The sequence below is a fragment of the Bos indicus x Bos taurus genome, chromosome 5 (genome assembly GCF_003369695.1).
Source record: "Bos indicus x Bos taurus breed Angus x Brahman F1 hybrid chromosome 5, Bos_hybrid_MaternalHap_v2.0, whole genome shotgun sequence".
Lineage (NCBI taxonomy): Eukaryota > Metazoa > Chordata > Mammalia > Artiodactyla > Bovidae > Bos > Bos indicus x Bos taurus.
Window position 1 is genome coordinate 20,939,613 of NC_040080.1, and position 72,089 is coordinate 21,011,701.

A 72,089-nucleotide genomic window follows, 5' to 3' on the forward strand; every position below is an offset into this window, starting at 1 on the left:
TTTTCCAGGGTGGATTACCAGAGCCTCCATTGGACAATGGAACACAAAAAACTCCGCATCTAAAATCATGACTTTCAAAGAGAAACCACTTAATATGTATGTAGATAAAAGACTGAGACCAACAAGTATCTTCTCTGCTTCTCTTAGTCAGTTGATAACCTGCTCATTTGGATGTTATTTTAGACTCAGCCAACTATGAAGTCCAACTTTCATTTTATTTAATTTCAGGAAAAAATACTCATCTTTCCCAGTAGTTAGATTCTTCTGTATACATGATATATTCTTTTAAATCACCATTTCTCAAAATAATACTTTTTCTACCAAAAAATTCTACATCTCCTTTAGCACATTCTCTAATCATTATTATATGCTCTCATATGGGTATGTAGGTTAGGTACTAGGTTAGTGTATCAATGCTAAGTTAAGATCAGCTCTGTACCTATAGATTTTACTTAGTCTAGAGAATGCTTCCCTTGTGGCTCAGCTGGTAAAGAATCCGCCTGCAATGCGGGAGACCTGGGTTAGATTCCTGGGTTGAGGAAATCCCCTGGAGAAGGGAAAGGCTACCCACTCCAGTATTCTGGCCTGGAGAATTCCATGGACTGTATAGTTCACAGGTCGCAAAGAGTCAGACATGACTGAGCGACTTTCACTTTCTTTCTTTCAGAGAATACAAAGAAGTTGTTTTCCCCTGTGAACTCCTATCTGTAGAGATTGTGAGAAAAAACATCAATTTTCTAAGATATATTTCCTAGAGAATTTTAGTAGTCTTATGCATAGATTTGGAGGGATGTAAGTCATCTCCCTAAGGCCAGGAACTTAGAAATGAAGTCCATCCATCTCACGAAATCAATGGTTTTACAAGGACTAGAAAGGATTCCTCAGTAGCTAAGTCTCAGACCATTCCTTTCAAGATACACTCTGAATGGTCTCCGGGGAATATCTTTTGTTTTTAAGGAAAGGAATGTAAAAGTAAATGGTCATGTTGTGGACAGAGATCTTACTATATTTCGGATGAACTGAAGAACTTTGAAGAAAGTAAAAAAAGCTGCAAGGAAATGGACTCCACACTTCTTAAGATAGAAGATAAGGAAGAGCTGGTGACGTATTTCTTTTTCCATCTCACCCTGTATTCATCTTATTCATCTGGCCCTCTGGCCATTAGTTGTTGCCTAAATCTTTTTTGTTTTTTTTTAAGCTGTGCTGGGTCTTCCTCGCTGCCCGTGGGCTTTCTTTAACTGCGGTGACAGGGCTTCTTGTGGAGGTGACTTCCCTTGTTGTGGAGTATGGGCTCGAAAGCTCAGGCTCAGTAGTTGTAGTGCGCAGGTTTAGCTGTCTGTTGCACGTGGAATCTTATTGGACTGGGGATCCAAGCTGTGTCCCCTGCTTTGGCAGACAGATTCTTAACAACTTGACCACTGGGGAAGTCCTGTTAGCTAAATCTGAATGCTTGATAATATTTGAGTGTCCATAGTTTACAGTTGTAAGTTGATTCAGATCTAGACAGTTCTCATCTTAAGGTCAGAAATACAAGTAGAAATGAAATTAGAATTTCATTTAATTCATCTAACTCACCCACAGTTAGAACTTTTCCAGTAGAGCAAATGTAAAGGGAAACATGAAACAATTAGGAAAAAATTACGCTTAAAATATTTCATTTTATCAGAGATAATTATATTTTCATACTGATAATTTCATGGAAATGTAGCATCTCTGTGAAAAAAAATGTCATTTTACCTCCAACAAAATCAAGAAGTACAATACCACTGAGTTTAGGGTAAAAGGAAGACTTAGGATGAATTTAAAATTGAAGATTAGTTAATTCAAACTCATATTAAATTTTAACTCATACTAACTTCCAAGAAAATTGAACTAAATATTTCATAATCCTTATCAATATCCTTGATTTGAATAGAGAAATAATTTACTATTACTCTTTCAAGAAATATATTCTTACATTCCAAGTTAAGGAGAATCTTTTATTATTCTTTCAAGGACACTGAGACTAACTCAATTATCTGTAAGAGTACAATCACCCATATCTTTGGCTTTTAACAACTCATAAATAGCTATAAAAATATGAACTTGAAAACCATCAAGAAAACAGCAAATCTGAACCCGAAAAGAAGACATTTGCAGATCTGAATTAACTTCCTTTTTATTCCAAGGGGCTTCCCTGGTGGCTCAGACAATATAGAATCTGCCTGCAATGCAGAAGATCTGGATTCGATCCCTGGGTCAGCAAGATCCCCTGGAGAAGGGAATGGCAACCCACTCCAGTATTCTTGCCTGGAGGATTCCATAGACAGGAGAGCCTGGTGGGCTCAAAAATTAGCTTTAGAGTCTAGAAGCCCTAATCTTTTATGTAGGATATCTTCATCAAGAAATAAGATCATCTATGAAAACCATGAAATTGAATGTCAAATCTTATGAGTAGATGGTATATACGTAACTTTTTTCTGGGTAGAGAGACTAAGTGTTTGCCATATTCTCTATGGTGAAAGAAACAAAGGAAAATAAAAACAAACTAAGGGTAAAAACTAAAGCAGAATAGAGAAATACAGAATTTATAGTCAGAAACTCTCTCTTTAGTTCCCTTTCACACATTATTTTGCTTGTAATAAAAACTGGTTATATTTTCTTTCCAACATATGTTAGGAAGATCACATGAGATAATATATGTACATTGCTGTTGTTTGTTGTTGTTTAGTTGCTAAGTCATGTCGACTCTTTTGTGACCCCATGGACTGTAGCCTTCCAGGCTCCTCTGTCCATGGGATTTCCCAGGCAAGAGTACTTGGGTGGGTGACCATTTCCTTCTCCAGGGAATCTTCCAGAACCAGAGATCAAACCCTCATCACCTTCATTAGCAGGCAGGTTCTTTACACTGAGCCATCAGCGAAATCTGAATATATGTGCATAAATGTGGTAAAAATTAAGTTACAAGATGAACATCAGTTACATGTGTACTTATCAAGTAATTTCCAGATACCCATGTAAATATCTCATCTGGTAGAATAAGGACCACTTCTTCAAGATGCTCACTTCACAAAAAATAAGCACAGTACTTTGGGAAAACAATTTAAATGACATTGGTAAAAACCTAACATCTTTCACACCTGAACCTCAAAATACCAACCGATTTTGCTCAGAATTTTTTCTTGAGCTACAAGTGTCAGTTTTGAAAGTAAATTAAGATATTTTAGTCTGAAGATTAAATAAGATAGGTGCAGGACTTCCCTAGTGGTCCAATGGTTAAGACTTTACCTTTCAACACACAAGGTACAGATGTGACCCCTCGTCATACACCTAAGAGCCCACATGCCTCTTGGCTAAAAATCAAAAGTATAAAAAAAAGCAATATTACAACACATTCAATAAAAGCTTTAAAAATGATCTACATTCAAAAAAATCTTAAAAAAAAAGATAGGTAAGCTAAGACAGTGTTATTTTATGTTTCATTTATGTCACTATATTTAATAAATGTAATTAAGACTATTATTTTATCATTTGAACAGAATCAGGATGAAATTGAATTTGAAACTGTTACTCAAAATAATAAAATATTAAAAAGATTATTATTTCATTTCAGAATTATGAAAAGACATTTTTCTCATAGACTATATCTCTTTTTATTGCAGAGCTTCATTCAAAGCAGACTATCCTATTTCTATTGGATTGGATTATCTCGTAAAGGAACCAGAAATCAATGGACATGGGAAGATAACTCATTGCCTTTTCTAAAATCGTAAGTCTCAAGAATAGATAGTAAATAAAAAGTTCCATATTCCAGTTTACATTTTGAAAAGTATATAGGGAAATGCACACTTTAATATATAGACAAATATACATACATATATGGGCATATACATGTGGCACAGTGGTAAAGAATCCATTGGTAATTCAGGAGACACAGGTTTGATCCCTGGATCAGGAAGATCCCCTGGAGAATGGCAATGCACTGCAATATTCTTGCCTGGGAAATCCCATAAACAGAGGAGGCTGGCAGGCTACTGTCCATGGGGTTGTAAAGAATAGGACATAACTTAGCGACTAGCACACACATGAGCATTGCATGTACATACAGACACACGCATACAAAGAATTTAAGTTCAGAAAATGAGTATATATAGAGAGGGAGGCTTTTCAACTTGTTGCTATAATCCTTATAAAGTATGTGTTAGGAAAGGCTAAGGCACCAAGGGATAGTTTCTTGTAAGGAAAGAAAAAATATATATATCTTAACTTTGAACCAATATTTCTTATGTTTGCATTAGTGAATGTCTGTTTTACATTGTTTATATGCTTTTATTTTAAGTGATTGGAAAGAGTCAAACGAAGGAAACTGTGCATATATTAAAGCAACAAAGATGTCTGCTTCTGACTGTTCCAGATTCAGGTGCTTCATTTGTGAGAAGTAGGTAGCTTGTCTTGCTACCTAATGAAACAACAACCAAAGACACATGCAACAACATTTCTTTATAAAAACTCAGACCCTTGGAAGTCCAGTCTGTGTATCTCTCATTTCATGCTTTGTTATGGGCTGCACCTATATTTTAGCTTGGTAGAGATACATTGTGGACCCTCCACTTCTGCCTCTTTCAAACATAAATCCCAGATCACACCAGTTATGAGCACAGGTTGGCAGAGTGAAAAAGTATCAGTGCTCCTCATGAACCTTAGGACTGTGTAGCCAATTTCTTCAACTTACACAGATTTAGTAAGTAATCTTGCAAACTGTTGTCACAGCCATGTACATTTTACCTGGGATTTAATGCCAAGAATAAGTGAAGACATTATTCTGTATCAATTGTATACGCATTTGTTTGATTTATTACTTTTTAGCAGAAAGACAGTATAATAACAGAAAGAAAACAAATAGATCTATGTTTGTGACCTATACCACAACTAATAGCTTGAATGCTCTCTGGCAAGTCCAGACTTCTGGGTATGATTCCATATTGCAAAGTGGCTGTACCATTTTGCATTCTATTAGCAGTGTATGAGAATTCCATTTGCTAGTGTCCTACTAACTTTAATATTGAAAAAATGAAAAAAATTTTAATAAAGGTGTGGTATAATAAAGGTATATTTGTATATCTCTAATGAATGTTGCCAGGAGAAATATCGATAACCTCAGATATGCAGATGACACCACCTTATGGCAAAAAGTGAAGAGGAACTAAAAAGCCTGTTGTGAAAGTGAAAGAGGAGAGTGAAAAAGTTGGCTTAAAGCTCAACATTCAGAAAATGAAGATCATGGCATCTGGTCCCATCACTTCATTGGAAATAGATGGGGAAACAGTGGAAACAGTGTCAGACTTTATTTTTCTGGGCTCCAAAATCACTACAGATGGTGACTGCAGCCATGAAATTAAAAGACGCTTACTCCTTGGAAGGAAAGTTATGACCAACCTAGATAGCACTTTCAAAAGCAGAGACCTTACTTTGCCAACAAAGGTCCATCTAGTCAAGGCTATGGTTTTTCCAGTGGTCATGTATGGATGTGAGAGATGGACTGTGAAGAAAGCTGAGCACTGAGGAATTGATGCTTTTGAACTGTGTTGGAGAAGACTCTTGTTAGTCCCTTGGACTGCAAGGAGATCCAGCCAGTGCATTCTAAAGGAGATCAGTCCTGGGTGTTCATTGGAAGGACTGATGCTAAAGCTGAAACTCCAATACCTTGGCCACCTCATGCGAAGAGTTGACTCATTGGAAAAGACTCTGATGCTGGGAAGGATTGGGGGCAGGAGGATAAGGGGATGACAGAGGATGAGGTGGCTGGATGGCATCACCGACTTGATGGACATGAGTTTGAGTAAACTGCAGGAGTTGGTGATGGACAGGGAGGCCTGGCGTGCTGCAATTCATGGGATCGCAAAGAGTCAGACACCACTGAATGACTGAACTGAACTGAACCAATAAATAATGTGCACCATCCTTTCATATGATCTCCTATGGTAAAGATTGATTAAATATTTTGCCTATTTTTATTGGGTTGTCCATTTTCTTATTATTGAGCTCTGAGAGTTCTCTCTTTATATATTTTGGATGTTAATATTTTTTCAGACATGTGTTTCATAAATACTGCCTTCCAGTATACCTAGTATTCTCTTAACATTCTTTTTAGAAGTTTAGATGAGCAGAAGTTTAACTTGAAGAAGTTAAATAAATAATTTTTAAACATATGTTTTTATATTTATGAAGTTTTTAATTAAGAAATCTTAATTAACCTGAACTTGAAAAATTTTCTCCTATGCCTTCTTCTAGAAGCTCTGTTTACATTGATACCTATATTTCATCGCATTAATTTTGTATATAGTACAAAGTATGGATTGAATTCTTTTTAAAAATGTTTTGCAAAAAGATGTCTAGTTATTTCAGCACCATTTTTTGAAAATTGTACTCTTCTGTTGAATTATCATGGCACTTTTGTCAAAAATCAATTCACCACTTATACTTGTATCTATTTCTAAACGCTATCCTATTTCATTGATCTGAATATCTGCCTTCTTTCACCAATAACTTGATTATTGTGAATTTATAGGACGTTATGAAGTGATGTGAGTTCTCCTGCATTGTCTTTTTCAAAATTGTTTTACCTTTTTTTTGCAAAGAAGAAAAGACTTACTTAGTGGCCATTTTTTATTATAATTCCATTATTAGTAAATAAAATCTTAGCTACTTGAAAAAAATGGCTGATTCTAAAATAGGGGTAGGAAATACATAAGAAGAGCCTGGAGATTTTTGTAGTTCTAGAAAATGGAGAAGTGCTTAAAACTGTAGAGGTATGTCAACTAGGTAAAGGAATTACCAATGGCCAAAGCTGGAACAATTTAAACAGCAAAAGTCACAGAAGGAAAAACACCAATACAGTATAATAACACATATATATGGAATTTAGAAAGATGGTGACAATAACCCTGTGTACAAGACAGCAAAAGAGACACTGATGTATAGAACAGTCTTATGGACTCTATGGGAGAGGGAGAGGGTGGGAAGATTTGGGAGAATGGCATTGAAACATGTAAAATATCATGTATGAAACTAGATGCCAGTCCAGGTTCGATGCACGATACTGGATGCTTGGGGCTAGTGCACTGGGATGACCCAGAGGGATGGTATGGGGAGGGAGGAGGGAGGAGGGTTCAGGATGGGGAACACATGTATACCTGTGGCGGATTCATTTTGATATTTGGCAAAACTAGTACAATTATGTAAAGTTTAAAAATAAAATTAAATTAAAATAAATAAATAAATACTAGGGAGAAAAAAAAACAACAAAAAAAAACCAAAATTCATTTTAAAAAATTAAAATTAATATGCAACTTTCTACAAAATAAAGGCTTAATATGTTTCTTATTTTTTAACCTTTTTTTTTTTAATTGGAGGCAAATTGCTTTACAATGTTGTGCTGAATTCTATTATACAACAATGTGAGTCTGCCATAAGTATACATATGTCCCCTCTCACATGAATCTTTCTCCCACTCCATGCAGCTCCTGTAGGTTGTCACAGAGAACCAGGCTGTGTGTTTCTGATTATGACTGACTTAACTTTATAGAGCAATTAAGGGAGAAAAGGAATCATCATAATGTTTAGACTTCCAGTTTAAGACGACAGTTTATTTATCAATTTGTCTTTTTCAACCTTTCTCACTAGTATTTTATAATTCAACATACAAACGGTGCAAATATTTGGTACATTTATACTATCAACTTAAAGCTTTTGACCCCATGAATTGTAGCCTACCAGGTTCTTCCATCCATGAGATTTTCCAGGCAAGAATACTGGAATGGGTTGTCATTTCCTTCTCCAGGAGATCTTCCCAACCCAGGGATTGAACCTGGGTCCCCCACATTGTAGGCAGACGCTTTACCATCCAGGCCACCAAGGAAGTCCATTATAAATGATACTTTTTGTTTTTCTCAATTTCTAACAATTTATATAGAAATATAATCGATTTTGGGAGAAGGCAATGGCACCCCACTCCAGTACTTTTGCCTGGAAAATCCCATGGATGGAGGAGCCTGGTAGGCTGCAGTCCATGGGGTCGCTAAGAGTTGGACACGACTGAGCGACTTCACTTTCACTTCTCACTTTCATGCATTGGCGAAGGAAATGGCAACCCACTCCAGTATTCTAGCCTGGAGAATCCCAGGGACGGGGGAGCCTGTTGGGCTGCCGTCTATGGGGTCACACAGAGTCGGACACGATTGAAGCAGCAGCAGCAGCAGCATAACTGATTTTAATATTCTGTTCTATCTGAAACCATATTTCGGTTTGGTTCAGTTCAGTCGCTCAGTTGTGTCCGACTCTCTGCGACCCCATGGACTGCAGCACACCAGGCTTCCCTGTCCATCACCAACTCATGAAACACTCAAACTCATGTCCATCAAGTCAGTGATGCTATCCAACCATCTCATCTTCTGTCGTCCCCTTCTCCACCTGCCTTCAATCTTTCCCAGCATCAGGGTCTTTTCCAATGAGTCAGTTCTTTGCATCAAGTGGCCAAAGTATTGGACTTTCAGGTTCAGCCTCAGTCCTTCCAATGAATACTCAGGATTGATTTCCTTTAGGATTGACTGGTTGGATATGCTTGCAGTCCAGGGACTCTACTTACTGATTAGTTTTAGGAGGATTTTGGAGATACTTTGGAATTTGTGCGGACAATTATGTCATTTCACAAATAAACAGTTTTATTTCTCTTTCCAATCTATATGACATTTTATGATAGAGAAGTAGAGTCAACAGATGTAGTAAATTTATGGTTACCACCTAGACAGCAAATTAAAAAGCAGAGATATTACATTGCCAACAAAGGTCCCTATAGTTAAAGCTATGGCTTTTCCAGTAGTCGTGTATGGATGTGAGAATTGGACCATAAAGAAGGCTGAGCATTGAAGAATTTATGCTTTTGAACAGTGGTGCTGGGTAAGACTCCCAAGATTCCCTTGGTCTACAAGGAGATCAAACCATTCAGTTCTAAAGAAAATCAAGTCTTAATATTCATTGGAAGGACTGATGCTGAAGCTGAGGCTCTAATATTTTGGCCACCTGATGCAAAGAACTGACTCATTTGAAAAGACCCCGATGCTGGGAAAGATTGAAGGCAGGAGAAGAGGACGACAGAAGATGAGATGGTTGGATGGCATCACTGACTCAATGGACATGAGTTTAAGCAAGCTTTGGGAGATGGAGATGGACAGGGTTGCCTGGTGTGCTTCAGTCCATGGGGTTAGGGATACACTGGGAGATTAGCATTGACATCTACATATTGCTGTATATAAAAGAGAACCTGCTGTGTAGCACAGGGAACTCTACTCAATACTCTGTAATGGCCTATATAGTAAAAGAATCTAAAAGCAGAGTAGATACAGATATGTGTATAACTGAATCACTCTGCTGTACACCTGAAACTATCACACATTATAAATCAGCTAGAATCCAATAAAAATTTTTTAAAGAAAAAAAAATGTGTGTCTTACTTATTCATTTGTGTGTTTCTTAAATATTTGCTTTTGCTCCTAAAACAAAACAAAACATGTCTTTCCACATATATGTTCATGAAGTAAGGGCCTGTTTGCCTCTCAATGCCTTTTCATCACATAGGAGACTTCAAAGTGCACACTCAATATTCAGTGAGACTGTGGAGTCAGTGATACTCCTCTATTTTTCACATGTTATATTATGAATGTATATGAATTCCTGACCTATGAAAATATTTTAAATAAATGAATAGAGAATTGATGTCGGAGTCTCACAGAGAAATATTTTATAACTTTTAGATGAGTTTGTAGATGACTAATACAAAATAAATTACCGAGAAAATTTAAAGTAGTAGTAAATAAAGAAATAAAAACACATCTTTTTTCTGAAAAATATTTTTATGACCTGTAAACATTGCCAGAACTTTCTTCCTCATCAGTTCAGTTCAGTTCAGTTGCTCAGTCGTGTCTGACTCTTGGCGACCCCATGAATCGAAGCACACCAGGCCTCACTGTCCATCACCAACTCTGGAGTTCACTCAAACTCATGTCCATTGAGTCGGTGATGCCATCCAGCCATCTCATCCTCTGTCATCCCCTTCTCCTCCTGCCCCTAATCCTTCCCAGCATCAGAGTCTTTTCCAATGAGTCAACTCTTCATGTGAGGTGGTCAAAGTATTGGAATTTCAGCTTTAGCATATTACTTCCAAAGAACAACCAGGACTGATCTCCTTCAGAATAGACTGGTTGGATCTCCTTGCAATCCATGGGACTCTCAAGAGTCTTCGCCAACATCATAGATCAAAAGCATCAATTCTTCGGCAGTCAGCTTTCTTCACAGTCCAACTCTCACATCCATACATGACCACTGGAAAAACCATAGCCTTGACTAGATGGACCTTTGTTGGCAAAGTTATGTCTCTGCTTTTGAATATGCTATCTAGGTTAGTCATAACTTTCCTTTCAAGGAGTAATGGTCTTTTAATTTCATGGCTGCAATCACCATCTGCAGTGATTTTGGAGTCCAAAAATAAAGTCTGACACTGTTTGCACTGTTTCCCCATCTTTTTCTCATGAAGTGACGGGACTGGATGCCATGATCTTTGTTTTCTGAATGTTGAGCTTTAAGCCAACTTTTTCACTCTCCTCTTAAAGAAATGCAAAAAAGCAAAATGGCTGTCTGGGGAGGCCTTACAAATAGCTGTGAAAAGAAGAGACGTGAAAAGCAAAGGAGAAAAGGAAAGATACAAGCATCTGAATGCAGAGTTCCAAATAATAGCAAGCAGAGATAAGAAAGCCTTCTTCAGTGATCAATGCAAAGAAATAGAGGAAAACAACAAAATGGGAAAGACTAGGGATCTCTTCAAAAAATTAAAGATACCAAGGGAACATTTCATGCAAAGATGGGCTCGATAAAAGACAGAAATGGTATGGCCCTAACAGAAGCAGAAGATATTAAGAAGAGGTGGCAAGAATACACAGAAGAACTGTACAAAAAAGAACTTCATGACCAAGATAATCAGGATGGTGTGATCACTCACCTAGAGCCAGACATCCTGGAATGTGAAGTCAAGTGGGCCTTAGAAAGCATCACTACGAACAAAGCTAGTGGAGGTGATGGAATTCCAGTTGAGCTATTCCAAATCCTGAAAGATGATGCTGTGAAAGTGCTGCCCTCAATATGCCAGCAAATTTGGAAAACTCAGCAGTAGCCACAGGACTGGAAAAGGTCAGTTTTCATTTCAATCCCAAAGAAAGGCAATGCCAAAGAATGCTCAAACTACTGCACAATTGCACTCATCTCACACACTAGTAAAGTAATGCTCAAAATTCTCCAAGCCAGGCTTCAGCAATATGTGAACCGTGAACTTCCTGATGTTCAAGCTGGTTTTAGAAATGGCAGAGGAACCAGAGATCAAATTGCCAACATCTGCTGGATCATAGAAAAAGCAAGAGAGTTCCAGAAAAGCATCTATTTCTGCTTTATGACTATGCCAAAGCCTTTGACTGTTTGGGTCACAATAAACTGGAAAATTCTTAAAGAGATGGGAATACCAGACCACCTGACCTGCCTCTTGAGAAATTTGTATGCAGGTGAGGAAGCAACAGTTATAACTGGACATGGAACAACAGACTGGTTCCAAATAGGAAAAGGAGTTCATCAAGGCTGTATATTGTCACCCTGTTTATTTAATTTATATGCAGAGTACATCATGAGAAACGCTGTACTGGAAGAAAAACAAACTGGAATCAAGATTGCCGGGAGAAATATCAATAACCTCAGATATGCAGATGACATCACCCTTATGGCAGAAAGTGAAGAGGAACACAAAGGCCTCTTGATGAAAGTCAAAGTGGAGAGTGAAAAAGCTGGCTTAAAACTCAACATTCAGAAAATGAAAATCATGGCATCCGGTCCCACCACTTCATGGGAAATAGATGGGAAACAGGGAAACAGTGTCAGACTTTATTTTTCTGGGCTCCAAAATCACTGCAGATGGTGACTGCAGCCATGAAATTAAAAGACGCTTACTCCTTGGAAGGATAGTTATGACCAACCTAAATAGAATATTTAAAAGCATAGATATTACTTTGCCAACAAAGGTCCATCTAGTCAAGGCTATGGCTTTTCCTGTGGTCATGTATGGATGTGATAGTTGAACTGTGAAGAAAGCTGAGCACCGAAGAATTGATGCTTTTGAACTGTGGTGTTGGAGAAGACTCTTGAGAGTCCCTTGGACTGCAAGGATATCCAACCAGTCCCTTCTGAAGGAGATCAGCCCTGGGATTTCTTTGGAAGGAATGCTAAAGCTGAAACTCCAGTACTTTGGCCACCTCATGGAAGAGTTGACTCATTGGAAAAGACTCTGATGCTGGGAGGGATTGGGGGCCGGAGGAGAAGGGGACAACACAGGATGAGATGGCTGGATAGCATCACTGACTCGATGGACTTTGAGTCTCAGTGAACTCTGGGAGTTGGTGATGGACAGGGAGGCCTGATGTGCTGCGATTCACGGGGTCACAAAGAGTCAGACATGACTGAGCGACTGAACTGAACTGAAAAAAGTTTAATATGTAGTAACTCTTCTGAATTAGGGACAAGTATCCTTAAATACAAACTGTCAATGGAATTATGATTTCCTGCATTATAATAGAAATGACACAATGAGATTATATGGAAAAAATAAATAATGCCTAGATTTAGTAAACTTATCTAAGAGTAAAACTTAAACATTGAAGTTACTCTTGACAAGGCGTAAATGTTCAGCATTGATGAATGAAGTGAAAGCAACTTAACAGCAGGGTGATCATGTCCTTTGTCCCCCTATATCTTTTAGAAAGGGAAATCAATTCTCAGAAGAACTCACCAAAGAACAAACTAACTGATACACTACATATCCAAAGTCTCCTATATTCTGGAGTTGTGTGACGAGATAAACTGTCTTCAAAATACCCAAGCGTAAGAATTTCCTGTTTCAGTGACACGGTGATAAGAATGTACTTTTTTCACCATTGTTTCACTCTGGGCCTTCACAGGGCAGTCTGTGAAGACCACAGACATTGTTTGATTTTCACAGTAACCTGGCCACTCACGAGAAGAGGCAGGACTCTGGCCTGTAGAAGGTATGTGTTTCCCTCTCCTTTCTAATTCCTCATCTCATTTAGCAGGAGATTACAAATGCCAATGTGGTTTGACTTAGGGACGATTACTAAGCAAACGAATTAAAGAGATATTGGTATCTGTATTTGATATTTGGGTATTTTAATTTTGGGAGAAAGTAAGAATAAAATATGAAGTATTTGGGAAGATTTCTTAAAATGTTCAAATTCTTGCCTGCAGACGTTATTCAAGTGAATACATACATGTGTAAGTGATTTTGTTAATCATTGCAATTTAAGACGGAGTATCAGTAGCATCAGGACAAGGGACAGTTAACATTGTATTTTGTCATCAATAGACGTATAATTAGATACAGTATTAAATATTTAACTCAGCCCTTAAATATAGAATGTTAAAATGGATTCATAGAATTGTGAATGGCCAATATAATTCTTCACTGATCTAGTTAAAGTAAAAATCAGAATATGGTACCTCCAGTAAAATGCTGGATTACCTCAATTGTATATGATCACTGCTTTATGAAAAAAAAAAAAAAAAAACTTGATCGCAATATTGAAGAAAGATAAAACACACTAACACAGAGATTTCTGTCTAATAAATTACATTGCCTGATATGAATAATACAATGGCAATTGCATTAAAATAGGAAATAAAATAAAAGTCAAATTTAATATTAGGTTTTTTACTTGCTTTATATCATACATATCTTTATTCTCATTTTAGATTAGTAAACTCATTTGCTAAATACTAAATAATTTTTAAAGGTCACACATTGTAAATTTCAAGGCCAGAGTTAATTGTAGATTGCACTGACTACAGAATCCATTGACTGAATTATTAAGCCACATTATTGATTTCTTATAATTGCTGATACAACTAAAGCTTCCCTCATTTACTTGACAGCCTCAGGATCTTCCTGGAAGTTTATACCAACATTGTTCTTCCATAAATGATGTATGCTTTTCCTTATCATTTTGTGATTTCATATCTTAGCCATGGTCAATTGTCAATTATGCATGTAAAATAAGTATTTAATGTCATTTTAACATTGTTTTGTCTTTATATGATAAAACTTTTGGAGAATTTAATATGTCATGTACCATTTTTAACATGTAAAATATTTCATTAATTTTTTTAATGATTTCTTTGAGCTCCACAATCACTCAAAATACAATTATTTCATAGCATCTCATTCCCTTTTCATTAATGAATGTCCCAATTAAAGTAGTTTAATGCAGAGTGTACCATATATGCCAATACTGTTATTCCCTCGTCATAGAAAGCTGTCTTTAACTTTTAATGGATTTTAAACTTACCTGTATAATAGGTACATGTTTTTCCAATATGCACTTTAATTTGAACAAAGATATTATAACAATTTTAAAGGGTTTCTGTTAATTTTGACTTTCAATTCATCAGGATATTACTATTCATGAACTTTTTCAGTAATCTGCTAATTTTCATTGTTCCAATAAACAAGTAACATTATGTCAAATAGAATATTTTTTTAAATATTTACTTGTTTTTAACTGATTGATGACTGGTTTACAATATTGGTTTGATTTCTGTCATACATCAGCATAAATTAACCATAGGTGTACATATGTCCCCTCCTTTCAGTTTGCCTCTCACCTCCTGCCCATTCCCACCACTCTTGGTTATTAAACACCAAATATTATTTTTAAAACTACTTACTCTATCATGAAACAGTTGTCTAAAGGTTTACTGAAATGAGAACCAAACTTGGATTTGCTCAGTTGCTAAATAAGTGCTGTTAACTGATCTCACACATCACCCAGTTTAACTCTTCAAGGTTTCTTGTGATTTTATACACCATTTATTAACTACTTATGTGAAGTTTCCATAGAGCAACATCCTTGACATTAAACAGCCACAGAGATGAAGAACCAAAAGGAAAGCTACTCGGAACCGAGTCTGGTTAAGGACACCAAGAGACAGCAAATGAGAGGTAAGATCCTGAAAAGATCAATTTTAGCAGCTGAGCAGGAGAAAACCTACGTGGGATTAAACTTTCAAATTGCCTTTCGTTATGTCAATGGAATGACAGGAACTACCCCTGCAAGTGTAAAGCATTTACCTGCTTACATGTTTTTATTAATGAGACTTAGAGCTGGAGTTTGAAATACAATATTCTAATATGACATATGTGCTGTGCTGTGCTTAGTCGCTCAGTTGTGTCCAACTCTTTGCCACCCCATGGACTGTAGCCCGCCAGGCTCCTCTGTCCATGGGGATTCTCCAGGCATGAATGCTGGAGAAGGTTGCCATGCCCTCCTCTAGGACTACTTACCCAGGCATTGCTGTAATTTGTAGTCTTTGATCTACAACTCGTGAAGCCTTATATTCGCTGAAAAAGGAATGGTATATTCTGAGAGGAGGATTGCAATGGTAGATATTGTTTTGGGGTCCAAGTTGATGTCTTTGAATTCTCACGGATGTGGGATCTTTTGTTCTTCTAAAATAACTGTCTCCATCACTCCTTTCTCAGTGTTTCGTTTTCTCTCCCTGCAGATTCACCATCAGCTAGAGAGAAGCTCATTGTTGTGATCCTGGGAATCGTCTGTTTTGTCTTGATGTATACTATAGTGAGAGTGATAACTTTTATTCCACGTAAGTCAAGTTTTGAAAGATTATGATTGACCTTTCATTTTTAATGATCATCAGTGCCTCTAAAATATCATATTATTATGGAATAGAACTCTTATTTTAATGCGTGCATTTAGCCTAAGTATTGAATGGCAAATGAGTTGAGCAAAGTGTAAATTACAGACTGATTGTAGGGAAAATTAAATATATACACAGCTATTTTCTGATTTCGTAACTCAAAGATATACTTTAAGAAACTGAAACACCTTATTGAGAAAAACAAATTAATTCTTGAGATTGCTTGAACCAACTATTGTAAGAGGTGGTGGAGTCTTTTCATTAAGATATTTGAAATATACACCCCCCAGTCTTCATTACCTCATTAATTATTCTTAAAGCAATATTTTCCAGATCATCCTAAAGCCTACAAATACCAGGTTTAAACTGAAAACTAAAATGATTATTATCTATTTAAATCAATGTTAATATTTTAAAAGATTACTTCCATTTTTTTCTAGGTACCCAAATATCAGAACAGAATAAGATCTCTCTGGTAACAAAGCTCCCGAAAGGTACATAATGATTTCAAACTTCTATTATAAATATAGTTTGTATTTTGTCTCTCTCTTAGGCTAGTGAAGATAGAAACAGATCTGGGGATAAAACATAAATTATAAAAACAGGCAACAATATTCCTAAATAATGATTATAGGAGAGTCTTTCTCCCTATGCAACAATATGATCGCCATATCCATTGTTGGCAATTGGCTGGAATTTCCTCCTGATATAATATGATAAGAGACAAATAATTTTGCTATTCTAAAATAGAAGTTTCACTTCTTGAATTTTAAGACATGTAACTAGTCGATATTTCTATGTGTTTGCTTTATATGGGGACATAAATTGGGATATGAGAGCAGACCCTCTCTATGAATGTATGAATGAGACTTGTTTTATATGTCTTTATATGCAGCCTAGAGGATGCATAGATATGTTATTTTATATATGTGTATGTATGCATACATGTTTATATCTATGCATATGTGTAAGTTAATTTTTTATTTTTCAAATTCAAATTGTTTTTGAATAGTAATTCATAATCTTTCTTCAGAATGTCATTGTGGTCATTGTCCAAAAGACTGGCTTACATATTCCAACAACTGCTATTATACTAGTTTGGAAAAAAAATCATGGAATGAAAGTTTGATATCCTGTGCTACTAAGAATTCTACTCTGCTTTATATAGACAATGAAGAAGAAATGGTAAGATATTAAATGTTTCCAACACTTTGCTAAAGGCTTCATTTAGTCAACATTATATTTGTTAGGATTTACTTGTGCTTTTGTACATATTTGTAGCTTGTTTATTTTAAGGTCTGTTAGTATTCCATTAAACAATGGAATATAACTTTATGATACTTTATTTACATTTTTATACCATTCACGCATGTGTGGTAATTTCTGGTTCTTGCTTTTCATAGAAAACCATGCTTCTATAAATCTATTAATTTCTAAAATACACTGTGCTATCTAATTTTACCATACATCAAGGAAAATAAACATATGATTTTGCCTATAGAATTATGTAATTGCACATCAGATCACGGAATAGAAGTTTCAACTTCCCAGCAGCCCCACCCCTCTGTAATATCTTATCACGTCTCACCTCCTTATTTACTCTCTATCCTGCCTTTAGATATTATAGAATCTCTTTGATTGCTTTTGAATCATGTACATGGAATCCCGTGTTCGTGCTTAGTCATTCGTGTCTGACTCTTTGCAACCTTATTAACTTCAGCCTGTCAGGCTCCTGTGTCCATGGAATTTTCCAGGCAAGAATACTGAAGTGGGTTTCCATTTTCTACTCCAGCACATGGAATCATACAGGTTGTCCCTGTCTCATCACTGCCATATGATATTTTGCAGTTCCTCCAACTTTTTGCATTTGTGTGAAGTTTTTAAATTTCCACAGCTCATTGTGTGAATTCAACAGTTAAGATCCATTCTTTCCAATGCCGCTGGGTGGAAATGGAGTCTTACACCCTCAGGGATAAAGAAGCTTCTTAGCTTCAGTAGTTTTAGTCAAGACATCCCCTTTGCTGGTCCCACCCCCACCCCTATCACCCAACCCTAGTGTCTCTCAGTGGAGGAAACAGAGGCAATTTCTCTGACTGCTCCTTGTTAGTAAATGTGCTGATGGATCACCTTGTAAGGCTTACCTGGTGTTGCCTACACGATTCTCTCAACACACAGGAGGAATAGCTTACCTGTGCTACACCCAACAGCTAGGTTAGGTATGGGGTGTTTGGGAAGTAAGAGGCCTAGGTCACTTTCACCTGGTTGGTGGGGAGATACAAGACGCACCTAATTATCACTCCCTCATCTCCCACCTTGTTCTCTCATCACAGAGAAGTGATTAGCAATTACAGAGGAGTGGGACTGCTGGGAAGTCTCAAGCCACATCACCCTTCTCTTTCCACCTTTCAGAGTTCTCCTTTCTCGTGTCTTTCATTAGTTCCCATGTTACAGTTGAACTTAGCAGGGAGGAGCAGAGAGAAATGAGTCTCTGATCCCTTTATTAAATGGCTGTCAAAAAAAAAGGAATTTTCCGTATTAACATTAGAACACAGTGAAACTGATAAGTATAAATGTTGAGTTAATTTTGAATCAAAAGTACAGATATTGGTTAATATTTATGGCACTATTAAAACTTCGAACTTTCAACTCCTATATTTTTTAGTGCTAGATTAGAATCTAACATGCTCAATTTGTTCAAAGAATGAAAGATGCTATGAAAGAACACATCCTTTGACTTGCATTTTAAAAATTAACAAAAACATTTCATAAGGACTATTTAAGTGAAAATTCTTTATTTTGACTAGAAATTTCTGATGTCCCTATCAATTATATCGTGGATTCAAGTCTCTCGTGAAGGCCGCGGTCGTCCTTGGAAGTGGCTAAATGGTTCAACTTGCAATCTACAGTAAGTTTGTAAAAAGAATGCTATATAGAGGAGGAAAAATACAAAAAAGAAATATTTTTAAAATAACATGAATACATTTGTTTTAGTCAAATTATAGAAAGCTGAAGGAAGATATTGAAAGTTAATAAAATGTTGATACCAATGTTGAAAACCAGGCTACTCTGTAGCCCGATTTCCTAATAACAAGCTCTAACTGAAATTTTATTAAAGACTTCATTACCCATTTTCAAAATATCTTGTATTACAGTTACACGGAAAATGCTATTGTTTCATGAGTTGTCTTCATAGAATATAACAGAATTATGCATTTTTCCATAACAGGATAACAGACAATGTACCTGATGAACATAACTGTGCTGTACAATATTTATGGGGCATAAAAGCAGAAGACTGTCAGTTTCCAAATACATATCATTGCAAGCACAAGCTTGAGAATTAAAATATGAGTTTGGATGCTGTTGGGTAACTTGATCTTTTATGTAATGGAAATAATATTCTGATTGCATAAATTTTAAAATGAATTATATTATTTTTTCTGATAACAAATGTTTTTCAAAAACAGTTGAAATATAATTGTGTGTGCTCATTCGTTCAGTTGTGTCTGACTCTTTGAGACCCCATGGACTATAGGCTGTCAGGCTTCTCTGTCCAAGGAATTCTCCAGTCAAGAATACTGGAGTGGTTCTATTCCCAGATTTTTAAGGAATTTCCACACTCTTCTCCATAGTGGCTGTACCAGTTTGCATTCCCATCAACAGTGTAAGAGGGTTTCCTTTTTCTCCACACCCTCTCCAGCTATTTGTCAACCTTTTTATGGTGGCCATTCTGACCGGCAGAGACAATACCTCATTGTGTTTTTAATTTGCATTTTCTAGTAATGAGTGATGTTGTGATATGAGAAACCTACATATATTTTCGTGTGTTTTATTAGCCCTCTGTATATCTTCTTTGGAGAAATGTCTGTTTACTTGTTTGGCCCACTTTTTTTTTAATTTTATTTTATTTTTACATTTTACAATATTGTATTGGTTTTGCCAAATATCGAAATGAATCTGCCACAGGTATACATGTGTTCCCCATCCTGAACCCTCCTCCCTCCACCCTTCCCACACCATCCCTCTGTGTCGTCCCAGTGCACCAGCCCCAAGCATCCAGTATCCTGCATCAAACCTGGACTGGCGACTCGTTCCATATATGATATTATACGTATTTCAATGTTTGGCCCACTTTTTGATTCGGTTGTTCATTTTTCTGGTATTGAGCTGCATGAACTGCTTGTATATTTTGGAGCTTAATTCTTTGTCAGTTGTTTCATTTGCTGTTATTGTCTTCCATTCTGAAGGCTGCCTTTCCACCTGGCTTATAGTTTCCTTTGTTGTGCAAAAGCTTTTAAGTTTACCTAGGTCCCATTTGTATTTTTGTTTTTATTTCCATTACTCTGCAAGGTGGGTAATAGAGAATCTTGCTGTGATTTATGTCAGAGGGTGTTATGCCTCTGTTTTCCTCTAAGTGTTTTAATAGTCTCTGGTGTTAAACTTAGATCTTTAATCCATTTTGAGTTTATTTTTGTTTATGGTGTTAGAAAGTGTTCTAGTTTCATTCTTTTGCATATGGTTGACTGGTTTTCCCAGCGTTTGAATCAGTTCTAATGAGGTGGATGAAACTGGAGCCTATTATACAGAGGTAACTAAATCAGAAAGAGAACCATCAATACACTATATTAATGCACATATATGGACTTTAGAAAGAAGGTAAAAACGATCCAATACGCAAGGCAACAAAAGAGACACAGACGTAAAGAACAGACTTTTGGAGTATGTGGGAGAAGGCGAGGGTGGGATGATTTGAGAGAATAGCACTGAAACATGTATATTCCCGTATATAAAAGAGATGACCAGTGCAAGTTGGATGCATGAAGCAGGACACTCAGAGCTGGTGCCCTGGGACAACCCAAGGGATTGGGGAGGGAGGAAGGTGAGAGCGGGGTTCTGAATGGGGGAACACATGCGCACCCATGGCTGATTCATGTACATGTGTGAGAAAAATACCACAATATTTTAAAGTAATTATCCCCCAATTAAAATAAATAAATTAATTAAAAAAAAAAAAGACTACTGGAGTGGGCCCTGGAGGACCTTTCTGACCCAAGGATCAAGCCCTCATCTCCTGCACTGGCAGGCAGTCTCTTTACCACTAGTGCCACCTTGGAAAACCCCACTGAAGTATCATATACACATCCAAAATATAGGTATTGTTACTTTTGTGTCTCACTTTTTTTGCTCAACAGTATGTTTATGGCATTCAAACCTCTATAATGTTGCATATTGTGTGAGCCCATTTCCATGTAATATCAAAAATAGGAGTAGAGAGACCAAAAGTAGATTAGTGATTACTAGGGGTTGTGAAGAGACAGAACAGGAAAAGACTGCAAATTGATTAGTGATGAATGCTTTCTAGAGTTTGATAGTAGTGATGGTCGTAAACTGTGAATAATTTAGAATCATGGATTTATATATGTTAAATGGATAAATTTTATGCTCTGTAAATGACACCTCAATAAAGTTTTTAAAAAATAACTGCTTTGGGACTGCGTTTAATCTTTAAAATAATTTCTGAAGATAATCGTCTTACAATATTGACTCTTCCAGTCAATATCATGCTTTATCCTTCAAATCAATTAGATTTTCTTTAAATTCTCCCTATTTTATTGATCAATTTTTACTTATTTATTTATTTATGTGGCACTGTTCAGCATGTGCTAATTTGATTCAGTGACCAGGGATCGAACGCCCACTCCCTGCACCGGAAGCAAGTAATCCGAACCACTGGACCACCAGCGAAATCCCCCAAAATATTTTACAGTTTCCAACATAGAAATTTCACACAAAATGGACATTTCATAGCCATGTTTTTGTAAACGGCTATTTTGTTTTTAAATTTGTAGTAATTGGTGCTGCTACAAATAGAATTGTGCCCAATGACTTCTCTGACTGTATATTAATTTTATCATTTCAAATATATATTCCACTGGATTTTTTATGTAAATAAATAGTGCATTTCTGAATAATCATGTTTTATTTCTTCCCTCCAGGTGCAATAACTTTTTCTTGTTTTTATTTTCATTTTTTGGGGTTTTTCTTGTTTTTGACTTATTTTTACCCAATTGGCATTTATTCCAATGTTGAACAGATGATACAGTAAAGGTATTATAAGTATCCTTCCTATACTTGGGGAAAATATTTCAATACTTCATGCTCAAATACGTGTTTTTTAAGGTTTTTTCATATACCTTTCTAACATAAAAGCAATTCCATAGTATCCAAAATTTTCTTATAGGTTTTGTATGCTATCAGTCATGTTACCATTTTACTATTTTTCTTTCAATGGAATGAGAAAATTTTTAATGTTTTTGAAATATCTCTTTCCTTCAAATGTTGACCAATTATGCATTCCTGAAATAAAAACCACAAAAATCATTCTCTATTTTCTTCCTTTGAAAAATCACTGCATATATCATATTTAGATTAAGATGATTTTCTTCATCCATTTATCACAGAGTTTGGAGTGAGTCCATTGATATTATGTAACTTGACATGTTTTGTTATCAAGGCTCTATGGAAGCCTCTGTTTTATGGTGAAAGACATGGCATAGTTTTAAGTGTTATTATTCACTACTGATACCATTAGGGCTCCTAGAGTATTTTGTAGGAAGGTTTATACAGTGAACTTAATATATTTAACACATGTTAAGCTTATACAGGTTTATGGTTGTACTATATTTGGTAATTTGCATTTTCTAGACATTCTATTTCATATGGATTTTAAAAAGTTTTTATAATACAGCTTTATTGTCTGTTTAAAATCCGTAAAAATCATAATGGTTTTTCAGGTTTCAGTTCAGTTCAGTCACTCAGTCGTGTCCGACTGTTTGCGACCCCATGGACTGCACTATGCCAGGCTTCCCTATCCATCACCAACACCCAGAGCTTGCTCAAACTCATGTCCATCGACTCAGTGACACCATCCAACCATCTCATCCTCTTTTGTCCCCTTCTCTTCCCGCCATCAATCTTTCCCAACGTCAGGGTGTTTTCCAGTGAGTCAGTTCCTCTCATCACGTGTCCAAAGTATTGAAGTTTCAGCTGCAGCATCAGTACTTCCAATGAATATTCAGGACTGATTTTCTCTAGGATGGACTGGTTCGGTCTCCTCCCAGCCCAAGGGACTCTCAAGAGTCTTCTCCATCACCACAGTTCAAAAGCATCAATTCTTCAGTGCTCAGCTTTGTATATGGTCCAACTCTCACATCCATACATAACTACTGAAAAACCAAGCTTTGACTAGACAGACCTTAAAGTAATGTCTCTGATTTTAGTACGCTGTCTAGTTTGGTCATAGCTTTCCTTCCAAGGAACAAGCGTCTTTCAATTTCATGGCTGCAGTCAAATCTGCAATGATTTTGGGGTCCAAAAAAATAAAGTCTCTCACTGTTTCCATTGTTTCCCCCTTTTTTTTTTGCCATAAACTGATGGAACTGGATACCATGATCTTCGCTTTTTGAATATTAAATTTTAAGACAGCTTTTTCACTCTCCTATTTCATTTTCATCAAGAGGCTCTTTAGTTCTTCCCTTTCTGCCGTAAGGGTGGTGTCATCTACATGTCTGAGGTTATTGATATTTCTCCCAGCAATCTTGATTCCAGCTGTGGTTCATCCAGCCTGGCATTTCACATGATGTGCTCTGCATGGAAGTTAAATAAACAGGGTGTCAATATACAGCCTTGACATATTCCTTTCCCAATTTGGAAACAGTCCACTTTTCCATGTCCAGTTCTAGCTGTTGCTTCTTGATCTACATACAGACTTCTCAAGAGGCAGGTCAGGCGGTCTGGTAATCCTATCTCTTGAATAATTTTCCACACTTTGTTGTGATCTACACAGTCAAAGGCTTTGGCATAGTCAACAAAGCAGAAGGTGTTTTTCTGGAAGTCTCTTGCTTTTCCAATGATCCAACAGATGTTGGCAATTTTATCAAAAACAGAGAATCAAATTGCCAACATCTATTGGATTGTCACAGAGAAGGCACTGGAGACCCACTCCAGTGGTCTTGCCTGGAAAAATCCTATGGACAGAGGAGCCTGGGCTGCAGTTCATGGGGTCGCTAAGAGTTGGACACGACTGAGCGACTTCACTTTCACTTCTCATTTTCATGCATTGGAGAAGGAAATGGCAACCCACTCCAGTGTTCTTGCCTGGAGAATCCCAGGGATGGAAAAGCCTGGCAGGCTGCCATTTATGGGGTCACACAGAGTCGGACACAACTGATGTGACTTCACAGCAGCAGGAACATTGGATTGTCATATTTATATAGATATAAAAGATTCATGTTTTTTCTATTCTCCACGTGTCATTTATTAATTTTATTGTCTTTCAAATGAAAATAGCTTTGACCCTTCTATTCCCCTCTACTGTAATTTTTTCTTGGTTATGATTTTTCATATTTGCTAGTTTCTTCCTTCGTCTTTATGTCAACTACTTTAATTTCACCGAAATTGCTTTTTCATTTCAAGTTTCTTGTCAAGCATGCTCAGATTTCTTCTTTCTTTTTTTTTGTTTATAATGTATGCATTTAATGCAATTCATATGTCACAAGACAGAATTTTGTTGTTCTATTTTTCTTTAATTCATATAAAATTATGAAATTTGACTTTGATTTTTCCTTGGCTCATATGTTATTTAGAAATACAGTACTGAATATAAAACCCGATAAAGATTTTCAAAATTTTAGTTATTGCCTTCATTTTAGGTGAACTAGTTAGAGAAATTTTCATGAATCTGGAAATATTCTGTGTGTCTATTACATATGGCTAATGTGACTATGAAATCAATCTGAAATGTTTATTTCTTCTAATTAATTAAAAATTAAATTTGAATATTCACATTTCAAGTGCCCACTTGCCAAACTTGGCTGTGGGCTAGTGTTGTGACACCAAATTTCTGTAGATTTTTTTAGTGGTGTAACTGGACTTAAGCATCTATAGCAAATTTGGGGGAAATGTTCATTTGAGCTTAAAAAAATAAGAATATTCTATGTTACTGTATGTGTGTGTGTTCATATATGTACTGGTTACTTGTCTAGCTTAGATATTTCTATTGCCTACTGCTATATCTGCTTGATAAGTAGTGGACATAAATTGTTTAAATCTCCATTTATGATTATTGATGCATGGTTTTCAAATCTGTGTTGACCTTGTGCTATTGAGTTCAGTTCAGTTCAGTCGCTCAGTCGAGTCCGACTCTTTGCAACCCCATGAATCGCAGCACACCAGGCTTCCCTGTCCATCACCAACTCCCAGAGTTCACTCAGACTCACATCCATCGAGTCAGTGATGGCATCCAGCCATCTCATCCTCTGGTGTCCCCTTCTCCTCCTGCCCCCAATCCCTCCCAGCATCAGAGTCTTTTCCAATGAGTCAACTCTTCCATGAGGTTGCCAAAGTACTGGAGTTTCAGCTTTAGCATGATTCCTTCCAAAGAAAGCCCAGGGCTGATCTTCAGAATGGACTGGTTGGATCTCCTTGCAGTCCAAGGGACACTCAAGAGTCTTCTCCAATACCACAGTTCAAAAGCATCAGTTCTTCAGCACTCAGCCTTCTTCACAGTCCAACTCTCACATCCATACATGTCCACAGGGAATACAATAGCCTTGACTAGACGGACCTTTGTTGGCAAAGTAATGTCTCTGCTTTTGAATATGCAATCTAGGTTGGTCATAACTTTCCTTCCAAGGAGTAAGTGTCTTTTAATTTCATGGCTGCAATCACCATCTGCAGTGATTTTGGAGCCCAGAAAAATAAAGTCTGACACTGTTTCCACTGTTTCCCCATCTATTTCCCATGAAGTGATGGGACCAGATGCCATGATCTTTGTTTTCTGAATGTTGAGCTTTAAGCCAACTTTTTCACTCTCCACTTTCACTTTCATCAAGAGGCTTTTGAGTTCCTTTTCACTTTCTGCTGTAAGGGTGGTGTCTCTGCATATCTGAGGTTATTGATATTTCTCCTGGCAATCTTGATTCCAGCTTGTGTTTCTTCCAGCCCAGCGTTTCTCATGATGTACTCTGCATATAAGTTAAATAAGCAGGGTGACAATATACAGCCTTGACATACTCTTTTTCCTATTTGGAACCAGTCTGTTGTTCCATGTCCAGTTCTAACTGTTGCTTCCTGACCTGCATACAGGTTTCTCAAGAGGCAGATCAGGTGGTCTGGTATTCCCATCTCTTTCATAATTTTCCACAGTTTATTGTGATCCACACAGTCAAAGGCTTTGGCATAGTCAATAAAGCAGATATAGATGTTTTTTTGGAACTCTCTTGCTTTTTACATACATTTTTTAATTGCTAATAGATTACATATTCAGTATATAATTATTAAACAGGCTCCATCTTTTGTAACATGGTTCTTGGTTGATACTATGAGAGTACATTAACTAAAGCAGTTTGTGTTCTTTACTTTCCTGTTCATGGCTTTTGATAAAATAATATGGCTCATTAAGTTAGCAGTTATTAAAATAACTGTTTTACATACATAGTGTGTTAAACAAAATATTTTAAAACATAAACATTTTTAAAATTTAAATGGAAAGCTATTATATATATACTTAATATAAATTTAGGATTTTCATATGCTCTATTTACATATATTATTTATATGTAATAACATATAGTTAATATTTAAGTATAATATATTGTTACTTTGAATTCTACATTATGTTGTTTTCTTAGCTTTCACAATAAATATTTTTAACTTTCTTTTATAAGAATTTATAAATTTAATATGTCTTATTAGTTCTCTACGTGGAGAAGGCAATGGCGACCCACTCCAGTACTCTTGCCTGGAAAAATCCCATGGATGGAGGAGCCTGGTAGGCTGCAGTCCATGGGATCGCTGAGTTGGACACGACTGAGCAACTTCACTTTCACTTTTCACTTTCATGCATTGGAGAAGGAAATGGCAACCCACTCCAGTGTTCTTGCCTGGAGAATTCCAGGGACAAGGGAGCCTGGTAGGCTGAAGTCTATGGGGTCATGCAGAGTCGGACACGCCTGAAGCGACTCAGTAGCAGTTCTATAAGTGCCCTACATTTTACAGCATGCATTCTTTACTCAATAGTCTAGTAAGTTCATATTTTTGTACTTTTATGAAACGATGAAAAGACATAATTTCTCTGTACTGTTTTCACTGCTCATGCCATTTTTGCTGCCTTGAATTCTAACACAAACATATATGCACAATTTGATACTTTATCATTACTATTTTACCTGTCAATATCTATTTGAATATATCCACATAAGTTCTTTTCTTCAGTTCTTCTTTCCTTTCTGCATATCCAAATTTTCAACTACAATAAGAGTTTCTTCATTATAAGACCTTAAAATGTTTCCTTTACACGGAGTTATTTCATAATTTTGGCAATTTCCCTCCATTTAAAAAACTTCCTAGAAATGAATCCATCTAGCCATCTTGTTAGAAGGATATTTGCACTTACTATGGACATCTAATTTATCTATATCTCTTAGGTCACTAGGTACTGCCATTTTAGATTTAGTCACAACCACATTTTACATAATAAACAGTAAATTCAAAATGCTCTTAGTATTTTGAGTATTTATCTTGGCTCTAGGTGGACTAACCATGCTGCTGCTACTGCTGCTAAGTCGCTTCAGTCATGTCCGACTCTGTGCGACCCCATAGAGGGCAGCCCACCAGGCTCCCCCGTCCCTGGGATTCTCCAGGCAAGAACACGAGAGTGGGTTGCCATTTCCTTCTCCAATGCATGAAGGTGAAAAGTTAAAGTGAAGTCACTCAGTCAGGTCTGCCTCTTAGCAACCCCATGGACTGCAGCCTACCAGGCTCCTCCGTCCATGGGATTTTCCAGACAAGAGTACTGGAGTGGGGTGCCATTGCCTTCTCCCTAGATTTTATTAAAGTTAGATGCCAGAAGAGTCAACATATTTAGGCATGTAACAAAGGACATGATGTGTACAAAATTATTTAACTGGAACCAGAAAAATGTATGATAACATGAATAATACACTTAACACTTACCTTGTAGCTCAGCTGGTAAAGAATCCACCAGTAATACAAGAGACTTCAGTTCAATCCATGACTTAGGCAGATCCCCTGAAGAAAGGAATGGCTACCCACTCCAGAATTATTACCTGGAGCTGGTAGGGTACAGTTCATGCATTTGCAAAGAGTTAGACACAACTGAGTGACTTTCACTTTTCACTTCAAATTTTAAAAGTGAATATTACTGAATTTTACATTATTTAGCATCACTAATGAATGTTTCACTTGCGATAATTCAATGAAGTGGGTAATAGAATATTATTTTTTAGTTTATTAATATAAAATATAATAAAGATATTCATCATATAGGTAGCCATTAGCAATTGCTATAGACAGTTCAAATATTAGTCTATATTATTAGGACATACTAGAGTTTGCAAATAGCTTACAAACAGCTTACAAATACCTGAGAAAAGAAGAGAAGTGAAAGGCAGAGGATCAGGAAAAGATATACCCAACTGAATGCAGAGTTCCATAAATTAGCAACGAGAGAGAAAGTCTTCCTAAGTGAACAATACAATGAAATAGAGAAAAACAATAGAATGGGAAAAACTAGACATATCTTCAAGAAAACTGGAGATACCAAGGGAATATTTCATGCAAAGATAGGCACAAGAGAGGACAAAAATGGCAAGAACTTAACAGAAGCAGAAGAGATTAAGGAGAGGTGGAAAAATACCCAGAATACCTGTACAGAAAAGCTCTTAATGACCCAGATAACCACAATGGTGTGGTCACTCACCTAGAGCCAGGTATCTTGAAGTGTGTAGTCAAGTGGGCCTTAGGAAGCCTTACTAAAAACAAGGTAGTGGATGTGGTGTAATGCCAGCTGAGCTATCCCAAATCCTAAAGAATGATGCTGTTAAGTGCTGCACTCAATGCCAGCAAACTGGAAAACTCAGCAGTGGCCACAGGATTGGAAAAGGGCAGTTTTCATTCCAATCCCAAAGAAAGGCAATGCCAAATAACGTTCAAATTATCCTAAAATGGCACTCATTTCACATGATACAAAGATTATGTTCAAAATCCTCGAAGATAATCTTCAGCAGTACATGAACGGAGAACTTCCAGATATTCAGGCTGGATTCAAAGAAGGCAGATGATCAAATTGCCAACATCCATTGAATCATAGAGAAAGCCAGGGAATTCCAGAAAAAAATCTACTTTTGCCCCATTGACTCTGCTAAAGCCTTTGACTGTGTGGATCACAACCACCTGTGGAATATTCTTAAAGCGATGGGAATACCAGACCAATTTAGCTGCCTCCTGGGAAATCTGCATGCAGGTCAAGAAGCAACAATAGAACAGGACAGGGAACAATGGAATGGCAGGTTGGTTCAAAATTGGGAAAGGATATATTCAACACTGAATATTGTCACCTTACTTATTTAAATTATATGCAGAGTACATCATATGAAGTGCTGGCTGGATGACTCACAAGATGGAATTAAGATTGCAGTGAGAGATATCAACAACCTCAGATAGCAGATGATACCACTTTAATGACAGAAAGTGAAGAGGAACTAAAGAGCCTCTTGATTCAGTTGAAACAGGAGAATGAAAAAGATGGCTTAAAATTCAACAACCAAAAAACAGATCATGGCATCCAGTCTGATCACTTCATAGCAAATAGACAGAGAAAAAGTGGAAACAGTGTCAAATTTCATTTTCTTGGGCTCCAAAATCACTGTCTACAATGACTGCAGCCATGAAATTGAAAAGCGCTTGCTCCTTGGAAGTAAAGCTATGACAAAATTAGAGAGCATATTAAAAAGGAGAGACATCATTTTGCTGACAAAGGTCCATATAATCAAAGCTATGATTTTTCCAGTAGTCATGTATCGATGTGAGAGTTGGACCATAAAGGCTGAGAGCCTAAGATTTGATGTTTTCCAGCTATGGTGCGGGAGAGAGTCCCTTGGACAGCAAGGAGATCAAGCCAGTCAACCCTAAAGGAAATAAACCCTGAGTATTCATGTGAAGGACTGATGCTGAAACCAAAGCTCGCATCCTTTGGCCACCTGATGTAAAGGGCTGACTCATTGGAAAAGATCCTGATGCTGGAAAAGATTCAATGCAAGAGGAGAAGAGGGCCACAGAGGAATATGTGACTGGATGACCTCACTGACTCAATGGACATGTAGTCGTGGGTGTGCTCAGTCTCTTCAGTCATGTCTGATTCTGTGACCCCATGGATGGTAGCCCTGCTAGGCTCCTCTCTCCATGGAATTTTCCTGGCAAGAATACTGGAGCGGGTTGCCATTTCTTTCTCCAGGGGATCTTCCTCAGACAAGGATTGAACCCAGGTCTGTTGCATCACAAGCAGATTCTTTACCATCTGAGCCCCCAGGGAAGCCCATCATTGGACGTGAATTTGAGCAAACTCAGGGAGATAGTAAAAGGGAAGCTTTGCCTGCTGAAGTCCACAGGGTCACAAAGAGACATGGCTTCATGACTGAACAACAACAATAAATTGCTATATAAGTACAGATTTATATTCCATTTGTCTAGATTTTAGAAAGCTAAAGATTAGATGACAGTTAAAATAAAGTTTAAAATGTAGTAACTCTTTTGAATTGGGGACAAGTATCCTTAAATAAATATTGGAGAAGACAATGGCACCCCACTCCAGTACTCTTGCCTAGAAAATCCCATGGATGGAGGAGCTTGGTAAGCTGCAGTCCATGGGGTCGCTAAGAGTTGGACATGACTGAGCGACTTCACTTTCACTTTTCACTTTCCTGCATTGGAGAAGGAAATGGCAACCCACTCCAGTGTTCTTGCCTGGAGAATCCCAGGGACGGGGGGAGCCTGGTGGGCTGCCGTCTATGGGGTCTCACAGAGTCGGACACGACTGAAGTGACTTAGCAGCAGCAGCATACTTAAATACAAACTGTCAATGGAATTATGATTTCCTCCATTATAATAGAAATGACACAATGAGATTATAAGGAAAAGAAATAAATAATGCCTAGATTTAGTAAACTTATGTAAAAGTAAAACTTAAATATTGAAGTTACTCTTGACAAGGCGTAAATATTCAGCATTGATGAATGAAGTGAAAGCAAGTTAACAGCAGGGTGATCATGTCCTTTGTCCCCCTATATCTTTTAGAAAGTGAAATCAATTCTCAGAGGAACTCACCAAAGAACAAACTAACTGATACACTACATATCCAAAGTCTCCTATATTCTGGAGTTCTGTGATGAGATAAACTGTCTTCAAAATACCCAACCATAAGAATTTCCTGTTTTGGTGACACGGTGATAAGAAATGTACATTTTCCACTATTGTTTCACTCTGGGCCTTCACAGGGCAGTCTGTGAAGACCACAGACATTGTTTGATTTTCACAGTAACCTGACCACTCACGAGAAGAGGCAGGACTCTGGCCTGTAGAAGGTATGTGTTTCCCTCTCCTTCCTAGTTCCTCATCTCATTTAGCAGGAGATTACAAATGCCAATGTGGTTCGACTTAGGGACAATTGCTAAGCAAACAAATTAAAGAGATATTGGTATCTGTATTTGATATTTGGGTATTTTAATTTTGGGAGAAAGTAAGAATAAAAGTATTTGGAAAGATTTCTTAAAATGTTCAAATTCTTGCCTGCAGACTTTATTCAAGGGAAAACTTTATGTATAACTGATTTTGTTAATCAATGCAATTTAAGATGAAGTATCAGGAGCATCAGGACAAGGAACAGTTAACATTGTATTTTGTCATCAATAGATATATAATTAGATACAGTATTAAATATTTAACTCAGCCCTTAAAAATAGACTCTTAAAATGGATTCATAGAATTTTGAATGGCTAATAGAATTCTTCACAGATCTAGTTAAAATAAAAATCAGTATTTCTTACCTCCTGTAAATACTGGATTAACTTAATTATATAAAATCAAATGCTTTATAAAAACTTGATCATAATATTGAAAAAAGATAAATCACAGTAACACAGAGATTTCTGTCTAATAAATTATATTGCCCGATATGAATAATACCATGACAATTGTATTAAAATAAGAAATAAAATATAAGTCAAGTTTAATATTATGTGTTTTACATGCTTTATATCATACATATTTTTATTCTCATTTTAGATTAATAAACTCATTTGCTAAATACTAAATAATTTTTAAAGGTCATACATTGTAAATTTCAAAGCCAGAATTAATTGTAGATTGCACTGAGTACAGAATCCATTGGCTGAATTAAGGCACAGTATTGGCTTATTATAATTGCTGATACAACTAAAACTACCCTCATTGACTTAAGAGCCTCAGGATCTTCCTGGAAGTTTGGTACCAACATTGCTCTTCCATAAATGATGTACGCTTTTCCTTATCATTTTATGATTTCATATCTTAGCCATTGTTAATTGTCAATCACTTGTGTAAAATAACTGTTTATTTAACAACATTTTAACATTGTTTTGTCTTTATATGATAAAAAAGTTTTGGAGAATTTAATATGTCATGTACCATTTTTCAGAGAAGGCAACGGCACCCCACTCGCAATACTCTTGCCTGGAAAATCCCATGGACGGAGGAGCCTGGTAGACTGCAGTCCATGGGGTCACTAAGAGTTGGACGTGTCTGAGCGACTTCACTTTCACCTTTCACTTTCATGCAATGGAGAAGGAAATGGCAACCCACTCCAGTGTTCTTGCCTGGAGAATCCCAGGGACGGGGAAGCCTGGTGGGCTGCCATCTATGGGGTTGCACAGAGTCGGACATGACTGAAGCAACTTAGCAGTAGCAGTACCATTTTTAACATGTAAAATATTTCTTTAATTTTTTTTAATGATTTCTTAGAACTCCACAATCACTTAAAATAGAATTATTTGATAGCATATCATTCCCTTTTCATAAATGAATGTTCCAATTAAAGTAGTTTAGTGCAGAGTGTACCATATATTCCAATACTGCTATTCCCTCACCTTTAGAAAGCTGTCTTTAACTTTTAATGGATTTTAAACGGATGGCATCACTGACTCAATCGACATGAGTTTGAGTGAACTCTGGGAGTTGGTGATGGCCTGGCATGCTGCAATTCATGGGGTCGCAAAGAGTTGGAAAAGACTGAGTGACTGAACTGAACTGAACTGAAACTTATCAATATAATTACTGCATTTTTTTCCAATATAGACTTTTAATTTGAACACAGTTATTATAATAGCTTTAAAGTATTTCTGTGAAATTTGACCTTTAATTGATCAGGATATTACTCTTCATGAACTTTTTTCAGTAACCTACTAATTTTCATTGTTCCAATAAAGAAGTAATAGTATGTCAAACAGAGAATATTATTTTTTTAAATATGTATTTGTTTTTAACTGATTGATGGTGGTTTACAATATTGGTTTGATTTCTGTCATACATCAGCATGAATTAACCATAGGTGTACATATGTGCCCTCCTTCTTCAATCTCCCTCTCACCTCCCACCCATTCCCACCACTCTTGGTTATTAAACACCAAATACTGTTTTTAAAACTACTTACTCTATCATGAAACAGTTGTCTAAAGGTCTACTGAAATGAAAACCAAACTTGGACTTGTTCAGCTGCTAAATGAGTGCTGTTAACTGATCTCACACATCACCAAGTTTAACTCTTCAAGGCTTCTTATGATTTTATACACCATTTATTAACTACTTATGTAAAGTTTCCATAGAGCAACATCCTTGACATTAAACAGCCACAGAGATGAAGAACCAAGAGGAAAGCTACTCAGAACCGAGTCTGGTTAAGGACACCAGGAGACAGCAAATGAGAGGTAAGATCCTGAAAAGATCAATTTTAGCAACTGAGCAGGAGAAAACCTACGTGGGATTAAACTTTCAAAATGGCTTTCCTTATGTCAATGGAATGACAGGAACTACCACTCCAAGTGTAAAACATTTACTCCCTTACATGTTTTTATTAGTGAGACTTAGAGCTGGAGTTTGAAATACAATATTCTAATAAAACATATGTGCTGTGCTGTGCTTAGTCGCTCAGTTGTGTCCAACTATTTACAACCCATGGACTGTAGCTGGCTAGGCTCTTCTGTCTATGGGGATTCTCCAGGCATGAATACTGGAGAAGATTGCCATGCCCTCCTCTAAGACTACCTACCCAGGCATTGCTGTAATTTGTAGTCTTTGATCTACAACTCGTGAGGCCTTATATTTGCTGAAAAAGGAATAGTATATTCTGAGAGGAGGATTGCAATGGTAGATATTGTTTTGGGGTCCAAGTTGATGTCTTTGAATTCTCACGGATGTGGGATCTTTTGTTCTTCTAAAATAATGGTCTCCATCATTCCTTTCTCAGTGTTTCCTTTTCTCTCCCTGCAGATTCACTGTCAGCTCAAGAGAAGCTCATTGTTGTGATCCTGGGAATCGTCTGTTTTGTCTTGATGTATACTATAGTGAGAGTGATAACTTTTATTCCACATAAGTCAAGTTTTGAAAGATTATGACTGAACCTTTCATTTTAGTGATCATCGGTGCCTCTAAAATGTCATATTATTATGGAATAGAACTCTTATTTTAATGTGTGAATTTAGCCTAAGTATTTAATAGTTATTCTGAGATTGTGCAAAGTATAAATTGCAGAATGATTGTAGGGAAAATTAAATATATACACAGATATTTTCTGATTTCATAACTCAAAGATATACTTTAGGAAATTTAAACATTTATTGAGAAAAACAAATTAATTCTTGAGATTGCTTGAACCAAGTATTGTAAGAGGTGGTGGAGTCTCTTCTCTAAGGTTTTTGAAATATACACCCCAGGACAGAGGAGCCTGGTGGGCTGCCATCTATGGGATCGCACAGAGGTGAACACAATTGACCCGACTTAGCAGCAGCAGCAGTCTTCATTACCTCATTAATTATTCTTAAAGCAATATTTTTCAGATCATCCTAAATCCTACAAACACCATGTTTAAACTAAAAACTAAAATTATTACGATTTATTTAAATCAATGTTAATATTTTAAAAGATTACTTCCATGTTTTCCTAGGTACCCAAATATCAGAACAGAATAAGTCCTCTTTGGTAACAAAGCTCCAGAAAGGTACATAATGATTTCAAACTTCTAATATAAATATAGTTTGTATTTTGTCTCTCTCTTAGGCTAGTGAAGATAGAAATAGATTTGGGGTAGAACATAAATTATCAAATCAGGCAACAATATTCCTAAATAATCATTATAAGAGAGGCTTTCTCCCTTCGCAGCAATATGATCACCATATCCTTTATAGGCAATTGACTCTAATTTTATCCTGCTATAAGAGATAAAAAATATTGTTATTCTAAAACAGAGGTTTTTAGTATCATATCTAAGAAACCATTGCCTAATCCAGGATCACAACTTTCACCTATGCTATCTTAAGCATTGTTTTTACTTCTTCATGTTTATGCTTTCATCCATTTTCAGTTAATTTTCACATGTGACATAAGGGAAATATGATCTATCTTTCCATCCATTTATTTAAACCTTTGATTTTTAACAATTTTGTTTTTAAAGTATATGTTTTCGACAACTTCAAAATCAGCCCCAAATCAATGTTTTTCATTAAATGCTGGAAGAAGTTAATTTAAACAGATATTTGCTTGATTTCTCTCTCCTTATACATCTTGGGTATCAATCCATTCCTATGGGTTCTATTTTTCATATGATGTATGGCTTTTAAATTATTTTAATTAGTAAGGAAAATGAAAGCAGAACAAATGAATTCTGTTTTCTTCAAGAAGTTCTGCTTTCTCTCAGGAATTTTTTAACATTTGTTTTCTGGTATGTTGTTGAATGTAAGGTACGTGATGCAGTCAGGGGACTGTAGGGTGAAGAATGAGTGGAGTAGATAATTTATGAAGTTGGCATTTTGGATGGGACAGAAGATGAAGGGTGGTTTAATCAAGAGGCTGGCAGTTTCACTTTTTGCCACATGGGAGAGAGTAGAGAATGGACCATCTGGTGAATGTGAGCTTATCACGATATCATCTTGTCTGCATGGGCTATTCCAGTTGGCCTTGGCTCATCAGGAAAGCTCATCATGAAGAAGCCAGAGGAATCCAGCACATATAAACATTCTGTATGCTCTCAGGATGTTATAATAACATCCAAGAACCAAGCCTATGGAGAATATCTAATCTAACTCTAATGTTATACCATTTCCTGAGGGCACCAAAGCAGCCAGAGCCCTAAGAGAAAGAACGAGATGAATAAACAGACTTGTCATCACCCTAAACTCACAACTTGATTTGTTAAGACTTTCTGATTGGTAGGACCAAGTCTGCGCCTCTCTCACTTTAGAGACTATTCATCAAACTGACCTCCACAGATGGAAGATAGCCAAACTGTATTTTTCCATGATCTCAAAATTTCCTCCCTTCACTTCCATTATCACAAATATTAACAAGCAGAAAACAGACTGATTAGTTTTTGTTCTCCCCTTTCTTATGCTAGTTAAGCCTCAAAAGATAAACTAACGTTTCTAGTGTATCAACAGTCTACCAAATACCATAAGTATGTTTATATGTAAGTTATATGACTGTTAATCATTGTAAGAATATGGTTTTTATGTACATTTTCCTTTCACAGATGAAGAAACTGAAATATTAGGGATCGAGAGAGATAAATTGGTTAAGCCTACAAAGTTAAAAGATGTAAGACCTGGAATGTAAACCAGGTCTATTGGATTCTAACATGTTCTTTTACCTACCAAGATGCATTTCTGAAGAGAAGCAATAGCAAAAAAAACAAATGTGACAAGTTGGCAAGAAATACGATGTGCCTTGACAAAGAATTTTTTTTACCCAAAATCACAAAGAAACAAAAAGAAAACAGTTCTGGCTAACCTACTAAGGAATGATCTTCAGGCATTGGGAAATTATGGTACATGTGGAATATTGTGATATGATTTTGTATGATTTTAAAGTAATGTTTATTTCTGTTGTATAGTGCTTTTCTATGATCCAGTGTACATTGGCAATTTGATCTCTGGTTCCTCTGCCTTTTCTAAAACCAGCTTGAACATCAGGAAGTTCACGGTTCACATATTGCTGAAGCCTGGCTTGGAGAATTTTGAGCATTACTTTACTAGCGTGTGAGATGAGTGCAATTGTGAGGTAGTTTGAGCATTCCTTGGCATTGCCTTTCTTTGGGATTAGAATGAAAACTGACCTTTTCCAGTCCTGTGGCCACTGCTGAGTTTTCCAAAGTTGCTGGCATATTGAGTGCAGCACTTTCAGAGCATCATCTTTCAGGATTTGGAATAGCTCAACTGGAATTCCATCACATCCACTAGCTTTGTTCGTAGTGATGCTTTCTAAGGCCCACTTGACTTCACATTCCAGGATGTCTGGCTCGAGGTCAGTGATCACACCATCATGATTATCTGGGTCGTGAAGATCTTTTTTGTACAGTTCTTCTGTGTATTCTTGCCATCTTTTCTTAATATCTTCTGCTTCTGTTAGGTCCATACCATTTCTGTCCTTTATCGAGCTCATCTTTGTATGAAATGTTCCTTTGGTATCTCTGATTTTCTTAAAGAGATCCCTAGTCTTTCCCATTCTGTTGTTTTCCTCTATTTCTTTGCATTGATCACTGAAGAAGGCTTTCTTATCTCTTCTTGCTATTCTTTGGAACTCTGCATTCAGATGTTTATATCTTTCCTTTTCTGCTTTGCTTTTCACTTCTCTTCTTTTCACAGCTATCTGTAAGGCCTCCCCAGATAGCCTTTTGCTTTTTTGCATTTCTTTTCTATGGGGATGGTCTTGACTCCTGTCTCCTGTACAATGTCACGAACCTCATTCCATAGTTCATCAGGCACTATATCAGATCTAGGCCCTTAAATCTATTTCTCACTTCCACTGTATAATCATAAGGGATTTGATTTAGGTTATACCTGAATGGTCTAGTGGTTTTCCCTACTTTCTTCAATTTAAGTCTGAATTTGGCAATAAGGAGTTCATGGTCTGAGCCACAGTCAGCTCCTGGTCTTGTTTTTGCTGACTGTATAGAGCTTCTCCATCTTTGGCTGCAAAAAATATAATCAATCTGATTTCGGTGTTGACCATCTGGTGATGTCCATGTATAGAGTCTTCTCTTGTGTTGTTGGAAGAGGGTGTTTGTTATGACCAGTGTATTTTCTTGGCAAAACTCTATTAAGTCTTTGCCCTTCTTCGTTCTGTATTCCAAGGCCAAATTTGCCTGTTACCCAGGTGTTTCTTGATTTCCTACTTTTGCATTCCAGTCCCCTATAATGAAAAGGATATCTTTTTGGGATGTTAGTTCTAAAAGGTCTTGTAGGTCTTCATAGAACCGTTCAACTTCAGCTTCTTCAGCATTACTGGTTGGGGCATAGACATGGATTACTGTGATATTGAATGGTTTGCCTTGGAAACGAACAGAGATTATTCTGTCGTTTTTGAGATTGCATCCAAGTACTGCATTTCGGACTCTTTTTTTGACAATGATGGCCACTCCATTAGACTGTGGAAAATTCTGAAAGAGATGGGAATACCAGACCACCTGATCTGCCTCTTGAGAAATTTGTATGCAGGTCAGGAAGCAACAGTTAGAACTGGACATGGAACAACAGACTGGTTCCAAATAGGAAAAGGAGTTTCTCCAGGCTGTATATTGCCACCCTGTTTATTTAACTTATATGCAGAGTACATCATGAGAAACACTGGACTGGAAGAAACACAAGTGGGAATCAAGATTGCCGGGAGAAATGTGAATAACCTCAGATATGCAGATGACACCACCCTTACAGCAGAAAGTGAAGAGGAACTCAAAAGCCTCTTGATGAAAGTGAAAGTGGAGAGGGAAAAAGTTGGCTTAAAGCTCAATATTCAGAAAATGAAGATCATGGCATCCAGTCCCATCACTTCATGGGAAATAGATGGGGAAACAGTGGAAACAGTGTCAGACTTTATTTTTCTGGGCTCCAAAATCACTACAGATGGTGACTGCAGCCATGAAATTAAAAAACGCTTACTCCTTGGAAGGAAGGTAATGACCGACATAGATAGCATATTCAAAAGCAGAGACATTACTTTGCCAACAAAGGTCTGTCTAATCAAGGCTATGGTTTTTCCTGTGGTCATGTATGGGTGTGAGAGTTGGACTGTGAAGAAGGCTGAGCGCCAAAGAATTGATGCTTTTGAACTGTGGTGTTGGAGAAGACTCTTGAGAGTCCCTTGGACTGCAAGGAGATCCAACTAGTCCATTCTGAAGGAGATCAGCCCTGGGATTTCTTTGGAAGGAATGATGCTAAAGCTGAAACTCCAGTACTTTGGCCACCTCATGCAAAGAGTTGACTCATTGGAAAAGACTCTGATGCTGGGAGGGATTGGGGGCAGGAGGAGAAGGGGACAACAGAGGATGAGATGGCTGGACGGCATCACTGACTCGATGGATGTGAGTCTCAGTGAACTCCGGGAGTTGGTGATGGACAGAGAGGCCTGGCGTGCTGTGATTCATGGGGTCGCAAAGAGTTGGACACCACTGAGCGACTGATCTGATCTGATAGTGCTTTTAGAGAAATATACTTCTTTGTGGAATTTAATAAATATTTAATTAGAAAGCAAAAAATAAATAAATAAAGTATATGTTTTGCACATATTAGTTAAATATATTTCTGGATATTTTATCATTTTTTATCTATTTTAAATGGAACAGTTTTCTTATTTATTTTCTCCAACTTTATAAAATTAAATTTATTGAGCTATAATTGACATATAACACTGTGTAAGTTCAAGGTATACAATGCGTTGATTTTACACACATATATTGTAAAGTGATTACCACCAGCCACCTAATTACCATTTCTTTCTTGTGGTGAGAATATTTAAGATCCTCTCAGCAACATTCAAGTATTGAATACAATATTTTAAATTACAGTCACAATCCTGTACATTAGATACTCATCATGTATTTATTATTTAACTGAAATTATGTACCGTTTGAACATTTCTCCTCCTTCTCTGCTCCCCAGCACCTAGAAACTACTATTCTGCTCTCTGTTTCTATGAGTTCAGTTTTTTAGATTTCATAAATAAGTGACAGCATACTATATTTGTCTTTGTCTGACTTATTTCACTTAGTATAATGTCCTTAAAGTTCATCTATGTTGTTGCAAATGGCAGAATTTCCTTCTTTCTTGTGGCTGAATATTGCATTGTATGTATCTGCATATGTGTGTGTGTGTGTCTCCCACAACTTTTTTATCCATTCATCTGTCAATGGACACCTAGGATGTTTCCATATCTTGGCTGTTGTGAATAATTCTGCAAAAATGCTATTTTCAGATTACTCATTGCTGGCATTGAGATCACAAGCTTTACCTTAAAAATCCAACTGCCTTAGCATCCATAAAGGCTTTTTCATGATGTAATTTGTGTCTTCCTTTCTAGTCTTATCTCTCTAAAAAGCACAGGAATAAAACTCCTGAACATTAATTGACATCTTAAAATTTAATGTATGCCTTTTAGTCTTCCCTATGTTATGTTTTCCTAGAGCTAATGATGTACTGATGTCCCTGAGAGCTCAGTTGGTAAAAAATCCACCCACAATGCGGGAGACCCTGTTTTGATTCCTGGGTTGGGAAGGTCTTCTGGAGGAGGGATAGGCTACCCACACCAGTATTATTGGGCTTCGCTTGTGGCTCAGCTGGTAAAGAATCCGCCTGCAATACAGGAGATCTGGGTTCGACCCCTGGGTTGGGAAGATCACCTGGAGAAGGGAAAGGCTACCCACTCCAGTATTCTGGCCTGGAGAATTCCATGGACTGTATAGGCCATGGGATCACAAATGGTCGGACACAACTGAGCTACTTTCACTTCACTTCAATAATGTACAGTGAAAGTTTTCCAGGGTGGATTATCAGAGCCTGCATTGGACAATGGAACAGAAGAAAATTCCTTATCTAAAAACATGACTTTCAAAGAGAAACCACTTAATAGAGTTATGTAGATAAAAGACTGAGACCAACAAGTATCTTCTCTGCTTCTCTCAGTCAATTGATAACCTGCTCAATTTGGATGTTATTTTAGACTCAGCCAACTGTGAAGTCCAACTTTCATTATATTTAATTTCAGAAAAAAATACTCGTCTTTCCCAGTAATTAGATTCTTCTGTATACATGATATATTCTTTTAAATCACCATTTCTCAAAATAATACTTTTTCTACCAAACAATTCTACATCTCCTTTAGCACATTCTCTAATCCTTATTATATGCTCTTATATGGGTATGTAGATTAGGCACTAGGTTAGTGTATCAATGCTAAGTTAAGATCAGCTCTGTACCTATAGATTTTACTTAGTCTAGAGACTGCTTCCCTTGTGGCTCAGCTGGTAAACAATCCACCTGCAATGTGAGAGACCTGGGTTCAATCCCTGGGTTGAGGAAATCCCCTGGAGAAGGGAAAGGCTAACCACTCCAGTATGCTGGCCTGGAGAATTCCATGGACTGTAGAGTTCACTGGTCGCAAAGAGTCAGACATGACTGAGCGACTTTCACTTTCTTTCTTTCAGAGAATACAAAGAAGTTGTTTTCCCCTGTGAACTCCTATCTGTAGAGATTGTGAGAAAAAACATCAATTTTCTAAGATATATTTCCTAGAGAATTTTAATAGTCTTATGCATAGATTTGGAGGGATGTAAGTCATCTCCCTAAGGCCAGGAACTTAGAAATGAAGTCCATCCATCTCACGAAATCAATGGTTTTACAAGGACTAGAAAGGATTCCTCAGTAGCTAAGTTCCAGATCATTCCTTTCAAGATACACACTGAATGGTCTCTGGGGAATATCTTTCGTTTTGAAGGAAAGGAATGTAAAAGTAAATGGTCGTGTTGGGGACAGAAATGTTACTATTTTTCGGATGAATTGAAGAACTTTGAAGAAAGTAAAAAAAGCTGCAAGGAAATGGACTCCACACTTCTTAAGATAGAAGATAAGGAAGAACAGGTGACGTATTTCTGTTTTCCGTCTCACCCTGTATTCATCTTATTCATCTGGCCATCTGGCCATTAGGTGTTGCCTAAATCATTTTTTTTTTTTTAAGCTGTGCTGGGTCTTCCTCGCTACCCGTGGGCTTTCTCTAACTGCGGTGACAGGGCTTCTTGTGGAGGTGACTTCCCTTGTTGTGGAGTATGGGCTCGAAAGCTCAGGCTCAGTAGTTGTAGTTCATAGGTTTAGCTGTCTGTTGCATGTGGAATCTTACTGGACTGGGGATCCAAGCTGTGTCCCCTGCTTTGGCAGACAGATTCTTAACAACTTGAGCACTGGGGAAGTCCTGTTAGCTAAATCTGAATGCTTGATAATATTTGAGTGTCCATAGTTTACAGTTGTAGTTGATTCAGATCTAGACAGTTCTCATCTTAAGGTCAGAAATACAAGTAGAAATGAAATTAGAATTTCATTTAATTCATCTAACTCACCCACAGTTAGAACTTTTCCAGTAGAGCAAATGTAAAGGGAAACATGAAACCATTAGGAAAAAATTATTTTAAAATATTTCATTTTATCAGAGATAATTATATTTTCATACTGATAATTTCATGGAAATGTAGCTTCTCTCTAAAAAAAAAAATGTCATTTTACCTCCAACAAAATCAAGAAGTACAATACCACTGAGTTTAGGGTAAAAGGAAGAGTTAGGATGAATTTAAAATTGAAGATCAATTAATTCAAACTCATATTAAATTTTAACTCATACTAACTTTCAAGAAAATTGAACTGAATATTTCATAATCCTTGTCAATATCCTTGATTTGAATAGAGAAATAACTTACTATTATTCTTTCAAGAAATATATTCTTACATTCCAACTTAAGGAGAATCTTTTAATATTCTTTCACAGACACTAAGACTAACTCAACTATCTGTAATAGTACAATCACCCATATCTTTGGCTTTTAACAACTCATAAATAGTTATAAAAATATGAACTTGAAAACCATCAAGAAAACAGAGAAAATCTGAACCCGAAAAGAAGACCTTTGCAGATCTGAATTAACTTCCTTTTTATTCCAAGGGGCTTCCCTGGTGGCTCAGACAATAAAGAATCTGCCTGCAATGCAGAAGATCTGGATTCGATCCCTGGGGCAGCAAGATCCCCTCAAGAAAGGAATGGCAACCCACCCCAGTATTCTTGCCTGGAGGATTCCATAGACAGGGAAGTCTGGTGGGCTCAAAAATTAGCTTTAGAGTCTAGAAGCCCTAATCTTTTATGTAGGATATCTCCATCAAGAAATAAGGCCATCTATGAAAACCATGAAATTGAATGTCAAATCTTATGAATAGATGGTATGTACATAATTTTTTTCTGGGTAGAGAGACTAAGTTTCTGCCATATTCTCTATGGTGAAAGAAACAAAAGAAAATAAAAACAAACTAAGGGTAAAAACTAAAGCAGAATAGAGAAATACAGAATTTATAGTCAGAAACTCTCTCTTTAGTTCCCTTTCACACATTACTTTGCTTGTAATAAAAACTGGTTATATTTTCTTTCCAACATATTTTAGGAAGATCACATGAGATAATATATGTACATTGCTGTTGTTTGTTGTTTAGTTGCTAAGTCATGTCAACTCTTTTGGGACCCCATGGACTGTAGCCTGCCAGTCTCCTCTGTCCATGGGATTTCCCAAGCAAGAGTGCTTGGGTGGGTGACCATTTCCTTCTCCAGGGAATCTTCCAGAACCAGAGATCAAACCCTCATCACCTTCATTAGCAGGCAGGTTCTTTACCACTAGCCATCAGGGAAATCCCAATATATGTGCAAAAAATGTGGTAAAAATTAAGTTACAAGATGAACATCAGTTACATTTGTACTTATCAAGTAATTTTCAGATACCTATGTAAACATCTCATCTGGTAGAATAAGGACCACTTCTTCAAGATGCTCACTTCACAAATAGTAAGCACAGTACTTTTGAAAAACAATTTAAATGACATTGGTAAAAACCTCACATCTGTCACACCTGGACCTCAAAATACCAACCAATTTTGCTCAGAATTTTTTCTTGAGCTACAAGTGTCAGTTTTGAAAGTAAATTAAGATATTTTAGTCTGAAGATTAAAAAAGATAGGTACAGGACTTCCCTAGTGGTCCAATGGTCAAGACTTTACCTTTCAGCACACAAGGTACAGTTGTGATCCCTCCTCATGCAGCTAAGAGCCCACATGCCTCTCGGCTAAAAATCCAAAACATGAAACAGAAGCAATATTACAACACATTCAATAAAAGCTTTAAAATCTTTGTGACCCTATGAACTGTCGCCTACCAGGCTCCTCTGTAGATGGGATTTTCCAGGCAATAGTACTGGAGTGGATTGCCATTTCCTTTTACAGGGGATCTTCCCGACACAGGGATGGAACCCAGGTCTCCCACATTGTAGACAGACGCTTAACTGTCTGAGCTACCAGGGAAGTCTCAAAAAATGATCTACATCCAAAAAAAATCTTTAAAAAAAAAAAAAGATAGGTAAGCTAAGACAGTGTTATTTTATGTCTCATTTATGTCACTATATTTAATAAATATAACTAAGATTCTATTATTTTATCATTTGAACAGAATCAGGATGAAATTGATCTTTATACTATTTGTTACTCAAAATAATTAAAATATTAAAAAGATATTTATTTAATTTCAGAATTGTGAAAAGACACTTTTCTCATAGAATGTATCTCTTTGTATTGCAGAACTTCATTCAAAGCCAACTATTCTATTTCTATTGGATTGGATTATCTCATACAAGTACCAGAAATCATTGGACATGGGAAGATAAGTCAATCCCTTTTCTAAAATTGCAAGTCTCTAGAATAGATAGTAAATAATAAGTTCCATTAACTAGTTTACATTTTGAAAAGTATATACGGAAATGCACACTTTAATATATAGACAAATATGCATACGTATATGGGCATATACAGGTGGCTCAGTGGTAAAGAATCCATTGGTAATTCAGGAGACACAGGTTTGATCCCTGGATCAGGAAGATCCCCTGGAGAATGGCAACGCACTGCAATATTCTTGCCTGGGAAATCCCATGAACAGAAGAGGCTGGCAGGCTACTGTCCATGGGGTTGTAAAGAATAGGACATAACTTAGCGACTGAGCATATACATGAGCATTGCGTGTACATACAGACACACACATACAAAGAGTTTAAGTTCAGAAAATGAGTATATATAGACAGGGAGGCTTTTCAACTTGTTGCTGTAATCCTTATAAAGTATGCTTTAGGAAAGGCTAGGGCACCAAGGGATAGTTTCTTGTAAGGAAAGAAAAAATATATATACCTTAACTTTGAACCAATATTTCTTATGTTTGCATTAGTGAATGTCTATTTTACATTATTTATATGCTTTTACTTTATTTTAAGTGATTGGAACAAGTCAAACGAAGGAAACTGTGCATATATTAAAGCAACAAAGATGTCTGCTTCTGACTGTTCCAGATTCATGCGCTTCATTTGTGAGAAGTAGGTAGCTTGTCTTGCTACCTAATGAAACAACAACCAAAGACACATGCAACAACGTTTCCTTATAAAAACTCAGACCCTTGGAAGTCCAGTTTGTGTATCTCTCATTTCAGAATGCTTTGTTATGGGCTGCACCTATATTTTAGCTTGATGGAGATACATTGTGGACCCTCCACTTCTGCCTCTTTCAAACATAAATCCCAGATCACACCAGTTATGAGCACAGGTTGGCAGAGTGAGAAAGTATCAGTGCTTCTCATGAACCTTAGGATTGTGTAGTCAATTTCTGCAAATCACACAGATTTAGTAAGTAATTTTTCAAACTGTTGTCACAGCTATGTACATTTTACCTGGGATTTAATGCGAAGAGTAAGTGAGGTCATTATTCTGTATCAATTGTATATGCATTTGTTTGATTTCTTACTTTTTATGAGAAAGACAGTATAGTAACAGAAAGAAAACAAATAGATCTGTGTTTGTGACCTATACCACAACTAATAGCTTGAATGCTCTCTGGCAAGTCCAGTCTTCTGGGTATGATTCCATATTGCAAAGTGGCTGTACTATTTTGCATTCTATTAGCAGTGTATGAGAATTCCATTTGCTACTGTCCTACTAACTTTAATATTGAAAAATTTTAAAACTATTTTTAATAAAGGTGTGGTATAATAAAGGTATATTTGTATATCTCTAATGAATGTTGCCAGGAGAAATATCGATAATCTCACATATGCAGATGACACCATCCTATGGCAGAAAGTGAAGAGGAATTAAAAAGCCTCTTGATGAAAGTGAAAGAGGAGACTGAAGAAGTTGGCTTAAAGCTCAACATTCAGAAAATGAAGATTATGGCATCTGGTCCCATCACTTCATGGGAAATAGATGGGGAAACAGTGGAAACAGTGTCAGACTTTATTTTTCTGGGCTCCAAAATCACTACAGATGGTGATTGCAGCCATGAAATTAAAAGATGCTTACTCCTTGAAAGGAAAGTTATGACCAACCTAAATAGCACATTCAAAAGTAGAGACATTACTTTGCCAACAAAGGTCCGTCTAGTCAAGGCTATAGTTTTTCCAGTAGTCATGTATGAATGTGAGAGTTGGACTGTGAAGAAAGCTGAGCACTGTGAAATTGATGCTTTTGAACTGTGATGTTGGAGAAGACTCTTGTGAGTCCCTTGGACTGCAAGGAGATCCAACCAGTCCACTCTAAAGGAGATCAGTCCTGGGTATTCATTGGAAGGACTGATGCTAAGCTGAAACTCCAATACATTGGCCACCTCATGCAAACAGTTGACTCATTGGAAAAGACCCTGATGATGGGAGGGATTGGGGGCAGGAGGAGAAGGGGACGACATAGGTTGAGATGGCTGGAAGGCATCACTGACTTGATGGACATGAGTTTGAGTGAACTCCGGCAGTTGGTAATGGACAGGGAGGCCTGGCATGCTGCAATTCATGAGGTCACAAAGAGTCAGATTCTACTGAATGACTGAACTGAACTGAACCAATAAATGATGTGCACCATCCTTTCATATGATCTCCTATGGTAAAGATTGATTAAATATTTTGCCTATTTTTATTGGGTTGTTCATTTTCTTATTATTGAGCTCTGAGAGTTCTCTCTTTATATATTTTAGATGTTACTACTTTTTCAGACATGTGTTTCATAAATACTGCCTTCCAGTATACCTTGTATTCTCTTAACATTCTTTTTAGAAGTTTAGATGAGCAGAAGTTTAACTTGAAGAAGTGAAATAAATAATTTTTAAACATATGTTTTTATATTTAAGAAGTTTTTAATTAAGAAATCTTAATTAACCTGAACTTGAAAATTTTTCTCCTATGCCTTCTTCTAGAAGCTCTAAATTTACATTGATATCTATATTTCATTGCATTAATTTTGTATATAGTGCAAAGTATGGATTGAATTCTTTTTAAAAATGTTTTCCAAAAAGATGTCTAGTTATTTCAGAACCATTTTTTGAAAATTGTACTCTTCTGTTGAATTATCATGGCACTTTTGTGAAAAATCAATTCGCCACTTGTACACTCTATTTCTAAACTCTATCCTATTTCATTGATCTGAATATCTGCCTTCTTTCACCAATAACTTGATTATTGTGAATTTATAGGAAGTTGTGAAGTGATGTGTGCTCTCCTGCATTGTCTTTTTCAAAATTGTTTTAACTTTTTTTTGCAAAGAAGAAAAAACTTACTTAGCGGCCATTGTTAAATATAATTCCATTACTAGTCAATAAAATCTTAGCTACTTGAAAAAAATGGCTGATTCTAAAATAGGGGTAGGAAATACATAAGAAGAGCCTGGAGATTTTTGTAGTTCTAGAAAATGGAGAAATGCTTAAAACTGTAGAGGTATGTCAACTAGGTAAAAGAATTACCAATGGCCAAAGCTGGAACAATTTAAGCAGCAAAAATCACAGAAAAGAAATAGTATTAATTATAACCCCAATATAAAATACCCATGAGTCCACAGTAGTATAAAATGATTGAATACTTTAGCAAATGAGGGAGATGAAACAATCTCCTGTGCAGAAAAATTCTAAATAAATAATGTAGATGCTCTTGCCTAAAACGGATGGGACTCCTTACTCCTTAAGTACTTACTGCACATAATGATTTCCTTCCAAAGAAATCATTACAGAGTCATATGGAAGAGGGAAAACAAGAGTGACCTTCGAGTGGAAAACCTGACAAACACCACCTCGGTGAGCAAAGGTAACATCAACAGTGAGGTCATGTTCACAGTTTGTTCCCTTGATATGATGTAATAAATTTTGCACTCTGTCATCCTCCCCAAATTTACAACTCCAATCTCCTCATGAGAAAAATGTCAGACATATCTCAATGAAGGGTACTCTAAAATATACCTACCTAGCACTTTTCAAAACTATCAAGGTCATCAAACACAAGGAAAGTCTGTAATAGCCAAGGGGAGCCTAAAGAGACGTGACATCTAAATGTCATGTGGTAACCTGGATGGGATTCTGGAATAGAAAAAGGACATAGGTAAAAGCAGTTACAGAAGCATGAATAAACTATGGATTTTCTTTACTAAAAATACACTGATGTTGGTTTATTAATTACAACAAAAGTGCAATACTAATATAAACTTAATTAAAGAGGAACTGATTTCAGAATACATGGAATTCTATACTATCTTCAAACTTTTTCTGTAAATGTATATTGTTCTAAAAAAAGAAAATTCATTTTAAAAAATTAAAATTAATATGCAACTTTCTACAAAATAAAAGCTTAATATGTTTCTTATTTTTTAGCCTTTTTTTTAAATTGGAGGAAAATTGCTTTACAATGTTGTGCTGAATTCTATTATACAACAATGTGAGTCAGCCATGAGTATACATATGTCCCCTCCCACATGAACCTTTCTCCCACTCCATCCAGCCCCTGTAGGTTGTCACAGAGAACCAGACTGTGTGTTTCTGATTATGACTGACTTAAATATGTAGAGCAATTAAGGGAGAAAAGGAATCATCTTAATGTTTAGACTTCCAGTGTAGGATTAGAGTTTATTTATCAATTTGTCTTTTTCAACCTTTCTCACTAGTATTTAATAATTCAACATACAAATGGTGCAAATATTTGGTACATTTATACTATCAACTTAAAGCTTTTGACCCCATGGTTTGTAGCCTACCAGGTTCCTCCATCCATGAGATTTTCCAGGCAAGAATACTGGAATGGGTTGCCATTTCCTTCTCCAGGAGATCTTCCCAACCCAGGGATTGAAACCGGGTCTCCCACATTGTAGGCAGAAGCTTTACCATCTCAGTCACCAAGGAAGTCCATTATAAATGATACTTTTTGTTTTTCTCAATTTCTAATAATTTATATAAATATAACTGATTTTAATATTCTGTTCTATCTGAAACCATGTTTCGTTTCAGTTCAGTTCAGTTCAGTCGCTCAGTTGTGTCCGACTCTGCAACCCCATGGACTGCAGCACGCCAGGCTTCCCTGTCCATCACTAACTCACAAAATGCCAGACTCGTGTCCATCAAGTCAGTGACACTATCCAACCATCTCATCTTCTGTCGTCCCCTTCTCTACCTGCCTTCAATCTTTCCCAGCATCAGGGTCTTTTCCAATGAGTCAGTTCTTTGCATCAAGTGGCTAAAGTATTGGACTTTCAGCTTCAGCCTCAGCCCTTCCAATGAATATTCAGGATTGATTTCCTTTAGGGTTGACTGGTTGGATATCCTTGCAGTTCAGGGACTCTACTTACTGATTAGTTTTAGGACGATTTTGGAGATACTTTGGAATTTGTGCAGACAATTATGTCATTTTGCAAATAAAGAGTTTTGTCTCTCTTTCCAATCTATATGATATTTTACGATAGAGAAGTAGATTCAACAGATGTAGTAAATAAATTTATCGTTACCACCTAGACAGCAAATTAAAAAGCAGAGACATTACATTGCCAACAAAGGTCCCTATAGTTAAAGATATGGCTTTTCCAGTAGTCATGTATGGATGTGAGAGTTGGACTATAAAGAAGGCTGAGTATTGAGGAATTTATGCTTTTGAACAGTGGTGCTGGGTAAGACTCCCAAGATTCTCTTGGACTACAAGGAGATCAAATCAGTCAATCCTAAAGAAAATCAAGTCTTAATATTCATTGGAAGGACTGATGCTGAAGCTGAAGCTCTAATATTTTGGCCACCTGATGTGAAGAACTGACTCATTTGAAAAGACCCTCAAGCTGGGAAAGATTGAAGGTAGGACCAGAAGGGGACGACAGAGCATGAGGTGGTTGAATGGCATCACCGACTCAATGGACATGAGTTTGAGCAAGCTCTGGGAGATGGTGATGGACAGGGAAGCCTGGTGTGCTTCAGTCCATGGGGTTGCAAAGAGTCGGACATGACTGAACAACTGAAAACCAACAGGTGATGGGGAGGGCAGGGATACACTGGGAGATTAGCACTGACATCTACACATTACTGTATATAAAAGAGAACCTGCTGTGTAGCACAGGGAACTTCACTCAATACTCTGTAATGGCCTATATAGAAAAAGAATCTAAAAACAGAGTAGATACAGATATGTGTATAACTGAATCACTCTGCTGTACACATGAAACTATCACACATTATAAAACAGCTAGAATCCAATAAAAAAATGTTTTTAAAGAAAAAAAAATGTGTGTCTTACTTATTCATTTGTGTGTTTCTTAAATATTTGCTTTTGCTCCTAAAACAAAACAAAACATGTCCTTCCACATATATGTTCATGAAGTAAGGGCCTGTTTGCCTCTCAATGCCTTTTCATCACGTAGTAGACTTCAAAGTGCACAGTCAATATTCAGTGAAGACTTGGAGTCAGTGATACTCCTCTATTTTTCACATGTTATACTATGAATGTATATGATTTACTGACCTATGAAAATATTTTAAATAAATGAATACAGAATTGATGTCAGTGAATCACATAGTCTCAACACAGAAATATTTTATAAATTTTAAATGAGTTTATAAATGACTAATACAAAATAAATTACCTAGAAAATTTAAAGTACTAGTAAATAAAGAAATAAAAACACATCTTTTTTCAGAAAAATATTTTTATGGCCTGTAAACATTGCCAAAATTTGTTCCTCATCAGTTCAGTCACTCAGTCGTGTGCGACTCTTTGCAACCCTATGAATCACAGCACACCAGGCCTCCTTGTCCATCACCAACTCCCCGAGTTCACTCAAACTCATGTCTATCGAGTCAGTGATGCCATCCAGCCATCTCATCCTCTGTTGTCCCCTTCTCTTCCTGCCTCCAATCCCTCCCAGCATCAGGGTCTTTTCCAATGAGTCAACTCTTTGCATGAGGTGGCCAAAGTATTGGAGTTGCAGCTTTAGCATCAGTCCTTCCAAAGAACACCCAGGGTTGACCTCCCTTAGAATGGACTGGTTGGATCTCCTTGCAGTCCAAGGGACTCTCAAGAGTCTTCTCCAACACCACAGCTCAAAAGCATCAGTTCTTCGGTGCTCAGCTTTCTTCACAGTCCAACTCTCAAATCCATACATGACCACTGGAAAAACCATAGCCTTGACTAGACGGACCTTTGTTGGCAAAGTAATGTCTCTGCTTTTGAATATGCTATCTAGGTTGGTCATAACTTTCCTTCCAAGGAGTAAGCGTCTTTTAATTTCATGGCTGCAGTCACCATCTGCAGTGATATTGGAGTCCAAAAAAATAAAGTCTGACACTGTTTCCACTGTTTCCCCATCTAATTCCCATGAAGTGATAGGACCAGATGCCATGATCTTCGTCTTCTGAATGTTGAGATTTGAGACAGCTTTTTCACTCTACTCTTTCACTTTCATCAAGAGGCTTTTTAGGAAAAGAAATCCAAAAAACCAAAACGACTGTCTGGGGATGCCGGAAGCCAGCGTGAGGAACTCCGCCCATGGCAAAGATCATGAGGAAGGAGGCTCAGCATTCGCAAGGGTGGAATCGAGCCTCAGGAGTCCCCCTGGGAATTCTCGAGCATCTACCCCCAAAACCAGAGTCTGCCTACTTTACTGCTTTGTGCTCTCACCTACACCTCTGACTTTATGGGGGGCTGTCCCCCACCACCTCTCTCTGAAAAAGAGTTAACTTACAGCTCCAGTTGATAAAGTTCCTGGGCGTAATAAGAGTGTTTCAACCTACAATCTCCTCTGAAGTTTATTCCAGCCACATGTGATTGTTCACAGCCTCCCAACCGTGAGAGGCATGAGATGTTCTAAACTGTCTAAATACAGATTCCTTTGAGCAGTTAAAAGATTGATTAGAATTGTATTGGTGAAGGGTGTTTCCCTTGTTGGGCCAATGTTTGCTGCTAAGTTTCCATATCCCTTACCTACTGTGTCCCTGGCAGTGTATTGATTAATATAATTGGTGTATAGGAATGTAAGTAGTAGCTTTAATGTTTGTAACCTTGGACCCTTGAGTTAATTATTTTTCTTGTTATAGCCCACCACACCTTTGCCCTATAGGAATGCAACTTTATCTAATGCTTTTGGAGGTGGCGCCTGACTAATCACCTTTAGAGAAAAATAAGATTTCTGAAGAAAGGGTCTGAAAATGTTAACAGGCCTCCAGGCCAGAAGATGATGTAAATCACCTAAACTTTTGCATATGATAAGTTTGCAGGAAGAAAGCCTGGCTTACTGCTAACTCTACCCCTTCCCCCATTATCCCCTATGCACAACTTAAGGTATAAACACTACTTTGGAAAATAAAGTTCAGGCCTTGTTCACCAAAACTTGGTCTCCCCATGTCGTTCTTTCTCTCACCTTCTGGCTGAATACCCATCTGGGGCATGTAGGCTCCTCAAGCCTACTAATTTTTCCTGGGCTTCTAAGATCTGACTGGGGAGGCCTTAGTGTCTCCTCTCCTTCGGGAGAACGGAAGGACGCCTGCGGCCGATGTAGGTGACGTAAATTCCTTATTTTGGAATTTTATTAGCTTTCCACGTAAACCAAGTTATTCAGCTTCTTTTCTCCACTGAATTTTCTCACTGAGCTATCCTTATTTAACCACTCTTTATATCTTTAATTCTATCATATCCTGATTGCCGAAGCCATCTCCCCTTCGAAACCCCTGACTCCACCGGGGCTGGACCCCGGCATGGGGAGGCCTTACAAATAGCTGTGAAAAGAAGAGAAGCGAAAAGCAAAGGAGAAAAGGAAAGATACAAGCATCTGAAAGCAGAGTTCCAAATAGAAAGAGGAGATAAGAAAGCATTCCTCAGCGATCAATGCAAAAAATAGAGGAAAACAGAAGACTGGGAAAGACTAGAGATCTCTTCAAGAAAATTAGATATACCAAGGGAACATTTCATGTAAAGATGGGCTCAATAAAGGACAGAAATGGTATGGACCTAACAGAAGCAGAAGATATTAAGAAGAGGTGGCAAGAATACACAGAACTGTGAAAAAAGATCTTCTCAACCCAGATAATCGTGATGGTGTGATCACTCACCTAGAGCCAGACATCCTGGAATGTGAAGTCAAATATGCCTTAGAAAGCATCACTACAAACAAAGCTAGTGGAGGTGATAGAATTCCAGTTGAGCTATTTCAAATCCTGAAAGCTATTTCAAATCCTGAAAGATGATGCTGTGAAAGTGCTGTACTCAATATGCCAGCAAATTTGGAAAACTCAGCAGTGGCCACAGGACTGGAAAAGGTCAGTTTTCATTCCAATCCCAAAGAAAGGCAATGCCAAAGAATGCTCAAACTACGGCACAATTGCACTCATCTCACATGCTAGTAAAGTAATGCTCAAAATTCTCCAAGCCAGGCTTCAGCAATATGTGAACCGTGAACTTCCAGATGTTCAAGCTGGTTTTAGAAAAGGCAGAGGAACCAGAGATCTAATTGCCAACATCTGCTGGATCATCAAAAAGCAAGAGAGTTTCAGAAAAACATCTATTTCTGCTTTATTAACTATGCCAAAATCTTTGACTATGTGGATCACAATAAACTGTGGAAAATTCTTCAAGAGATGGAAATACCAGACCACCTGACCTGTCTCTTGAGAAACCTGTATGCAGGTCAGGAAGCAACAGTTAGAACTGGACATGGAACAACAGACTGGTTCCAAATAGAAAAAGGAGTATGTCAAGGCTGTATATTGTCACCCTACTTATTTAACTTCTATGCAGAGTACATCATGAGGAACGCTGGGCTGGAAGAAGCACAAGCGGAATCAAGATTGCCAGGAGAAGTATCAATAACCTCAGATATGTAGATGACACCACCGTTATGGCAGAAAGTGAATAGGTTAGGATTGATTCTTAGGTTTTTTAAATGTCTTAATATTTTGCCATTTAGTTACTTTGTAATTTGAGAAATCTAGATGTGAACAATCATTAAAGAATGATAAAATGGATAAATATACTACCATTTAATTTTCAACAAATATTCTCCCTCATACAACGACAAATTATAGAGTAAATCTTATAATAGACAAACTATATTTCATTTAGCTTTATTACCATCAAATACTTGTAATCTATTCACTAAAAAGCTAATTTATAAATACAAAAATGGATTTCTTTTGACAGAAAAATAATCATAGTACCAAGCCATTTAAACTTTCAGATTGCATCGAATTTGAAGATGAGGGATTTGAACATTGAAAAATTTATTGCTAGTGAGGCAGGTAACACCAATAGCTGTGGAGAAAACCCCACAAATTTTAACATCAAAAAAATGAATTAAATATTTCCCAAAACTGGAGACAAAAAGATTATATTCTGCATAATAAATATTTCTGATCCACTTTCATTTTGATTCATCCTTGTCTTCACCTGTAAAATAACATGAACATTGCTACTGCTGCTGCTAAGTCTATTCAGTCATGTCCAACTCAGTGCGACCCCATTGACGGCAGCCCACCAGTCTCCCCCATCCCTGGGAGTCTCTAGGCAAGAACACTGGAGTGGGTTACATGAACATTAGATAGTAATTAACATGTACCCCAAGGTAAATTATTTCCTGCAACAGTCAGAACCTCCAAAATTCCACATCACTCATCCATAGCAAGTTCCCCTGTATCTATCTTTGTTCAACAGTGTGACAGCAGAAGCATGGATTACATGCCCACACTGACTGAAAACACCTATGTCTGTGCCTTGAGAGTTCACCAATTGGAGGACAAGCTTGGTCAGAAACACAGCCTGGACGAGCTCTCTCAACTGGCCTTTCACCTCTGCTTTTAGAGTAGGAGGTCCATGTTGATATGTATGACTGGTTTCAGAGACATAATATTAGAAAAAGATAGCCAATGATCCAATAGCATTCAATATTCCCACACAGAAAATTTCCACTGGTTTCAGTATTTCATTTACTTCACACCCTTCAGACAAGAATCATAGAGAACCAAAATGCTAAATTTTACAAAGATTTCATAGATCAAACCATTTGTGAACTTTAGCAGCCAACATAAACTTGAAAAATAAAGGCCAACTTTCAGACTCTCATGCAGGTGGGAAATAACTAAATTCAAAAACCCTAAAAATAAATTACCTGACATCATTTCTAGATAAAAATTCAAAATATCATATTGTGAGTAAATATCAGCCTATATTTTTAAGAACCATCCTAAGGATATCCAACCTGATTGATACAGTACAGTAAATATAGCCAATATTGGGTTGACTGATTTGCATAACAGCAGATTTCCATTTCTTTCTTGTGTTCTCTTTAAATTATCTGAAGAAGCAGATATTGGCATTCAAAAAAATATGACAGCTGTAATTGAAAATCTTAAATGTTTGAAAGTTGCCCTTTAAATGCATCAAAATCAAAATGATCTATTCCGTTAGCCATAGCAATAATTATAAAAGCAGTGTTTAAAAATCATTACATGTTTAAATACAATGCGAATGTATGAGCCCTATTTTACCCCAGAAGTAAGTGCTAGTTAGGCAGAAACAGCAACAAAAAAGGATTGCATTTTGGCTCTTGTTGTTTGTTTGTTTTCCTCTTATAAACTACATAGATCTGTGCACCTAAAGGGCCAACAGTGCTCCAGTGCTTTATAATTTTTCTTCAAAATGCATAGCAAAACAATTGAACAGGGAGGCGTGGCGTGCTGCAACTCAGTGGTCGCAAAGAGTCAGACACGATTGAGCGACTGAACTGAACTGAACAATTGAAATTACTTCTATGTCAGCTACACCATTTGTAGTCTTTACAAAAGCACTTTTAAATGGCTTAGGATTCCTTCTTCTCTGAATCCCTATGCAAAAGTGTTTTTCTCCTTTTAAATAAAGGTAGGCAATGGCACCCCACTCCAGTACTTTTGTCTGGAAAATCCCATGGACAGAGGAGCCTGTTAGGCTGCAGTCCATGGGGTCCCTAGAGTCGGACACGACTGAGTGACCTCACTTTCACTTTTCACTTTCATGCATTGGAGAAGGAAATGGCAACCCACTCCAGTATTCTTGCCTGGAGAATCCCAGGGACGGGGGGGCCTGGTGGGCTGCCGTCTATGGGGTCGCACAGAGTCGGACACAACTGAAGAGACTTAGCAGCAGCAGCAGTGCATTTTGGGGGGCTTTCCTGATAGCTCAGCTGGTAAGCAGGTAAAGAATCCACCAGCAATGCAGAAGATCTCAGTTGGGTTCCTAGTCAGGAAGATAACGTGAAGAAGGGCTAGTCTACCTAGTGCTAGTCTACCTACTGCAGTATTCTTAGGCTGGTGGTTCAGATGGTAAAGAATCTGCCTGCACTATGGCAGACCTGGGTTTGATGTTTGATCCCTTGGAGGAGGTCATGGGAACCCACTCCAGTATTATTGCATGGGAAATCCTCATGGACAGAGGAGGCTGGCAGGCTACAGTCTTTAGGCTTTAACCTCTTACCCACCAGGGAAGCCGTGGGGTTGCAAAGAGTTGGAACACAATTGGGGAACTAAGCATAGCACAATTTTTAGATCTTTTAGTGTGTCAGTTCAGTTGCTCACTCGTGTCTGACTCTTTGTGATCTCATGGACTGCAGCACACCAGGCCTCCCTGTCCATCACAAACTCCCAGAGTTTACTCAAACTCATGTCCATTGAGTCAGTGATGAAATCCAACCGTCTCATCCACTGTCGTCCCCTTCTCCTCCTGCCTTCAGTCTTTCCCAGCATCAGGGTCTTTTCAAAGGAGTCAGTTCTTTGCATCAGGTGACCAAAATATTGGAGCTTCAGCTTCAGCATCAGTCTTACCAGTGAATATTTGGGACTAGTTTCCTTTAGGATGGACTGATTGGATCTACTTCATGTCCAAGGGACTCTCAAGAGTCTTCTCCAATAGCACAGTTCAAAAGCATCAATTCTTCGGCTCTCAGCTTTCTTTATAGTCCAAATCTCACATCCATACAGGACAACTGGAAAAGTCATACCTTTGACTGGATGGACCTTTGTTGGCAAAGTAATGTCTCTGCTTTTTAATATGCTGTCTAGGTTGGTCATAACTTTCCTTCCAAGGAGCAAGCAACTTTTAATTTCATGGCTGCAGTCACCATCTGCAGTTATTTTGCCCCCCACCCCCAAAAAAACCTGTCACTGTTTCCATTGTTTCCCCATCTGGTTGCCATGAAGCGATGGGACCAGATGCCATGATGTTAGTTTTCTGAATGTTGAGCTTTAAGCCAACTTTTTCACTCTCTTCTTTCACTTTCATCAAGAGGCTTTTTAGTTCTTCTTCACTTTCTGCCATAAGGGTGGTGTCATCTGCATATCTGAGGTTATTGATATTTCTCCCAGCAATCTTGATTCCAGCTTGTGCTTCATCCAGCCCTGTATTTCTCGAGATGTATTCTGCATATAAGTTAAATAAGTAGGGTGACAACAGCCTGACATACTCCTTTCCTGATTTGAAACCACTCTGTTTTTCCATGTCCAGTTCTAAATGCAGCTTCTTTACCTGCATATAGATTTCTCAGGAGGCAGGTTGGGTGGTGTTCCCATCTCTTTCTGAATTTTCCACAATTTGTTGTGATCCACACAGCCAAAGGCTTGGCATAGTCAATAAAGCAGAAGTAAATGCTTTTCTGCAGGTCTCTTTTTTTTAATATAAATTTATTTATTTTAATTGGAGGTTAATTACTTTACAATATTGTATTGGTTTTGCAATACATCAACATGAATCCGCCATAGGTGTACACATGTTCCCCATCCTGAAACTCCCTCCTTCCTCCCTCCCCGTACCATCCCTCTGGGTCGTCTCTGCACCAGCCCCAAGCATCCAGTATAATGCATCAAACCTGGACTGGTGGCTCGTTTCATATATGATATTATACATGTTTCAATGGCATTTATAATAGCCAGGACATGGAAGCAACCTAGATGTCCATCATCAGATGAATGGATAAGAAAACTGTGGTACATATACACAGTGGAGTACTACTCAGCCATTAAAAGAATACATTTGAATCAGTTTTAATGAGGTGTATGAAACTGGAGCCTATTCTACAGAGTGAACTAAGCCATAAAGAAAAACACTAATACAGTATACTAACGCATATATATGGAATTTAGAAAGATGGTAACGATAACCCTGTATGTGAGACAGCAAGAGACACAGATATATATAACAGTCTTTTGGTCTCTTGCTTTTTTGATGATCCAATGGATGTTGGAAACTTGATCTCTGCTTCCTCTGCTTTTCCTAAATCCAGCTTGAACATCTGGAAGTTCTCAGTTCACGTACTGTTGAAGCCTGGCTTGGAGAATTTTGAGCATTACTTTGCTAGCAAATGAGATGAGTGCAATTGTGCAGTAGTTTGAACAGTCCTTGGCATTGCCTTTCTTTGGGATTGGAATGAAAACTGACCTTTTCTAGTCCTGTGGCCACTTCTGAGTTTTCCAAAATTGCTGGCATATTGCGTGTAGCACTTTCACAACATCATCTTTCAGGATTTGCAATAGGTCAACTGGAATTCCATCACCTCCACTAGCTTTGTTCATAGTGATGCTTTCTAAGGCTCACTTGACTTCACATTCCAAGATGTCTGGCTCTAGGCAAGTGATCTGGGTGCTTATCTGGGTCATGAAGATCTTTTTTATATAGTTCTTCTGTGTATTCTTGCCACCTCTTCTTAATATCTTCTGCTTCTGTTAGGCCCGTACCATTTCTGTCCTTTATTGTACCCATCTTTGCATGAAATTTTCCCTTGGTACCTCTAATCTTCTTGAAGAGATCTCTACTCTTTGCCATTCTATTGTTTTCCTCTATCCTTTGCACTGGTCACTGAGGAAGGCTTTCTTATCTCTCCTTGCTATCCTTTGGAATTCTGCATTCAGATGAATATATCTTTCCTTTTCTCCTTTGCCTTTAGCTTCTCTTCTTTTCTCAGCTATTGGTAAGGCCTCCCCAGAAAACCATCTTGCCTTTTTGCATTTCTTTTTCTTGGGGATGACCTTGACCACTGCCTCCTATACAGTGTCACAAAGCTCCATCCATAGTTCTTCAGGCACTCTGTTTATCAGATCTAATGGATCTCACAGTATATGATAACAATTTCTCAGAGGCATTTAAAAATGGAAAATATAAATAACACAATTAGAGATCCATTTGTCCTTTTAATTGGAGCCCAAAGTCTCCTATTTTCTGGAGGTGTGTGATAAGCTAAACTCTCTTCAACTCGCCTAAGTGTGAGGATTTCCTGTTCAAACCTGAAGTGACACATTGACGACAAATCAATATTTTCCATTCTAGCTTCACTCTGAGCCTTCACAGGGCAGCCTGTGAAGGTCACAGACATTGCTTATCTTGACCGGGTTGTAAGTTTTTAAATTTCTCTTTTCGTTACCAGCCTAAGCAGGTCTCTTTTTAGAGAGTAACCTGATCTGCACACTAAAGAATGCACGACTTCCTAGGCAACAAAAGGTATGTGTCCCTCCTCTCCTGTCTCTCTGCTAGACCTTCTCACTTAGTGGGAACTAACAAATGTTAGAGGGGATGCAACTGAGCTATAGTAAATATACAACAAAATCAAAGTAGAACATTGTTTTTTTTTAATAATTTGGTATAAACAATAACCATAAAATACCAAATATTGGGTGATTTCTCCAAGTATTCAAAGTATTGTCTGTAGAACGCTAGTCAAGTGAATACACACATTCATATTTGGGTGTGTATATAATATTAAGTGAAATTTATTGACCTCATGATAGGGAACAGTTAGTTTTGGATTTTATAATCAGTAGATGGTAAGCTTTTTTGTATAATAATACGTGTACATATTTTGCTCAACCTCTATAAACAGATTCTTGGAAAGGAATTCATTATATAGCAAAAGGCCAAACATAATTCCTCCTATATGTATTAGATTGAATAAAAGAACCCTAATTTTTTAATAAAATTAAAGATGAAGTAATTTCTTTTTTTAATGTATTTCAGTTTTTAACTTTACAATATTGTATTGGTTTTGCCATATACCTAAAGGCTAATTTAAACTTAATTGTCATAATTAAAGTATTTTTTAAAAATCAAACATTGCATAAATGATATGTTATACTAATTAAAGGCTGATATAAATCAGAAATAGTACCATAGAAATGATGACTAAGATAATAATTAAAACTGATAATTACTGAGAACTTATAAATTCCAGGTTGAGTGCTCAGTGTTACACACATTATATATTGCATAAACTTATTTCCATTTTACATTAATAATATAGGTTACCAGATAGTAAATAATTTTTGAAGGTCACATTTTATAAATTTCAGTCATAATTAATTTCCAGATATTTCTGACTACTGCATCAATTGTCTGATTTATTAAATTATGTTATCTGGATTTTTTACAAGTAATTACCATCACTTATACAGCTAAAATGACCTTTACTAACTTGGACATCTATCAGATCTTTCTGGAAGTTTGAACCAACAGTGTTCTTCCATAAGTGACCTATAAATGTTTATCATATTGTGGATTCAGATATTAGCCATTAAATCAATTATCAACTACTTTTGTAAAATAAGTATTTTTTAGTCTTTCCTATTTTGTTTATTTTTCATATTACTTTGTTATATATGTTTAATATGTCATGTAACACTTTCCATGGAGAAGGCAATGGCACCCCACTCCAGTACTCTTGCCTGGAAAATCCCATGGATGGAGGAGCCTAGTAGGCTGCAGTCCATGGGGTGGCTAAGAGTCAGACACGACTGAGGGACTTCACTTTCACTTTTCACTTTCATGCATTGGAGAAGGAAATGGCAACCCACTCCAGTGTTCTTGCCTGGAGAATCCCAGGGATGGAAAAGCCTGGCAGGCTGCCGTCTATGGGGTCACACAGAGTCGGACACGACTGAAGTGACTTAGCAGCAACACTTTCCAATATATGAAGCATTTCCTCAGTTTTTAATGCTTTCTCAGAACTCCTCAACCATTTGAAATAAAGACTATTTGTTATCCCTTTACATCAATCAATGTAAGTCACCAAATAATGTAATTTAGTGTAGGAAATTATTATATATGTCAACATTATTCTCTCCTCATGTTTAAAGAACTGTTTTAACCATTATTAAATTTCAAAATTATCATAAATATGGGTGAATCTCTCTTGTTAACAGAACATTTTAATTTGAACACAAGCACTATGATGGTTTTAAAATATTTCCATGGAATCTGAATTAATAAGGATATTATTGTTCATGAACTTCTTTATTCCTCCCTAATTTATTGCTTTTCACTGTTTCAATCAATAATATATGTGTCAAATATAGAATATCTTTTTGATAAAAGCATTCTATCATGAAAAACTTGTTTACAGTTGTAAGGAATTTACCAGGCTTTAAGTTTGTTCAGGTGCAAAGTGAGCACTAAGCTCTTGGCCCCGCCTGTGTCATTGTACTAGGGTGCTTATCTCACATACACCACTCAACCTCAGTTCACTTCAAGCACAGTCCTTGATCTCACTCAGCTGCAGAGATGAATAACCAAGGAGCAACCTATGCAGAACTGAAGGGAGTCAAGAACTCAAAGAGGCAGAAAAGAAAACCTAAGGTTTCTAAAAGTTCCATTTCAATGACTGAGCAGGAATTAACATATGTAGAATTAAATCTTCAAAATGCTCCTCAGAATCTTCATGGGAATGACAAGAATCACCACGCCAAAGGTAAACACTTACTAGACACACATGGAGCTGTTCTAGGATATGCAGTGGGGTGCAGAGGTGTGGAGGAAGAGTAGGGGATAAGCTCACGTATTTTTCACTTTGAGGAACAGAACTTGAAGCTGGATATGGGATTCTGATGTGAAATCGGAGGACTACTTTTATTCCGGCATTACTATAATTTGAAGTCTTTGATCAACAACTCATGTAGTCTTACATTTGCTGAAAACGCAACGGTATATTCTGAGAGAAAGACTACAGTGGTCAAAATGGGTTGGGGTCCACGTTTATATCCATAACTCTGTGCTCGTGTGGGTTCTTGTGTATGTAAACTCTGAACAACTGTCCCCATCACTCCTTTCTCAGTTTCCTTTTCTGTCCCTGCAGGTTCACCATCACCTCCAGAGAAGTTCATTGCTGGGATCCTGGGAATCATCTGCCTTGTCTTGATGTCCACTGTGGTGACAACGATCATTGTTACTCCCTGGTGTTTGAAAAACTGTAAGGGAACTTATCACTTTACTGATGGTCAGTGCTGCTAAACATTTCATAATATTATACAATATGCCTATCATTAAAATACATGCATTTAGATAAATGCAGTATGTTATATCTAATTTGTCAGAAATATACAACACAGGAGAATTACAGAGAGCATGTATATGTATATTCTGATTTCATAAGTCAAAAGTATGCTTTAGGAAATTTAAAGCTCGTATTGAGAAATACAAATTAATTCTTGAGATTGCTTAAACCAAATACTGTAAGACGTGGTGAAGTTTGTTCCGTTAGGTTTTTGAAATATTTTTTCCATCAAATCTTCATTACCTAATTAATTTTTCTTGCTAAATCAGTTTTATTTCAGATTAATTCTAAACAATAAACTGAATTCTCAAGCTCATAAACTAAAATCATTATGATTTATTTAAAGCAATATTAACTTTTTAATGATTAATTTTGTAGCTACTGTAATACAGGAACAGAATTACTCCTCTCTCATAACGAGGCTCCAGAAAGGTACATAATGATTTTAAAAGTTCTGATATGAATACAATTCATTTTTGTCTCTACCTTAGGCTAGTGAAAATAAGAATAGATTTGGGGATAGAACATAATTTATAAAATCAGGCAATAAACATTCATAAATAAATGATTATAGGAGAGTGCTTCTCCCTATGCAATAATATGATCACCATATCCATTGTTGGCAATTGGCTGGAATTTCCTCCTGATATAATATGATAAGAGACAAATAATTTTGCTATTCTAAAATAGAAGTTTCATTTCTTGATTTTTAGGACATGTAAAGAGTAGATATTTCTATGTGTTTCCTTTATATGGGGACATATATTAAAGACAGACCCTCTCTATGAATGCATGAATGAGATTTGTTTTATATGTACCAGCCTTGAGGATGCATAGATATGTTATTATATATATATGTGTGTATGTGTATATATACATATGTTTATATCTATGCATATATGTAAGTTAATTTTTATTTTTCAAATTCAAATTGTTTTTGAATAGTAATTCATAATCTTTCTTCAGAATGTCATTGTGGTCATTGTCCAAAAGACTGGCTTACATATTCCAACAACTGCTATTATACTAGTTTGGAAAAAAAATCGTGGAATGAGAGTTTGATATCCTGTGCTACTAAGAATTCTACTCTGCTTTATATAGACAATGAAGAGGAAATGGTAAGCTATTAAATGTTTCCAACACTTTGCTAAAGGCTTCATTTAGTCAACATTATATTTGTTAGGATTCACTTGTGCTTTTGTACATATTTGTAGCTTGTTTATTTTAAGGTCTGCTAGTATTCCATTAAACAATGGAATTTAACTTTATGATACTTTATTTACATTTTTATACCATTCATGCATGTGTAGTAATTTCTGGTTCTTGTTTTTCATAGAAAACCATGCTTCTACAAATACTATTAAGTTCTAAAATACACTGTGCTATCTAATTTTACCATACATCAAGGAAAATAAACATATGATTTTGCCTATAGAATTGTGTAATTGCACATCAGATCATGGAACAGAAGTTTCAACTTCCCAGCAGCCCCACCCCTCTGTAATATCTTATCACTTCTCCACCTCCTTATTTACTCACTGTCCTGACTTTTGATATTATAGAATCTCTTTGATTGCTTTTGAATCATATACATGGAATCCCGTGTTCATGCTTAGTCGTTCAATCGTGTCTGACTCTTTGCAACCTCATTAACTTCAGCCTGTCAGGCTCCTGTGTCCATGGAATTTTCCAGGCAAGAATACTGAAGTGGGTTGCCATTTTCTACTCCAGCACATGGAATCATACAAGTTGTCTCTGCCTCATCACTGCCATATGATATTTTGCAGTTCCTCCAAATTTTTGCATTTGTGTGAAGTTTGTAAATTTCCACAGCTCATTGTGTGAATTCAACAATTAAGATCCATTCTTTCCAATGCCGCTGTGTAGAGATGGAGTCTTCCACCCTCAGGGATAAAGAGGCTTCTTAGCTTCAGTAGTGTTAGTCAAGACATCCCCTTTGCTGGTCCCATCCCCATCCCTATCACCCAACCCTAGTGTCTCTCAGTGGAGGAAACAGAGGCAATTTCTCTGACTGCTCCTTCTTAGTAAGTGTCCTAATGGATCACCTTGTAAGGCTTACCTGGTGTTGCCTACATGATTCTGTCAACACACAGGAGGAATGGCTTACCTGTGCCACCCCCAACAGCTAGGTTAGGTATTGGGTGTTTGGTAAGTAAGAGGCCTCGATCACTTTTACCTGGTTGGTGGGGAGATACAAGATGCCCCTAATTATCACTCCCTCACCTCCCACCTTGTTTTCTCATCACTGAGAAGTGATTAGCGATTACAGAAGAGTGGGACTGCTGGGAAGTCTCAAGCCACATCACCCTTCTCTTTCCACCTTTCAGAGTTCTCCTTTCTCCTGTCTTTCATTAGTTCCCATGTTTACAGTTGAACTTAGCAGGGAGGAGCAGAGAGAAATGTCTCTGACCCCTTGTCTGGTCCACTGGATTCCACCAATACAGAAACAGATGGCTTTGGGGTTTATCTAGTCAAAGAATGGTGTCAGGCTCAGAAAACCAAATCCGGCTCTCATGTCACTTATTTTCTCAATTTCATTTCCTTACTTTCCCTCTAAAACTGAAATTCTGAGAAACATATAATAGTAGAGAAATCCACTGATATTGTCACAATATCCAGAAAAATGAATGTCATGGAATCTAAAGACTTATTTAAAGCCTTGCTATGTTAGTTTTGATATGAGGGAAAATGAAATTATATGAGTCAGAATTTTCCTCATTGCACGTATTCAATTACTCCACCTTCTTATCCCTTAGGCTTAATGTCAGATGTAGTTCACAGCTGTAAGTCTCCCCAAGTTATGCAAGGTGTATTCAACTAATTCATGTCTTTGTAAATATTCCCTTTATCAAATGGCTGTTGAAAAAAAAGGAATTTTCCTTATTAACATTAGAACACAGTGAAACTGGTAAGTATAAATGTTGAGTTAATTTTGAATCAAAAGTACAGATATTGGTTAATATTTATGGTGCTATTAAAATTTTGAACTTTCATCTCCTAATTTTAGTGTTAGATTAGAATCTAACATGCTCAATTTGTTCAAAGAATGAAAGATGCTATGAAAGAACACATCCTTTGACTTGCATTTTAAAAATTAACAAAAACATTTCATAAGGACTATTTAAGTGAAAATTCTTTATTTTGGGCTAGAAATTTCTGATGTCCCTATCAATTATATCGTGGATTCAAGTCTCTCGTGAAGGCCGCGGTCGTCCTTGGAAGTGGCTAAATGGTTCAACTTGCAAACTACAGTAAGTTTTTAAAAAGAATGCTATATAGAGGAGGAAAAATACAAAAAAGAAATATTTTTAAAATAACATGAATACATTTGTTTCAGTCGAATTATAGAAAGCTGAAGGAAGATATTGAAAGTTAATAAAATGTTGATACCAATGTTGAAAACTAGGCTACTCTGTAGCCCGATTTCCTAGTAATAAGCTGATACTGAAATTTTATTAAAGACTTCATTACCCATTTTCAAAATATCTTGTATTACAGTTACATGGAAAATGCTATTGTTTCATGAGATGTCTTCATAGAATATAACAGAATTATGCATTTTTCCATAACAGGATAAAAGAGAAATTACCTGGTGAACATAACTGTGCTGTACAATCTTTATGGGAAATAAGAACAGAAGACTGTCAGTTTCTAAATGCATATCATTGCAAGCATAAGCTTGAGAATTAAAATATGAGTTTGGATGCTCTTGGGTAACTTGACCTTTTATGAAATGGAAATAATATTCTGATTGCATACATTTTGAAATGAATTTTATTATTTTTTCTGATAACGAATGTTTTTCAAAAACAGTTGAAATATAATTGTGTGTGCTCATTCGTTCAGTTGTGTCTGACTCTTTGAGACCCCATGGACTATAGGCTGTCAGGCTTCTCTGTCCAAGAAATTCTCCAGTCAAGAACACTGGAGTGGTTCTATTCCCAGATTTTTAAGGAATTTCCACACTGTTCTCCATAGTGGCTGTACCAGTTTGCATTCCCATCAACAGTGTAAGAGTGTTTCCTTTTTCTCCACACCCTCTCCAGCTATTGTTGTTTGTCGACTTTTTTGTGGTGGCCATTCTGACCAGCAGAGACAATACTTCATGGTGTTTTTAATTTGCATTTCTCTAGTAATGAGTGACGTTGTGATATGAGAAAGCTACATATCTTTTTCTGTGTTTTATTAGCCCTCTGTATATCTTCTTTGGAGAAATGTCTGTTTGGCCCACTTTTTGATTGGGTTGTTCATTTTTCTGGTGTTGAGCTGCATGAACTGCTTGTATATTTTGGAGCTTAATTCTTTGTCAGTTGTTTCATTTGCTGTTATTGTCTTCCATTCTGAAGGCTGCCTTTCCACCGGGCTTATAGTTTCCTTCGTTGTGCAAAAGCTTTTAAGTTTACCTAGGTCCCATTTGTATTTTTGTTTTATTTCCATTACTCTGCAAGGTGGGTCATAGAGAATCTTGCTGTGGTTTATGTCAGAGGGTATTATGCCTCTGTTTTCCTCTAAGTGTTTTAATAGTCTCTGGTGTTAAATTTAGATCTTTAATCCATTTTGAGTTTATTTTTGTTTACGGTATTAGAAAGTATTCTAGTTTCATTATTTTGCATATGGTTGACCGGTTTCCCCAACTTATGAATCAGTTCTAATGAGGTGGATGAAACTGAAGCCTATTATACAGAGGGAACTAAATCAGAAAGAGAACCATCAATACACTATATTAATGCATATATATGGACTTTAGAAAGAAGGTAACAACGATCCTGTATGCAAGGCAACAAAAGAGACACAGATGTAAAGAACAGACTTTTGGAGTATGTGGGAGAAGGTGAGGGTGGGATGATTTGAGAGAATATCATTGAAACGTGTATATTCCCATATATAAAAGAGATGACCAGTGCAAGTTGGATGCATGAAGCAGGACACTCAGAGCTGGTGCTCTGGGACAACCCAAGGGATGGGGAGGGAGGAAGGTGAGAGAGGGGTTCTGAATGGGGGAACACATGCGCACCCATGGCTGATTCATGTCCATGTATGAGAAAAATACCACAGTATTTTAAAGTAATTATCTTCCAATTAAAATAAATTAATTAATTTTTTAAAAAGGGACTACCAGAGTGGGCTATCATTTCATATTCCCTGGAGGATCTTCCTGACCCAGGGATCAAACCCTCTTCTCCTACGTTGGCAGGCAGTTTCTTTACCACTAGTGCCACCTGGAAAACCCCACTGAAATATCATATACACATCCAAAAATACAGGTATCATTACTTTTATGTCTCACTTTTTTTGCTCAACAGTATGGCATTCAAACTTCTAAAAGATTGCATACTGTGTGAACCCATTTCCACGTAATATCAAAAATAAGAGTAGAGAGACCAAAAGTAGATTCGTGGTTACTAAGGGCTGTGAAGAGACAGAATAGGAAAAGACTGCAAATTGATTAGTGATGAATGCTCTCTAGAGTTTGATAGTAGTGACGATCGTAAACTGTGAATAATTTTAAAATCATGGATTTATATATTTTAAATGGATAAATTTTATGCTCTGTAAATTACACCTCAATAAAGTTTTTAAAAAGTAACTGCTTTGGGACTGCATTTAATCTTTAAAATAATTTCTGAAGATAATCGTCTTACAATATTGACTCTTCCAGTCAATATCATGCTTTATCCTTCCAATCAATTAGGTTTTCTTTAAATTCTGCCTATTTTATTGATCAATTTTTATTTATTTATTTATTTGTGTGACACTGTTCAGCGTGTGGTATCTTGATTCAGTGACCAGGGATCAAACGCCTACTCCCTGCACCGGGAAGCAAGTAATCCGAACCACTGGACCACCAGCGAAATCCCCCTAGAATATTTTATAGTTTCCAACATTGAAATTTCACACAAATATGGACATTTCATAGCCATGCTTTTGTAAATAGCAATTTTGTTTTTAAATTTGTAGTAATTGATGCTGCTACAAATAGAACTGTGCCCAATGACTTCTCAGATTGTATGTATTAATTTTATCATTTCAAATATATATTCCTCTGGATTTTTTATGTAAATAAATAGTGCATCTCTGAATAATCATGTTTTATTTCTTCCCTCCAGGTGCAATAGCTTTTTCTTGTTTTTCTTTTCTTTTTTTTTTTTGTTTTTGTTTTTCTTGTTTTTGACTTGTTTTTACCCAACTGCCTTTTATTTCCAATGTTGAACAGATGATATAATAAAGGTCTTGTAAATATCTTTCCAATACGGGGGGAAATATTTCAATACTTCATGCTCAAATATGTGTTTTTTAAGGTTTTTTCATATACCTTTCTAACATGAAAGCAATTCCATAGTAGTCATAATTTTCTTATATGTTTTGTTTGCAATCAGTCATTTTACCATTTTACTATTTTTCTTTAAATGAAATGAGAAAATTTTTAATGTTTTTGAAACATCTCTTTCCTTCAAATGTTGACCAATTATGCATTCCTGAAATAAAAACCACAAAAATCATTCTCCGTTTTCTTCCTTTGAAAAATCACTGCATATATCATATTTAGATTAAGATGATTTTCTTCATCCATTTATCATAAAGAGTTGGGACTGAGTCCATTGATATTATGTAACTTGACATGTTTTGTTATCAAGGCTCTATGGAAGCCTCTATTTTATGGTGAAAGACATGGCATAGTTATAAGTGTTATTATTCACTACTGATACCATTAGGGCTCCTAGAATATTTTGTAGGAAGGTTTATACAGTGAACTTAATATATTTAACACATGTTTAGCTTATACAGGTTTATGGTTGTTGTACTATATTTGGTAATTTGCATTTTCTAGACATTCTATTTCATACGGATCGTAAAAAGTTTTTATAATACAGCTTTATTGTCTGTTTAACATCCATAAAAATCATAATGGTTTTGTCAGGTTTCAGTTCAGTTCAGTCCCTCAGTCGTGTCTGACTCTTTGTGACCCCATGGACTGCACTATGCCAGGCTTCCCTCTCCATCACCAACTCCCAGAGCTTGCTCAAACTCATGTCCATCGACTTGGTGACACCATCCAACCATCTCATCCTCTGTTGTTCCCTTCTCCTCCCACCTTCAATTTTTCCCAGCGTCAGGGTCTTTTCCAGTGAATCAGTTCCTCCCATCAGGTGGCCAAAGTATTAGAGTTTCAGCTGCAGCATCAGTCCTTCCAATGAATATTCAGGACTGATTTTCCCCAGGATGGACTGGTTTGATCTCCTCCCAGCCCAAAGGACTCTCAAGAGTCTTCTCCATCACCGCAGTTCAAAAGCATCAATTCTTCAGTGCTCAGCTTTCTATATGGTCCAACTCTCACATCCATACATGACTACTGAAAAACCAAGCTTTGACTAGACAGACCTTAAAGTAATGTCTCTGATTTTAGTACGCTGTCTAGTTTGGTCATAGCTTTCCTTCCAAGGAACAAGTGTCTTTCAATTTCATGGCTGCAGTCAAATCTGAATGATTTTGGAGTCCAAAAAAATAAAGTCTCTCACTGTTTCCATTGTTTCCCCATTTCTTTGCCATAAACTGATGGGACTGGATACCATGATCTTCGCTTTTTGAATGTTAAGTTTTAAGCCAGCTTTTTCACTCTCCTATTTCATTTTCATCAAGAGGCTCTTTCGTTCTTCGCTTTCTGTCATAAGGTGGTGTCATCTGCATATCTGAGGTTATTGATATTTCTCCCAGCAATCTTGATTCCAGCTGTGCTTCATCCAGCCTGGCATTTCGCATGATGTGCTCTGCATGGAAGTTAAATAAACAGGGTGACGATATACAGCCTTGACATACTCCTTTCCCAATTTGGAACCAGTCCGCTCTTCCATGTCCGGTTCTAACTTGCTTCTTGACCTACATACAGATTTCTCAAGAGGTAGGTCAGGTGGCCCGGTAATCCTATCTCTTGAATAATTTTCCACTGTTGGTTGTAATATACACAGTCAAAGGCTTTGGCATAGTCAACAAAGCAGAAGGTGTTTTTCTGGAAGTCTCTTGCTTTTCCAATGATCCAACAGGATGTTGGCAATTTTATCAACAACAAAGAATCAAATTGCCAACATCTATTGGATTGTCACGGAGAAGGCCCTGGCAACCCACTCCAGTGCTCTTGCCTGCAAAAATCCCATGAACAGAGGAGCCTGGGCTGAAGTTCATGGTGTCGCTAAGAGTCGGACCTGACTGAGCGACTTCACTTTCACTTCTCACTTTCATGTACTGGAGAAGGAAATGGCAACCCACTCCAGTGTTCTTCTCTGGAGAATCCCAGGGATGGAAAAGCCTGGCAGGCTGCCATCTATGGGGTCACACAGAGTTGGACACAACTGACATGACATCGCAGCAGCAGGAGCACTGGATTGTCATATTTATATAGATATAAAAGATTTGTGTTTTCTCTATTCTCCACATGTCATTTATTACTTTTATTGTCTTTCAAATGAAAATAGCTTGACCCTTTATTCCTCTCTACTGTAATTTTTTTCATGATTTTTCATATTTGCTATTTTCTTCCTTTGTCTTTATGTCAATTATATTAATTTCACCAAAATTGCTTTTTCATTTCAAGTTTCTTGTCAAGCATGCTCAGATTTCTTCTTTCTTTTTTTTTTATTTATAATGTATGCATTTAACTGAATTAATATGTCACAAGACAGAATCTTGTTGTTACATTTTTCTTTTAATTCATATAAAATTATGAAATTTGACTTTGATTTTTCCTTGGTTCATATGTTATTTAGAAATAGATTACTGAATACAAAGCCAATAAAGTTTTTCAAAATTTTGGTTATTGATTTCTATTTTAGGTAAACTGCTTAGGGAAATTTTCATGAACCTGGAAATATTCTGTATGTCTATTACATATGGCTGATGTGACTATGAAATCAATCTGAAATGTTTATTTCTTCTAATTAATTAAAAATTAAATTTGAATATTCACCTTTCAAGTGCCCACTTGCCAAATTTGGCTGGAGGCTAGTGTTTGACACCATAGTTCTGTAGCTTTTTTAGTAATGTAACTGGACTTAGGCATTTATAGTGAATTTTTGAGAAATGTTCATTTGAACTTAAAAAATAAGAATAGTCTATGTTAGTGTACAGAGAAGGCAATGGCACCCCACTCCAGTACTCTTGCCTGGAAAATCCCATGGATGGAGGAGCCTAGTAGGCTGCAGTTCATGGGGTCGCTAAGAGTCGGACACAACTGAGCGACTTCACTTTCACTTTTCACTTTCATGCACTGGAGAAGGAAATGGCAACCCACTCCAGTGTTTTTGCCTGGAGAATCCCAGGGACAGGGGAGCCTGGTGGGCTGAAGTCTATGGGGTCGTGCAGAGTCAGACACAATTGAAGCAACTCAGCAGCAGTTCTATATGTGCCCTACATTTTACAGCATGCATTTTTTACTCAATAGTCTAGTAAATTCATATTTTTGTACTTTTCTGAAACAACAAAAAGACATAATTTCTCTCTACTGTTTTCACTGCTCATGCCA

The 72,089-nt window shown here is 36.9% G+C and overlaps 2 protein-coding genes across 5 annotated transcripts; both read left to right on the plus strand.

The window, feature by feature from the left end:
• Positions 1 to 12,992: 12,992 nt before the first annotated feature.
• On the plus strand, positions 12,993 to 19,276 carry LOC113892470 (NKG2-A/NKG2-B type II integral membrane protein-like). Of its 3 annotated transcripts, XM_027541331.1 has the most exons (7): positions 12,995 to 13,112; positions 14,969 to 15,079; positions 15,643 to 15,741; positions 16,236 to 16,289; positions 16,829 to 16,980; positions 18,600 to 18,700; positions 19,022 to 19,276. In XM_027541331.1, exons 2-7 carry the CDS (start codon positions 15,010 to 15,012, stop codon positions 19,137 to 19,139), a joined length of 594 nt encoding a protein of 197 aa, XP_027397132.1. In that variant the 5' UTR covers positions 12,995 to 13,112; positions 14,969 to 15,009; the 3' UTR covers positions 19,140 to 19,276. The 3 variants fall into 3 exon arrangements, with proteins under 3 accessions (XP_027397134.1, XP_027397132.1, XP_027397133.1); XM_027541333.1 differs by lacking the exon at positions 16,236 to 16,289 and having other exon boundaries at positions 12,993 to 13,112; XM_027541332.1 differs by lacking the exon at positions 12,995 to 13,112 and having other exon boundaries at positions 14,736 to 15,079.
• A 42,450-nt stretch (positions 19,277 to 61,726) lies between these two features.
• LOC113892468 (NKG2-A/NKG2-B type II integral membrane protein-like) lies at positions 61,727 to 66,364 on the plus strand. Of its 2 annotated transcripts, none has more exons than XM_027541327.1 (6): positions 61,727 to 61,972; positions 62,357 to 62,497; positions 62,933 to 62,986; positions 63,521 to 63,672; positions 65,726 to 65,826; positions 66,148 to 66,364. In XM_027541327.1, the coding sequence occupies exons 1-6, from the start codon at positions 61,786 to 61,788 to the stop codon at positions 66,263 to 66,265; spliced, it is 753 nt and encodes a 250-aa protein (XP_027397128.1). In that variant the 5' UTR covers positions 61,727 to 61,785; the 3' UTR covers positions 66,266 to 66,364. The 2 variants fall into 2 exon arrangements, with proteins under 2 accessions (XP_027397128.1, XP_027397129.1); XM_027541328.1 differs by having other exon boundaries at positions 62,357 to 62,470.
• The last annotated feature ends 5,725 nt before the right edge of the window (positions 66,365 to 72,089 follow it).

Bases quoted from the DNA above. Each gene is read 5' to 3' on its own strand.
- LOC113892470 (XM_027541331.1), top strand. From the start codon at position 15,010: ATGAAGAACCAAAAGGAAAGCTACTCGGAACCGAGTCTGGTTAAGGAC. The intron at 15,742-16,235 runs GTAAGTCAAGTT...ATTTTTTTCTAG, and splicing joins AGTGATAACTTTTATTCCAC to GTACCCAAATATCAGAACAG. The intron at 18,701-19,021 runs GTAAGTTTGTAA...TTTCCATAACAG, and splicing joins GGTTCAACTTGCAATCTACA to GATAACAGACAATGTACCTG.
- LOC113892468 (XM_027541327.1), top strand. From the start codon at position 61,786: ATGAATAACCAAGGAGCAACCTATGCAGAACTGAAGGGAGTCAAGAAC. The intron at 62,498-62,932 runs GTCAGTGCTGCT...TTAATTTTGTAG, and splicing joins AACTTATCACTTTACTGATG to CTACTGTAATACAGGAACAG. The intron at 63,673-65,725 runs GTAAGCTATTAA...ATTTTGGGCTAG, and splicing joins TAGACAATGAAGAGGAAATG to AAATTTCTGATGTCCCTATC.